Source organism: Delphinus delphis, chromosome 17 (genome assembly GCF_949987515.2).
Source record: "Delphinus delphis chromosome 17, mDelDel1.2, whole genome shotgun sequence".
Classification (NCBI taxonomy): domain Eukaryota; kingdom Metazoa; phylum Chordata; class Mammalia; order Artiodactyla; family Delphinidae; genus Delphinus; species Delphinus delphis.
The window spans coordinates 63269196-63341284 of NC_082699.1; the positions used below are offsets into that span (position 1 = coordinate 63269196).

General features: G+C 39.5%; 1 protein-coding gene across 1 annotated transcript; it reads right to left on the reverse strand.

Moving 5' to 3' along the window:
- Positions 1 to 34596: 34596 nt before the first annotated feature.
- On the reverse strand, positions 34597 to 48975 carry HAS2 (hyaluronan synthase 2). The gene is made up of 3 exons (XM_060035299.1): positions 48349 to 48975; positions 37449 to 37550; positions 34597 to 35526 (listed from the first exon to the last, which is right to left on the reverse strand). Exons 1-3 carry the CDS (start codon positions 48973 to 48975, stop codon positions 34597 to 34599), a joined length of 1659 nt encoding a protein of 552 aa, XP_059891282.1.
- Between the last annotated feature and the right edge of the window lie 23114 nt (positions 48976 to 72089).

The window sequence follows — 72089 nt, forward strand, 5'->3', positions numbered from 1 at the left end:
AATCTTTACCTTCTGTTGGCTCATGTCAGAAGTCCCACTATCTCAACTGTAGCAGCCCCAGAGTGAGCAATGGACAAGTTGAGGAACAAATTACAAGAAAGTAAAACTTCTTCTTTCTTCCCTTACAGGTTCTTTTGTTGGTTAAACAATTAAAATTATATAAGATAAATTAACAATAAATTAGTCACTTCCTTACAGCAGCCCCATAAAGATATGATGACTCAAAGGGCAGCCAGGTATTGGAGGCCTTATAACATTCTGAGCTAAGGAAACGAAACACATAGGAGTCTGGGGTTACAGGAAAGGAGGAGATGTTTGGAAAACAAAAGTTGCCCTGTTAAGGGAGATAAGTTTCTTATGCACAAAGGTATCTCTGGTAATAGCTCTCTTCCTGGTATAAGATCACTTTCCAGTGCAAATTTAGGCAATGGAAGGGGAAGTAATGAGCTTTTCCTGAATCTGCTGGGTTTTAATTGCCTTTAGCTCAATATAATCCTTATGCCAAAGAGACATATTTTGGGATGGCAAATTCTACTCCTCATCATACATTGAGGTGATGCTGAGTGGATACCCATTACACTTTGGGGAATCTTAGTGTGACTACTCACAAATTGTGTTTTCTCTTTTTCTTATCACAGACCGCTTGATGTGGCTATAACATTCCAGCCTTATGGAAATATGAGAAAGGTCACTTCCAATAGGGACTTTTGAAAGACAGAAGGTGGGCCTCGTGCAATCCCTCTTTTCCTTCCACAGAACAGAGCTTCTAGGGCATTCAACAAGCTTCTAGGGCATTTCAGAGTCCAAAGAAAGAGGGAGCTTGGTCCTTAAATTTCCACACAGAAAGGGACAGCACGAATCAGGAATACTCACGGAACCCAGAAACCTGTTTACTCACTAGATTACTGGTTTATTATAAAAGGATATAACTCAGGAACAGCCAGATAGAAGAGATGCATAGGGCAAGGTATGGGAAAGGGGTGCAGAGCTTCTATGTTCCCTCTGACGGTACCCAAATCTCCACATGTTCACCAAACCAGAAGCTCTCTGAACCTTCTCCTTTTGGGTTTTTATGGAGGCCTCATTACAGAGGCATGATTGATCACATTGACCATTGGCAATCCAACTCAGTCTTGAGCCCCTCTCCTCCCCGGAGGTCTGAGTGTAGGACAGGAAGTTCTAACCATCTAACCACATGGTTGGCTCCACTGGCAACCAGCCCCAACATTAAATGCACTCCAAAAGTCACCTCATGAACAAAACAAAAGACACGTCTAACATAATAGGAAATTCCAAGGATTTTAGGAACCTGAGCCAGAAATAGGACAAAGAGCAAATACATATTTTTTATTATAATTAATCACAATATCATAGTTTTCCCCCCATGAAGTGTTTGTTTTCCTCTTCCAAGAATGAACTCTAATGTGGGACATAATTCGTAGAATGGCAGTGTCCCCATCTTCGTTCACACCAACTTCAGGGTTTTTGTCATATTTACATGTAATTAATATTTAATCTTTTCCTTTAATTCAACTAGTTTTTGAAAGTTAGATAAATTTATTTTCAATGGTACTTTGGGCTAAGCAATTACCTCTGCAAAATCTCTTACTGGAAATGCTATTTATATTTTCCTATTCCACATTAAGACTTAAAATTGAATGTGGACATAAAACCTATTAACATCTTGGTTTACTAGCTGTGTGGCCATCACATCCCTCAGCTCCAAGTGCCACCATTCACATTCTAGCCCCTGTGGTCATCACTGAGGTGGTCCTGAGTGGGTATGCATTACACTTTAGGGCAGCTTACTGTGACTGCTCACCAACTGTGTTTCCACTCCTTCTGAGCAGACTGCTTGATGTGGCCATGGCATTCCAGCCTTTGTTAATCTGAGACGTGCCACTTCCAATAGGGCTTTTAAGGGGGAGAATCGGCCTCCTGCAATATCTCTTTTCCCTCCACAGTCTTGGTGTACATATCAACAGGTCCTAAGGGATTGCAGAGCCCAAAGATAGAGGGAGCTTGGTCCTTATCCCCCATATGGAAGGGAGCCAGTCATCGATCTGGAATACATGCCTTGGACTCTTAATGTTAACAAGAAATGATTTCTGAGTTTGTTTCTGTGCTCCTTATGCATTTTGGGTTTAGTTCACCTTAACTAATTACAATGTAAGTAATACAAAGCAGGCTGGAGACCAGGATTCGAGCTCGTGGACACCATTTCTCTTTATTAAATGGAGATGATAATACTTGTCAATGAGCTTTCACAGGGCTACAGTGAGAAGGAAAATCAAAGTGTCTGTGAAAGTGTTTTTTAAAAAATCAGGAACACAATTCAGTTTAAAGTATCAGCTGACACGGAAGCCGAAAGATCAACAACAAAAATCAAATGTGCGTTCCACTTCTAGCACGTATATAGGATTTTCAAAGAATGCAACAAGTACCCTGAAAAAGGTAATCATGACACAAATGAAAAGTTCAAGCTGCTGGGCAATGGTGAAATGCTGAGTTTTCAGTGAAAGGCAAGAGAGCACAGCATCCCTTGTTAATTAAAACTTCTGATCGGATGCTGAAAACTCCCAAAGTGTACATTAACTAATGCCTAAAGGTGCTGGGAGCACCAGACTAGGAACTTGTCTTTTCCAAGACATGAGTCATTCTCCCAAGAGTGAAAAACTTCAAGGCGACTAAAACTCTGCCTGGGAGAAGCAGAAAAGTGCGTTCTGCTTGTGTTTCAAATCAGCATAGCCAGCAAAAGAACCGCCTGCTATTCTTTTCCATTATTCACATTTTCCTTGCTTTTATCAGCACGTGTGGACGCAGAGAGTGTTCGCATAGCATCTGCTGGCCACTGCTGAAGTGGGAACACCCTCTTCTATCATAGGAGTCTACAGAATGTCCTTTTTCAGCCTGGGAAATTTGCTAGTAAACTGCAGCAAATTGACGAGAATCGAATCTTTCTATTTCTGCGAGGTGTTGTGTTGTTGCCTAGCATGACACGTGCAGCATCTCAGTACAGGGTCAGGTACATTTAGAGTCACTTTACTGAGGGAATAGCTTGATCTCAGGGACTGACACACAGGATGTATTTCTTTATAATTTCCCCTGAGTGATTTCAGAGATATGGGTACCATATATGCGAGAATTTCTGAGACAATCCCCAATTCAAATACTCTGTTTCATAAGCAAACTATCCTTGTCAGACATATGGCTTTATGGTTAAATTGAAAAATATGGTTAGTCCCATCCTAGATCATAAGAGCTTACTACTAGGTAGAATGATCACTTAGAAATCTACCTTCCATAAATACTTAAAATATAAAACTTGGATTTTTTTACACCCAGTATTAGACTTTAGACTTTTAATTGACATGATTTAACTTGCTATTGGACATGATACCAATGATTCACTAAGGACTAGTCTTCACAGAAATCTAGGCCAAACCAAGTGTTAAAGAGTAGCTTGGTGCACCATAATGTAAAAAGTCTCTCTCTCTCTCTCCCTCTCTCTCTCACTCTTTCTCTCTCTCTCTATATATATATGTGTGTGTGTGTGTGTGTGTGTGTGTGTGTGTATGTATGTGTTTATTTTCACTGATGTGTCCCAAAGGCATAAAACATTGCCGGGCTCTGGTTGGTATACAGGAAGTGAATGATGAATGTGTCTTCATTCCTAAATATCATCATTGGCATCATTGTTATGTTAGCTAACTTTTACTCATCATTTACTAGGCTCCAGGCATTGAAGCAAGTTTTGTTTACTTGAACAGCAAAATCCTATTTAATTTTAATAACTTTAGGGGATAAATATACTGTTAATCTCATGTTACAAATCACATATACATATGACAAGGCAACCAAGACTGAGTATTTAGGTAACTTACCCCAAATCACACAACCAGGAGTAGGTTCATGTGGTGGCATAATGCCAGGTGACTAGACTGTCCTCAGTAAATAAATGTTGGCTGAACAGATTTGAACCTTCATGACAAAACAGGCAACATCCTTTTGCTTCTGATTAATAAACATGTGTGTAAGGAAAGATTAGAAAAGAACGTTGAAAACTGTTTTCCTGCTGTAATGGAAAAATGGATATCATGTACTCAGGTACAGATACAACACCAGCCTGTACTCAGAGAAGATTGCTGGGGTCCTATACCTTCCTATGTGCGTACAGTCAAAAGGGACCTGGAGTGATGTTGTCCGAAAGGGAGCTGGCTGCTGGTTCCACCTACGTGGCAGCAGTGATGCTCTTAATGCCAACAGTCAAAATTCTGTTTAACCATAAGAGGGGCGCTTCGGTTTCCATTGGTTCCACCTGTAGAGCAGATATAAGCCTTGCGGTTTGCTCGTATACCCCAAGTGGGACTCTATAGGTCATTGGGCATCAGAGCCTTTTCCTCCCCCTTCACCTTCCTTGTATTAACCAGACAGCAAATGGCGGATGAGAGAGAATACCAGCCGCTCTCACTGCCCTAGTGCAGTGGTGAGAACTGAGTTCTCTCAGCTTTTATTAAGGGGACTTTCTGTTTTGGATCAGGGAGAAGCTAAAGTGAATTCAAATGAGTCAAATCGGGGCCTCCCTGGTGGCGCAGTAGTTGAGAATCTGCCTGCTAATGCAGGGGACACAGCTTCGAGCCCTGGTCTGGGAGGATCCCACATGTCGCGGAGCAACTAGGCCCGTGAGCCACAACTACTGAGCCTGCGTGTCTGGAGCCTGTGCTCTGCAACAGGAGAGGCCGCGATAGTGAGAGGCCCGTGCACGGCGATGAAGAGTGGCCCCCCACTTGCCACAACTAGAGAAAGCCCTCGCACAGAAATGAAGACCCAACACAGCCAAAATAAATAAATAAATAAACTCCTACCCCCAACATCTAAAAAAAAAAAAAATGAGTCAAGTCAGTATCTAGGAAAGGCTGCAGACATTAGGCCAAGTGATACATCTTCTGAGAGGCCTTCCCTAGCTTACCACTCCTTCCAAAGTGTCTCCTCCAGCCTCCTTCACTTCCTGTCACTCTCTCCCCTGACCCTGCTTGATTTTCTAAGTAGCACTAAATACACTCTATGGCTCTAGGAACTTGTGTGTCTCAATCAACTGTGTATTCCTGTACCAAAAAACAGTGTTTCCCACATAGTAGGTACTCAATAAATACATTTTAATTCAGTGAATAAATTCATGTGGACTCAAACAGTCAGTGCAGACTGACAGAGCACAGGGCCCTCCTCTATCTTTGCCGCAGGGGCAGGGAATGCACTGAGCCCTTAAGGGTCTCCTTCATCCAGCAGTTGTTTTCTTTCTTTTCAAACCAGTTCTGCAATTTCTTCCCTAGCTATTTAAAGGTCATGGTTGTGATGGTGATCAGACCAGCTCTAGAAGATTTTTGTAACAAAGTTAGAAAAGGAAAACTGAAGAAAACAAAAACACTAACTTGAAAACATACATTCACCCCCATGTTCATTGCAACATTACATACAATAGCCAATATAGGAAACAGCTTAAGTGTCCAGTGACAAACGAATGAATAAGTACACTGTAATGTACGTGTGTGATGGAATTTTACTCAGACAGAGGACAGATGCCATTGATCTCTCTTACATGTGGATTATAAATAACTAAATAAATAACTAAATAAAACAGCTCAGAGATACAGAGAATGGATTGGTGGTTGCTGGAGGAAGGGGGTGGGGACTGGCAGAAATGGGTAAACTGCTTTGTTTTTTAGAATTTTTAAAAAGCATACCATCATAGTATAGGAATCTGAAATTATGTTTCTTTTCCATCTCTATTCTGAAGTAATAATAATCAATATTTATTGAACACTGTCTACCAGAGGCCTTGCTAAGCACTTCAATGCGTTTCCTTTAATCTTCACAGCAATCCTAGGAGGTCCTGTTGACCCCATTTCATAGATTAGGATTCTAAGGCTCAGAGAAAAATATACAACTGCTTAATGGTGGGGCTGGAATTCATACCAAGGCTTATTTGACTCTGGAGACTATGACCTTGACCATCCCACCTTATTACATCTTTTAATTAAGATATTCTTATAAATGTGGGAGATGATGCCAATTTACTGTTTTGAACAAAGATAATTGCCTCCAAGTTTCTGGAAAATGGGAAAACTGCTTGTTTCAGCCACCAGTAACACAGGTACCTAAATTATCTTTTAGAATTCTGTTTCCTATTGTAAGTTCCAAGTAATAAAAACACAATGAGAATTAAATCTTAACTTGTTGGATTATTTATTAGGCAATAAAAATGAGGTTAAATTTAATGACTCTTCCTTGAGACAGAGCAAATATCTACCTGACCTCAGCGTTTTGTTTTACAATTCAAAGGCCACTTGATGCTGCTAGAAAACTACTACAACAATGTCTTCTCCCCACAGGGTGGCAAACGTGTATCCTTGGGGCAGTTATCAAGCTTCTGCAGTGCTAAGGTGAACAATTATAATTAAAGACCCAGATAGGTGGGATGGAGGGGTGGGGGAGGGAGGTCCATGAGGGAGGAGATACAGGCATACATTAGCTGATTCACTTCACTGTACAGCAGAAACTAACACAACATTTACTCCAATTAAAAAAAGAAAAGACTATACCCTCAGATGTAAATTTCCCAAAATATTTTCCAAAACAGACATTTCTCAACCCTCCTTCACTATCTTATCAGAACATTGAGATTTTTTATCTTTTGCATGTTATTATTTTTGGTAAATTTTTATCTGAGATAATTCAGCATGATCCTTCAGGACAGCCTTTTATTAAGCATCTGTTTTACATATATGCAGTATAAATAACGGCACTAAATCAATTTAAATAACCAGTCAGAATTTTTTTCCTAAAGGAAAAACAAAGTATTAAGTAAAACCATGTCTTTTTGATTTATTCATGTCCAATTTTAAGTTCTAGGTATAAATAACTTAGAAAAAAAATGTTTACACTGTTTAGAAATCTCTACCTTTTAGTTGAATGCTAAGTAGTTCAGAAGAATAAAGGTTGAATTCAGGTTGGAGAAGGAGGAATGCTTAGTGCAGTATGAGTCAGAAAGTAAAGGCTAAGATGCATTGGATTACTTACCTAAGAAAAATCAAAGCAAAAAATGATGTTATGCAGAACTCCTTCTTTCAAAGTAAACCCCACCTAAATCAGAGTCAGCACAGATTTGAAAAGTCTAGGAATCAGAATGCCCCGGTGACATGATAGAATAGAGCAGCTCAGCAATGACTTATGGAAGTAGTACCCTCCGGTTTTCATGCTATACGTGCCAGCCCTCACTATGGGCATAATTCAGGCAACTTCCTGGGATGCAACAGCTCTATGACATCCTTGTCCAGAGCAAATGTATCTCGTTTACTGCAGAGCGGTAAAGAAATTTGTGCTGCTGGTTGCAGTGGGTGTTGACAATTCTACAACAAAGAACCATAACCCTACACGAAGTCATAGTTTATCCACAACCAGAATTCTCACTGCAGTTCTGGTTGCTAGAACACCCAAGCTTAACAAACTTCAGCGTCAGAGAAAAGCATTCTTAGTAAAGATCCCTGAAATCCGTGGGGGAGAGCTGAAGCTACGCCTCTCCTGTATGTTATCATATCACTTATTGGTATTATAATCACTCTTTCTCTCCGTCACACACATGGACACATGTGGTATATACTAGGGACTGTGCTTTAATCACCCCTGAAAAAAAATAAAAGAAAGAAAGAAAAGAAAAGGTAAATGTCCCCCAAGAGCATTTCCAGAAATTGTAAGCTGCAATCCGAGCAATTTTATGAGTTTAGGAGTCACATTTGGGCCATGAGTGATAATGAGATCATTTTTATCAGTTGGATATCTAGTGGTCTTACAATACTTATTGTCCATTAACCCATTACAATATTTATTGTCCATTAATCTGCACACTGCTGTGTTTTGGTCCTAATGACTTGTGTGTGTACGCACATGAACATATATTGAACTTTGGAACCAGACTGAATTGGGATAGAATCCTGGCTCCTCCTTTAAAGGTTGAGTGACCTTGAACAAGCTACATAATACTTGCCATTTTAAGTTTCTTCATCTATAAAATGCAGCTAATTATACTGACTTCACCTAATTATGAGAATAAAATATGGAACTCATTTAAATACCTAAAAGGAAATTATCAACAGTTAGAGCTCAGTGATGTCAGCTCTCTGCGGTTTACTATCCTGCCAGTACCTACCTAATCAGCCTGACTCTCCTCCCCTTTAAGCTGTTGTTTGTTAGTTAACAAGGGGTAACTCTGGCATAATGGAAAGAATAACAGGACAGGGAAGAAATGGATTCAAGCCCAAGTTCTGCCTCATATTAACCATCCAACTTTAAACAAAGCACTTGAGGGGTCTATGAATGAGAGCCATGTGTCCTTGGACAATTAATATCCCTGACATCAAATATTTTGGGGTATAAATCAATTTGTTCATTTTAATGATTTTAACCAGGGCTGAGTGTCTAGAAGAAGGATGGATGCAGGCTGCACTGTGGGCAGTCTCATCATAGTCACCTGAACAAGGGTGAATGCAAAGAGCAAACTGATATTGGGATCTACTCTCTGAGCCTCATTTCCTCATCTGCAAAATGGGAATGATACCTTTTGCAGGCTTACTGTAACCAGGTACTTGTGTGTGTGTGTGTATGTATATATATATATATATATATATATATATATATATATATATATATATATATATATATATACATACATATATATATATATACTATATATATATACATTATATATATATACTATATGTATATTATAAAATACACACACACACACACAAGTGATAGCCCATTGAAAGTGATACATGTAAGTTTCAATGGGATATTAATGAATTCAATGTCTTAACATAAAGGAAAAGTAACTTAAGTTATAAAGTGTACTTGTCTCTCTTCCTCATTATGTTCTAAAATCCAATGAAGACTGGACCAGTGTCTGTTTTACTTGTAGACAATATTTAAACACACAAAAGAACAAAGAACAACAAAGGATGTTGAAAGAATGTTTGTTTAGTGAATGCATGGCTCAAGATCATGTCTAATACATAGCAGAACTGGCTCCGGAACACAGGTTTTCTTTATAATAACCTAAACTCACGTTGGATGGGAGGAGGGGGGACGAGGCCTCAGATCATATGTAGAATGGAATGATTAGAATTAAGAATATTAACTTAGGCAGGTGACACTAGCAAGGCATATGGAAATGTACTTTTTTGTAACAAGACATATACTGCTTGTGACCATTTGCCTGCTAATGGTGGATTAAAAAGTATGGTAAACAAAAGGTTAAAAAGCGGTGGTTCCCAAATGTTGATGTACATCCAAATCACCAGGGAATCTGTAAATATTACTGACGTGTGGCTCCTGAAACATTCCCAGTTAATTGGCATGGGGTGCTACAAAGGCATCAGGAGTTTTTAAATCTCCTTAAGTAATTCTAATTGTGACAAAGTTTGGCAATCACTGGCTTAAAGTCTATGAAAACTTTCATGATCTCATTTGCATTGTTATACATTCCTCAGGTGTATTGCCTCTACTACCGTCCTCAACTAGAAATCCTAAGAGAAGTACCCAGATGAAATCTCCCAGCACTCTACACGTTAGAGCACATGACCCTCCCCTTCTCCCTTTCTGACCTCCTCTCCCTCTCTGGCTTTGAAGCTGGCCTTTGTCTTTCCAGTCCCACTGCACTTACTCTAGCAGAGACCTGGACCAGAGCTTGCAGGGTTAGGCAATACACCTTTCGAAGACCTTGTCACCTGGGCTGTCTCTGGATCCAGAACTTTAGGTTCAGATTTCTCTTCATTTGCACCAGCTGTATTGATCAAAGACTTTCTAAGATGTCCATTCTCCCAACTGCCCTATTGGTTCCTGAATTTTCCCATCCTAAACTTCATCCTAAAGTTCACTGTGGCAAAGGGGGCATTACAGGAAGACGTGGCATAGAATCCTAGCTCTACATGGATCCTCCATCAGCTCTTGGACACTATCGCTACACACCATTTCCTATGTAGCCATATGTACCACAGTGCCAAATCTCTACATGGAACCTTCCCTGATCTCTCTCAATCAGATGTGTTTTCTCCTCAATTTGAGGCTTCATAAAACTTGACTGACCCAGCTGCAGCATAGTCAAGCTCAAGGGTGTTATATTCAAGAATTCCTGTATTAAATTTCATCCACTCTCCTTATTAACACTGTGAATTTGAGTGGGTTACTTAAGCTTTCTGAGGCAAGATTCTTTTTTTTTTATTTAATAAAGTTTTCTTTGTGTGTGGGGTGCAGTTAGGTATAATGTACGTCAAGTAGCTAACTCAATGCCTGATACATATTAGATGTGTAATAAATAATAGCTATTAGTTTACATTTTTTGGGCCAGATCATATTTTTCCTTATACTATGGTTATTTAAGAACTTCTTTGAGAATGCTTTTTGTATTATGGATTCCACCAATATGTGAGTTGCATCTTACTCCTTTTTAAATAATCTGTGGTATAGACATATGCATTTAAGAAACATTCTTTTCTAAATATTTTCTTATTTAAATTGAAGAAATATTTAAGAATGTGACTTTGTTCTACTTATTTTGACTCATATATCAGTGACATTTTTCTAGATTGTGGGTAAGGCAGTATATATACGAGCTCCACATAGATGACACTCAAAATATTATTGAATACTTTAAGGTATATGCAGTGGGATGTTACTTAATCTATGCAGATTGCTGCTACAGAGGAAAGGATTAAAACCAAGCTGGGGTGATGGAAATGATTTTTCTGCAGAGAGCTGTCGCTCCCATTCAGCTGTCATACCACCTGCCACTGGTTCTGTCCTTATAGCCTCTCAGTGAAACAGCCTGGATGTGCATGGATCAAAAAAAGAACCCAGAAAGGGACAGTGGGGGTTATATTCTACTCTCCAATTATATTAACTGATAGCTCCCACATTATATAAAAGTCAAGAAGTTCATAATGTAACATGTTGCTTGTTCTTAAGATTAAAAATGTAACTGTGATATAGCTTTGCCAAAGGGGATCTCCACATTGATCCAGAGGTAAGGCTTTCCCAAAGTGCTAATAATAGAAAATAAATAAATCAGTGGAAAGTATGTGTTTAAAAATTCAAGATATATTGCTTTAAAAGAAAATTTACCTGGTAAGGAAACCAAGTATGAAAAGTATTTATGAAACTTAATTTTGTGGGGCTATTCTATAGACTTTAAAAAATGATGTTTCAAAATGACTTACTTTCTAGTAAGTCTCTTATTCATTTGTTGCACAATTCCTGTTTTCCAAAGATAAATACCGTCTTTGCTTTAGGGAGAGTGACATTCAAATTTGATGCTAGTCACCGAGTTAAGACCTTGAAATTTTATAAGCACCATAATTTTCTGTTAGTATAATGATTCAGATCTAGGTATAATACAAGCAACTCTGGTAATAAACACTTGTCAATACATCTACAATACACTTTTCTAATCACCCAACTCAGATATTATATAAATAAGAAAAAGAGAATAGGAGAAGTGATACCAGAATTACAATGCTATGGTCCAGAAATATCTACCTAGAATTCTGAATTTGTCCCAAATTCTCATGCATACACTACATAATATACGTACTAAAATAGGTAATTTAAAGAGTTAAACTTTTATTAAAAGTATAAAAGAATAGGCAAATACTAGGAAAACTCTTGATTTAGTGTGATAGTTATTTTAAAAAGAAAATAAAACACTATCTCAACTGAGTAATCTTATTTAGCCTCTGGAAAAATGTAGTAAAAACTAATGTAAAGAATGAGTGAATTTGCACACTGGAATGAAAGGGAAAATTTTATAAATTAAGAGTTCTTTTCAACGCTATTCTGTAAAATTTTAAATTGTATCTACAAATAGTTTGATGAGTATAACTATGTGTTCTAGCTAGTTCTATATAAATACACATTTTAATTTTAATTCTTTCATCATTGGCATGTTTGAATGTGTGCTGACCCTTAAAAATTTTGTTAAAATGACCTTTAAAAAATATCATCATCCTGTTTAAAATCTCCAAAGGTACATTATCATATGCCTTCGCTGCAATGAGAAATCTACAGGGAAAACGAACAAAAAAAGCCGAACAAATAACAACAAACAAAAACAACCTTGAAATCTACAAAGGGCAGTGAAGTTGTTCTGCCTCTTTTCAGTCACCTCCCTTCTTCGACTACCAGCCCCTTTGCTTTACTCTAAAGCTGAGCTGAAAGGCAACATATAGTCAGGCGTCCAGTTGGGGGGCAGCCCTCGGTGGCCCATCAGAATTTCCAGATCTATTGCATCACACTTCCTCCCTGGGTGTGACATCAAAGGCAATCCTGGTCCAGCCAAGTGGACTGGAGGAGTGTAGCCTTTCTGAGCAGCTGTGCGGGAGACACCCGGCAGCAAAGGTCTTCAAGGGTGCGCAATTAATTGGGCAAAGAGAGGCCCAAAGGGCTCCTACATGCACCTTCTGGGAGCAGGGCTGTAGCAGCTCTCGATCGGTGAGTCCAAGTACACTTAAGTCTGTGCAATACGACCCGGGTCTTGTAAACCCTCCTCCCGGGACACCACGTCTCCGCTCCCAGCCCCTCTTTCCAGCCCTAATTATCCTTTCAAAGCCATTTTCCCTTCGTTGTCCTTCTACAGCCAGAGGAAAAGCTTCTCTCGCCTCTCCATCCTCGCCCTCACACAGACCCTCCTTTTGGACACGCCCCCACCCACCCACCCCCGCCCCGTGCACACAGACCCACTCTGGAGCCCTTGCTCGCGCTGAGCAGGAAGCAGCAGACAAATTCCACCCAAGGTGTTGATTCAGTTCGTTCCAACCCAGACTCTGGCTCACCTACAATGGTGGGGGAAGGGAGGCCGTGACTCTGAGATGAGGTGGAGAGGAACCGTTACCTACACCCTAACTTTACATGGTCAGTGTGGTCTTCTCTTAATTTATATTATTTAAATATAAGAACACATTTTAGGGTGTGATGATGGGCCCAACTTATATAGTACCATACCTGAGTTGACACTTTAAAGAACCGTCCTTTAGAGCTTCATTTAACAACAAATTTGTGCATCTGTTTCATGAGAACTTAGCACCACTCCCAGGTTTCTTGGCAACTGAGCTATTTTTACCTGCAGAGAACTAAAGAGGAGCTGAAGGGTATTTAAAACAACAAATTCCCAACTGTTTGGAAATTTGAGTCTGTGTCCTTGTGTAATATCTTCCTGGACAGCTGCCTCTGTTCTAACAGCTCTGGAACCCTGCTTTTGACTGACCAGACCCTTTCTGAAGCCTGCTGTGCAGGGTCTGTGGAAGTCATCAGGCAACTCAGGCCTCGTATCTACAAGATGCTCATTATATGTTTATCAGTGAGTGATGCTGCGAAGAGACAGGGATGCTTCTTACCTTGGGGACTCTCTGCAGTTTATTTCAATTATTTTTCACACACAATTACTGATTACTGATTACCACAGTTGCATTGCACTACGGGCCTGGATTAAACTCTAGCTCAGGGATTCTCTGCTTGCAGTACTCAAAAGGTTTCTTAGTGTCTTTAATACTCAAATGTCTTCATTGGTAAAATCGTAAAATGATGCCCAGCCAGCAAATGTGCTGGGGGAATCAGCTAGTACGGGGACTAGCTATACTAAGTCAAATCTGGGGAAGCAGTTCTTGCTTTGACTCTTTACTTTTTCTCTATCCCTTCTCTTTCACCGTCACCCGATGACTGTGGAGCCCTAAGTAGGGTGATATTTTTAAAGAGTTGAGAGCTGCATTCCATTTCCATCAATTCAAGGTAATGAGAAGCTCCACTGCCGTGCACACCTGCGCTCGAGAAGCTGACCTAGGCTCGGGAAGGATAGATGTCTATTTTCTCAAACTGCATCATTATCGCCATCATCACATTCTCATAACCCCCATATTGTCATCACCCTCATCAATAATAATTATAGCTAGAACGTAATCAAGTGTTTACTATGGTCCAGGCCCTACCCTAACCTGTTTATGTAGAACTCATTTAAGCATCACCATACCCCTTTCAGTTAGGCACTACTCATTTCTATCAAAGTTGGAGAAGCAGGGGCTTCCCTGGTGGCGCAGTGGTTGAGAGTCCGCCTGCCGGTGCGGGGGACGCGGGTTCGTGCCCCTGTCCGGGAGGATCCCACATGCCGCGGAGCGGCTGGGCCCGTGAGCCATGGCCGCTGAGCCTGAGCGTCCGGAGCCTGTGCTCTGCAAGGGGTGAGGCCAAAGCAGTGAGAGGCCCGCGTACCGCAAAAAAAAAAAGTTGGAGAAGCAGTACAGCATAGTAACTGGGCCGTTAGTCACTAGAGTTAAACTTGCTGGGCTTAATCCTTGTACACTGAGTGCTAGGCTGTGACCTGGGACATGTTATTAATCACTCTGTGCTCTATTATTCTTAATAAAATGGGATGATGAATATGATGTGTACCCACTTCATAAGAATATTATAAAGATTACAAGAGTTGAAATCATATATAATGTTTTGAACATATTTCAGAGAATAAGAATTACACAAATGTTTACTATTTTTTACCTCTGTAGTTTAGATGCAGAAACAGACTCGGGGTTTAACTGACTAGACTAGGTTTATGCAATTTTTAAACACTGGTGCCAAGATTTGGCCATAGGCAATCTGATTCTGCAGCTTCCATTCAAAACTTCTATACTCCACATCTAAATAGAGTTTAATCACTAAACCTGTCAACCACTGGAGAACTGGCAAAATGTCATCTAAACCTAAGGGCCTGGGACTGGCACGTCCCCACAGGCTGGAGTGGAAATGAAATACAGCTTGGTTTGGAGATTTCCATGATACTCTCTAAACAGGATAGAGACACATTGATTTAAAACTCTTCAAATCCTGGAAATTGAATTGCAGAAAAGGTCAAGAGCAGGGATATGGGAATCTGTCATTGGCCTTTTGAAGCCTCAGCTCAGATGGAGATTGAAAGGACAGACAAAAATCCCTCCTTGCCTTCCCTCTCCCCTTGGGTTCAGTAGACAAAGACTCAGAACAGCCTGTTCTGAGTGTGTGTAGGGAGCAGAGGTTGGACACCCAGGGAGGCTTAAGTTACTAAACTGAACGTGGAATCTAGTCTCTATGTTGGAGATAGCCAATGGTCTGGCTGCCCTGCCTGGGTAATTAGCCTCGGTGATGAAATCAACAGCTTTGTCAAGCAGAGTTTCTCATAATCCCAAACTAAGCACTCACCTGGCAGCTCTTTTAGGATGCATTTAGCAACAGCTGTGATAGAGAAGTTTGGCTCCAAAGTTCTAACCCCATATTTTATAAGAACAAACACACACTTTTTTCCTCTTTGTTGTTTTTTTATTATGTCCTTTGAGCCAAGCTTTTCTGGACTTCAAGCATATTTCTTGTGGTTGGTTTTTTTCCCTTTTTTTTTTTTCTCAAATCTGGAACCCCAAGTATTGCATGGCAGAGTTGATTCAGAAGCAATCTCCAAGCCTTCTACTTGGGGGTCCAACCAGCCCTAAATGAAAACCGTCAGGGCCAGCACTGGGGGAGCCTAAAGTTGGAACACAAGATTTGTAACGGGGGCAGGTTGCCAGAGACCCTCTTCTTTGTTATAAAGAGCTCAGGATACTCAATTAGGTATTCTAGAATGCCATGTTCTCTTCTGAGCCTCCAGAAAGCATAGTACAAGGCATATAGCTCCTTGATTTATTTTTTAATTTGGGACTTTGATTTTTTTCCAAAAATGAAGACAGAGTTAGGCATCATTAAGAAACCTTTTCACCTAAGCAGTAATCTGGGAACACATAAAAGTCCTGTCTGTAGGAGTTAAGTCAGGTAGTGTCAGTCCCTCCCTCAGAGCACGTCTCACTGTTTCACTGGCTCCCTTTCCACAGCTTGGAGGCTGAGACCAGACTGGCTGTGGCTCTTTATTTAGAGCATGGGCTTGTGCTGAGTTTTGTTCATTGCTTCTTGAGTTCTGACCTTTGATATACAACCCATCTTCAGGGTGCGCAAGCTGTGACCTGGGTTCAAAAAACATCGTGGCACACTTTCACTTTCCGAATTTCATGTACGAATAAAGGATTTCATACTTTACTCCATTCATTTGATTTTTTGTTCCCAAGATCTTCATAAAATTGATAAAGACCTATGATAGTAAAATATTCTTTGCAATACCTTTTCTCATCTAAGAACTAAATACACATAAAACACATACACATGAGTATAAAAAGAAACCTGTGGAAATCTGAATAAGATAAATGGGTTGTAACAATGTCAATTTCCTTTTTTTTCCCCCAAGTCTTTTATTGAATTTGTTACAATATTGCTTCCGTTTTACGTTTTGGCTTTTTGGCATGTGGGATCTTAGCTCCCCAACCAAGAGATCGAACGCACACCCCCTGTATTGTAAGGGGGAGTCTTAACTAATGGACCATCAGGGAAGTCCCATGTACTATAGTTTTGCAAGTTGTTACCACTGAGGCATGAGGAATACTGGGTAAAAAGAATAAGATCTCTCTCTACTCTTTTTTCTTTTTCCTTTTTTAATTGGGTAAAAAAACCCTAGCCAATCGAGTTTTGTTCTTTTACAGTCTTATTGAGATTATTTGACATACAGCACTATATAAGGTTAAGGTGTACAGCATAACAATTAAAATTACTTACATAACGAAATAATTAACACCTTAAGTTTAGTGAACATCCATCATTTCCTGCAGATGCAAAATAGAAGAAATTGAAAAAAATTTTTTTCCTTGTGAAGGGAACTCTTAAGATTCACTCTCTTAACAATTTTCATATATAACATACAGCAGTGTTCATTAGATTAACCACGTTCTACATAACATTCTCTTATACTTATTTATCTCATAACTGGAAGTCTGTACCTTTTGACCACCTTCATCCAATTCTTCCTCTGCCCACTCCCTGACTCCAGAACCACAAATACAATCTCTTTTTCTATGAGTTCTTGTTTGTTGGTTGGTTGAAGTATAATTGACCTACAACACTGTTAATTCTTGGTTCACAACATAGTGATCTGGTATTTCTATATGTTAAAAAATGATCACCATGATTAGTCTAGTTAGACTTTGTCACCATACAAAGATATTACTTTATTATCTACTCTACTCCACGTGCTGTACAATTCATCCCCATGACTCATTCATTTTGTAACTAGATGTCTGTACCTCTTAATCTCCTTCATCTATTTGACTCATCCCCGAACCCCTCCCCTCTGGCAACCACCTGTTCGTTGTTTGTAACTATGACTCTGTTTCTGTTTTGTTATGTTTGTTTATTTGTTTTGTTTTTTAGATTCCACGTATAAGTGAAATCATGGTATGTGTCTTGCTCTGTCTGACTTATTTCATTTAGCGTAATACCCTCCAGTTTACTCCACATTGTCACAAATAGAATGATTTCACTCTTTATTATGGTTGAGTAATATTCCATTGTATATAAATACCACATATTCTTTATCCATTCGTCTACCAATGAGCACTTAGGTAGCTTCCATGTTTTGACTGCTGTAAATAATGCTATGGTGAACATAGGAGTGAATCTATCTTTATGAATTATTGTTTTTGTTTTCCTTGGGAAAATGCCCAGGAGTGGAATTGCTGGATCATATGGTAGTTCTTTTGTTAATTTCTTGAGGAACCCCCCATATGGTTTTCCATAGTGGCTCCACCAATTTATACTCCCATCAAGAGTGGACAAGGCTTCCCTTTTCTTCACATCCTCATAAACACTAGTTATTTGTTGTCTTTTTGATAATAGCCATTCTGACAGTTGTGAGGTGATATCTCATTGTGATTTTGATTTCCATTTCCCTGAGGATTAGTGATGCTGAGCATCTTTTCATGTGTCTATTGACCATCTGTGTGTCTTCTTTGGAAAAATGTCTATTCAGGTCTTCTACCCATTTTTAATTGTTTTTTTTTTTGACATTGAGCTCTATGTGTTCTTTATATATTTTGGATATTAACCTCTTATCAGATATATCATTTGCAAATATCTTCTTCCATTGAGTAGGCAGCTTTTTAATTCTGTTAATAGTTTACTTCACTGTGCAAGGCTTTTTAGTTTGATGTAGTTCCATTTATTTATTTTTGTTTTTGATTCCCTAGCCTGAGTAGCCAAAAAAAAAACAAAAAAAAAAAAAACACTAAGACTGATGTCAAAGATAACACTGCATGTGTTTTTTTCTTGTAGTTTTATTGTTTCAGGTCTTACATATAACTCTTTAATTCTTTTTGAGTTTTTGTATGTAGTGTGAGAAAGTAGCCTCCTTTGAGTCTTTTGCATGTAGATATGTAGTTTTTCCACAACCATTTATTGAAGAGACCATATTTCCCCCATTGTATATTCTTGTCTCTTTTGTCATAGATTAATTGACCATATAAGTGTGGGTTCATTTCTGGGCTCTCTATTCTGTTCTATTGATATGTGTCTTTTTTGTGCCAGTGCCATACTGTTTTGATTACCTAGCTTTGTAGTATAGTTTGAAATCAGGGAGTGTGATACCTACAGCTTTGTTCTTTCTCAAGATTGTTTCAGCTGTTTGAGGTCTTTTGTGTTTCCCTACAAATTTTAGAATTATTTATTCTAGTTCTGTGAAAAGCACCATTGGTATTTTGATAGAGATTGCATTGAATCTGTAGATTTCCTTGGGTAGTATGGTCATTTTAACAATATTAATTCCTCCAATCCATTGGCATGGTATATCTTTCCATTTGTTTGTCATCTTCAGTCTTTCATCAGTGTCTTACAGTTTTCTGAGTAAAGTCTTTTACCTCTCTAGTTGGATTTATTCATAGATATTTTATTCTTTTTGATGCAGTTGTAAATGGGATTGTGTTCTTAATTTCTATTTTTGATAGTTCATTGTTAGTGTATAGAAATGCAATTGATTTCTGTATATTAATTTTGTATCCTACAACATCCCTGAATTCATTTATTATTGATAGTTCTAATAGTTTTCTGGTGGCATCTTTAGGATTTTCTCTGTTTAGAATCATGTCATCTGCAAACAGTGACAGCTTTACTTCTTCCTTTCCAATGTGGATTCCTTTTATTTCTTTTAATTTTGTGATTGCTGTGGCTAGGACTTCCAATGCTATGTTAAATAAAAGTGGTGAGAGTGGACATCTTTGTCTTCTTTCTGATCTTAGAGGAAATGCTTTCAGCTTTTCATCGTGAGGATATTGATGGTAGGTTTGTCATACATGGCCTTTATTATGTGAGATATGTTCCCTCTATACCCACTTTGTTGAGAGTTTTTTATTTTATCATAAGTGGATGTTGAATTTAGTCAAAATCTTTTTCTGCATCCAATGAGATTACCATATGATTTCTGTTCTCTAATTATTTAAGGTAATATATCACACTGACTGATTTGGGGATATCCCTTGTATCCCTGGGATAAATCCCATTTGATCATGGTATATGATCCTTTTACTGTATTGTTGAACTTAGTTTGCTGATATTTTGTTGAGGATTTTTGCATCTATGTTCATCAGTGATGATCATCCTACAATTTTCTTTTTTGTGGTGTCCTTGTCTGGTTTTGGTATCAGGGTGATGCTGGCCTCATGAAATGAATTCTGAAGCTTCCCTTCCTCCTCAAGTTTTAAAAATATTTTTAGAAAGATTGTCTTTAATTCCTCTTGAAGCATTCTGTAGGATTAATATGTGAAGCTGTCTGGCCATGGACTTTTGTTTGTTGGGTTTCTTTTTTTAATTGCTGATTCAATTTCATTACTGGTGACTGGTCTGTTAATATTTTTTTTTTTTTTTTTTTTTTTTTTTTACGGTACACGGGCCTCTCACTGTTGTGGCCTCTCCCGTTACAGAGCACAGGCTCCGGATGCACAGTCCCAGCGGCCATGGCTCACGGGCCCAGCCGCTCTGCAGCATGTGGGATCCTCCCGGACCAGGGCACGAACCCGCGTCCCCTGCATCGGCAGGCGGACTCTCAACCACTGCGCCACCAGGGAAGCCCTGGTCTGTTAATATTTTGTTTTTCTTCCTGATTCAGTCTTGGAAGATTGTACATTTCAAGAATTTATCCATTTCTCCTAAGTTTTCCCTTTTATTGGCATATAATTGTTTGTAGTAATCTTTTATGATCCTTTGTATTTCTGTGGTGTTGATTATAACTTCTCCTATTTTATCTCTGATTTTTTAATTTGGGCCCTCTCTATTTTTGTCTTGATGTGTCTGGCTAAAATTTTATCAATTTCATTTAGCTTTTCAAAGAAGTAGCTCTTAGTTTCATTGATCATTTCTACTTTTTTAGCCTCTATTTCATTTATTTCCACTTGATGTTTATTATTTCTTTCCTTCTACTAGCTTTGGGTTTTGCTTGTTCTTCTTTTTCTAGTTTTGTTAAGTGTAAAGTTAGGTTGTTTATTTGAGATTTTTCTTGTTTCCTGAGGTAAACTTATAGGCTTCCATCTTAGAACTGCTTTTGCCATGTCCTAAAGACTTTGGATCATTGTGTTTTGTTTTCTTTTGTCTCCAGGAATTTTTTTGATTTCCTCTTGTTTTTCTTCAGTGACCCATTGGTTGTTTAGTCACATATGTTTAGCTTCTGTGTGTTTTACTGTTTTTTCTTATAGTTGATTTATAGGTCATAGCCTTGTGCTCAGAAAAGATGGTTGATATGATTTCAATCTTCTTAAATCTAGTGAGACTTGTTTTGTGGCCTAGCATGTTATCTATCCTGGATAATATTCTGTGTACAATTGAGAAGAATGAGCATTTTTTTTGTTTTGGAATGGCAGGTTTCACATATATCTATTAAGTTCATCTGATCTAATATGTCATTTAAAGCCAGTGTTTCCTTGTTGATTTTCTGTCTGAATGATTTGTCTATTGATGTAAGTGGGACATTACATTCTCCTACTATATTGTTGTGATACTGTCAATATCTCCCTTTATGTTTGTTAATATTTGCTTTATGTATTTGGCGCTCTTATGTTGGGTCCATATATTTATAATTGTTATATCTTCCTGTTGGATCAATCTCTTTATCTTTATATAATGTCCTTCATCTCTTGTTACAGTCTTTGTTTTATAGTTTATTTTGTCTGATACAAATATAGCCACTCCAGCTTTCTTTTAGTTTTCATTTGCGTGGAGTGCCTTTTTCCCACCCCTCACTTTCAGTCTGTACATGTCTTTACATCTGAAGTAGATCTCTAGTAGGCAGCATATATATGGCTCTTGTTTTTGTATTCATTCAGCCACTCTTTTGATTGCAGCATTTAGTCCATTTACATGTAAAGTAATTGGTAGGAATGTACTTATTGCCATTGTGTTAATCATTTGGGGGTTGTTTTTGTTGTTCTTTTTTGTTCCTTTCTTCTTGCTTTGCACTCCTCCCTTATGATTTGATGATTATCTTTAGTGTTATATTTGGATTCTTTTTTCTTTTGTGTGTGTGTATTATTCTAGACTTTTGTTTTGTGTTTACCATGGGATTTATATGCATGGCCTGCTGGTACAGTATTTGGAGCTCACCAGCCATTTGTGGGTTACCTACCCAGGGGTGTGGGTATATTAACTATCTTCTTACCTGTATCTTCATGGTTCCTTCTGTATATCTTTAGTTGTGGAATATCTTTTCTTCTAGTCTTCAAACTAGAAGACTAGAACTATCATTGTTCTCAATGATAGTTGCTCTGTAAATAGTTGTAACTTTGGTGTGTTTTGGGAGGAGGTGAGCTCAGGGTCTTCCCACTCTGCCATCTTGGCCACTCCTCTCTGTATTATTTCTAACAATGGTATTAAAATTACAATTATCTTAAAATGAACATTTTAATTTTTTAAAAAAATATGAGCTCCGAAAAGAAATGTTTTGTGGTTAACAGGTACAGGTCATTCTAGTCAAGCTCTTACTGACTGTAGTATCAACAACTCTAAGAAAAAAGATTTCTCTTATATGAGCAAGGATTATCTTGACTTATTTCTTAAGTAAGAAGGATTGGAATTGATTAAGCTGTCTTTCTCCACAAAGGATTCTCCTGCTGTATAATAAAAGAACATGCACAGATTTTCTTTGTTGCACTTGTGAATTATCCTTGCCTATGCCTGCCTAGCTTGGTAGAAAGGATTCTTGAATTTGTATTTTCAGAAAACCTGAATTTAGGTCTAGCCCATGGCACCAAAATTTGCTTTGCTTCTCTTTTCAGATTCAGGGTTCTCAGCATTCTTAGTTTACTCTTCTGAAATACAAGAGGATGTCAAGATGAAGAATGACAATGACTAGCCAATCTCTCTAGTTTCAGCTACATCTAAAAGGTTGTGACTCTGGACTTCCAGTCCTAGCACAAATGTGCTTTATAGGCACAAATAACCCTCCACATCTGGACTTTGAAGAAAACAGCTGGAGGCACCATTCTTACTTTTGTGTAATAAAGCACATTTTTACAGAGCAGATTTGGGGACAACCTCTCACTCGATTTTCATTAAAGAATAGCCAAGAGTGTTAATGACATCCCTCCAGAAGGCCCTGAAATTTTGTCCCAAGGTTTGGTAATAAAATGTAATATTTCATCACAAGTTTGTTAGAGCTGGGCTTGCTGCCTTTGGGAGAGATTGGCATCAATCTACAACCTCTTCAGGAAAAAAAAAGTGAGAAGCAATTGAGGGAAAAATGAAATGGACCTTGTACTTATAAAGATCTATGCTGGGTAATCTGGCAAGGAGAAGGTCTTCTGATAAACAGGAAAATTCTGACTGAGAATGGGGAGAGAGGAAGAATATTAAGAGAATATTAAGAGAAGAATATTAAGAGAATATTAAGAATATTAAGAGAAGTGCTCTTTCAGTTGAGACATGGACTTCAACATTTATTGAAGTAATTTTTACTAATACATAGTCAGAAGTACAAATTATATGAGAATTTTCTGGGCAGTTGTTGAGATGTACAGACTCCTAAGGTCCACCAAGGGTCTATTAACCAAAAAAGCTCTAATCATCTCGAATCTGCATTTTTAATGAGCACACTATAGTAGAGGCAATTCCTATTTCCATGCTTTAGGACAGAGATACTTATGCCCCCAGTTACTAATAGTACTATCTGTTGTTAAATGATAGTTGAGTTACTCCCTGGGAGTTTCCCAACTCTGAATTCTTTTCCCCTGTCTCTGCCCCAGAATATCCTTCACCCAATTACTGATTGATATGGAGGGAGAGGGGTATTAACAAAAACATGGGCCCCTTGCCTAAATTTAGGAAAACTCAGGAGGGCCATTCCATTTCTAGAAGCTCTGAGGGATAGACTAGGATCTTAGTTTCAAATGCACCTTAAACAACTTTTCCTCTGTCCATTCCTATTTCCCACACTATTTTTCAGTTTTTTTTTTTTTTCAAAAAGCAGACCTAATAAACTACCTGGAAAATAAAAACTTTAATTTCAAAGTATTATTACTGAGGAATTGGATGGAAGACACACTGTAAATAAGTATTTTTCTAGGTGCTTATCTCTAGACTTCAGAAAAATCAACAACAAAAGACCTCAGTCCTGGACTATGGTGTAAAAGTCCAGGAATCTGTTTTAAACTTCATGGGTTGCCACCTACACTCTTAAGTCATTCAAAAGTTGCTGCAGAAGACCAACTGGAAAGGGCGGCTGTAACGAGCATGTTCATTGTGCAAGTAACAGTAGAAATGGTGACCACAAGAAACATCAGCAAGAGAAAAGCAATGGAAGCAATGTTAAATGGAAGCTGCAACAGAGCAAGAAGACAGCTTCAGAGGTAGCTCAGTGGGGTGCCAAGCATATAGAGCAGCATCACAACCCCTCGTGGAAGGAAAGGACTTGGACAGTCACTTCGGAGACTAGGTGTCCTGTAAGAAGTAAAGTCAGTGGAAGACAGGGGCAGTTGGCATTCCAGCAGTCATGTTCATGAGGGTTCACCAAGAGACTCATTATCGATTTGTGGGTTTACTGTTAGAGTCTGGGACAACAAGTGTAGTTGATACATACAAAATAGTCTGCTCATCCTTCCTCATCTTCTGAATTCTGCTCTCCATGGTCACCATGCAGGAGGGTGACTCTGCTTCACAACACACCTACACAGGTGAGGGGGGATACTGAGCTGAGTTTAGCGAATCACAATTTCTTCCTCAAGCCCCCTTGGAGGAGATGACCTAAATGACAGGAAGAAGCCAACCGTGCCAAGTTCATAGAGAAGAGTGCTGTAGGAGCTACAGGTAATGATTCCAAAGTGGGAAAAAGCTTGTCTTGGCTGAGAAACAAAAACTGCCAATATGTAGTGTAGTAAGGAAGAAAGATAGAAGCTCAACAGGAAATCATGGAAACAGACAGAAGGCAGATCGTGTAGGACCTTATGGAACAGGGCGTCCTGAGACAGAAGACATCTGAAAGCTTCTGAGCACACGAGTGACATGATCTCACACTGGCTGTTCCCTGGAGAAATACAGACGAGCAAGTGCAGAAGAAAGATAGATAGGTGTCTCTGACAATAGACACAGGATGATGGCAGCATGGCTAGGGTGGAAGCAATGAGGATGAAGACAAGTGTCCACAATGACTCAGGCCCTAATCTGACCTGTGCCATGGCAAAATCTGAATGTCTCCTTCCAATGCTCAGAACTAATAACAAGAACTCAAATTGGAAGAGTTTTCTGAATTTCTGACATCCTATGAGGTTTGTAAAGGGGAGTCCTTGTAGTTTTCCAGGTAGAGAAATTGGGGTGTCCACCCACAGTCAACCAGAACACGGACAGTGGCTCCAGGACTCAAATCCATCGGATGATAATGCCAGGCTCTTCCTACTGGCCCACCGACCACACTTTAGATGTTCCGAAGCCTTTGTTTTTTCAGATGCAGAATTGTCTGTACTGAGTTCTCCTGGAGGTCAGAACAGACAGTTATAGCAGTTGTCCCGTCTGTGTCTAAAGGAGAAGAAGGCCACCTATTTCTAGAGAAAATCTTAAGGCTGTAGCGAAGCCCCAAATTGGGTGAATTAAAATGCATTTTTGAGGGCTTCCCTGGTGGCGCAGTGGTTGAGAGTCCTCCTGCCGATGCAGGGGACATGGGTTCGTGCCCTGGTCCAGGAAGATCCCACATGCCACGGAACGGCTGGGCCCGTGAGCCATGGCCGCTGAGCCTGCGCGTCCGGAGCCTGTGCTCCGCAAAGGGAGAGGCCACAACAGTGAGAGGCCCGCGTACCGCAAAAAAAAAAAAAAAAAAAAGCATGCATGCATGTTGGAGAAGTAGAAGTTCTTTATATTTGAGTTAAATGTCCCAGTCCTTGGTCTAGTGGTTTGCTGAATAAAGAAAGTTTAGAAAACAGTAAGGAATGAATGAAACAAAAAACGAGGAAAGAAACATTAATGCAGTTAGTTGTTTAGGAAAGAGGGGAGAGAAAAGAAAACTGTGTTAAACCTCTATTATGTGGAAAGTATTCCTTCTAGGTACTTTTCATATGCTATCTTAATTACACAATAACTCTAAGAGGTGAGTGTCACTCCCATTATCATTTAGATGAGGAAATGATGCTCCAAAAAAGTGAAGTAAGTTTCTCAAGTTTCTACAGCTGATGGGTAGCAGTGTCATCATTTGAATACAAGTAAATCTGTAACCAAAGCCAGAAGACACCTTGAATCAAAGCTCTAAACTTGTTCTGGCCTTGTGGACTTCCAAAGTGAGTAATAAGGTAAAACTTCATTTTGGGGTGAGAACTTCAGAATCTCCATTTTTGACATGTTATGATATTTCTTAATGGTGCTGAAAATTTCAGGTACTATGGTAGACTACCCAGGGTGGCTTTTTATTTAAAATCTAAATATCAGAGACTCATAAGCCTTAGAGCTTATAATTTACAATTCCTTTTGGCGGAAATGGATTCAAGCATAGTCTCAATGTCAAATTTAAGAGTAGAGTAACTGCCCAGAAATCGCAGATTTGAGGTTTTCTGCATTACAAATCAGGTCCAAAATATCTGGGTAAAAGAGACCCAGATGCTAGCCTCAGGGTTTATAGCCAGCTGTGAAGCCTTGAGAACAAGGTGGTAAAGTTAACTGAATTGCAGTTTATCTTTTGAGATAAAGATCTTGGACTTTCTACCCTCTCCCTTTCTTTCTTTGTACCTTTCCCCGTTCCAACAAAGATCTGAGGCAGCTGAGTTGCACTGAATAACTTGAAGTTTTCTTTCTACACTGATTCTGCTAATAGCTTCATAAAACTGGCCAATCAACTTTGATTCCAAAAGGTCCTTCATCCAGGACTTTTATTTCCTGAAAGCTTTCATCTGGTTTTTTTTTTTTTGCTGTTTTTTTTTTTTTTTTTAGTTAAAGAGACACTTCACATGTCTGGAGAGATGGGATGGGATGTGTACTTACATGACATACCCATGCCTCTGTTCTTTCTAAGACTGAACACATGTAGTGTAATTTTATCCTGATCTGGTCAAAAAATGATTGCATTTGATGTTGTGACTCAACTCAATCCGAGGCAGAGAAGAAAATGCAACCTTTCCCTTCGTTTATACAGCAGTTGTGCCTCTTTTGAGTCATTGCTGTCATACATTGCCAAAGTTGTTTCAAAGATCAGGCTCACCCACTCACTGTACTTTTCCCCAACATATCAGGATTAAACTCTTTGTTGCCCTGAATAGCAGAGCTAAAATAAGTCACTTAGGCTTGTCTTAGCTACAGTGTGGAGAGCTTTCTGACAGCAAATGGGTAAACCAAACTCTCTTGAGAAGACCCTGTTTCTATAGCTCAGGGGCAGAGACAAAAGATCCTGCGAGCTCCTCCCTCTTTCCCCGTGGTCTTCACATCTGGAGCTGATTACTCAAGGCATAAGCAGGTTAAGCTCTGAGTATTGTTTCTCAATCTTGAGTGAAAACAAATCCAACTTGTGGTGTCAGGCATTGTCTAAACTATGTACTGCAGGATGATAGTGTTAATCCAGATATTAACCAACATCCCTGTGGAAAGGATACCGTAGTTATCAAAGTGTAGAGATTTCTGTACGTAATGGGCCTGTCTTGCTGATTCATAAAGCTCATTAGCACGCTGAAGGTTTGTGAGAATTTCTTCAGTGAAGAAACTTGATATCCTCAGTGTTTCCTAATCACGCCTAAGGATAACACCCTTTTATCTCACGCAAGATCTTTCATCATCTCAGGGCACTGGAATAGCAAGCACTTACTCCATTAAAAGTTTTCTTTCCAAGCACAGAGCCTGGCATATAGTAAACTCCTAATAAATATTTGTAGAAAGTCAAATAAGTACATGAATGAGTGAAATTCTATAAAGTAAGGATATATATTTATCTACACAGACTTGTACTGTGAATAATTTTTTTCTGACACAAGTACATTTAACATCACCCAACCCATGTTTATTGAGTTCCTGCTAGTTAAGAGGCTCTGGGCTAGGAGTTGAGGACTGCAGAATCTAGAACAAGATGATGGTAACACAGTATCATATATGGAAGAGAGATAGTAAGTATATGGTGCTATGGAATATATGTGGCAGTGGTACAGGGTAGATTTCTGGAGAAGGTGATATCTGAGTTGAGTCTTAAATGACAAATGAGAGTTAGCCATGCAAAGAGGTGACTCCACGAATATAGCCAATGTGCATGTATAGGAAAGTCCTCACATGTGCTGTATTTAAGCAATTGTTAATCATTTATGATTACCCATATATTTTATGTTTTGAAGACAAAACTCACTATCAGAAATGCTTTTGTTGGGTAAGAGGACTGAATTTATATTCCAGGAAACCAGATAACAGAGGAACACATGTCAAAAATACCCAAAATATATCAAGGAAAACATGAACCACAAACCAAAACAGGAAATGCAGCGTTTAACATTAAGTTATTAAGTTAAAAATGTGATTTTTTTCAGAATTGTGCATCCTTATTACAGGAATTCTAGTGAATCACTGCTTCACCTTTCTCATAACTGAAAAAGAGCCTCCTACCCATAGATGTTCCTTTCTCTTAATTATAAAAGCCTCACAATCTCTATCTTCTCTTTCTGCCTTAAGTTATAAGTCTGTCCAGGGATAAAGGAGTTCTTTATAACTCCTGGACAGTTCTTTATAAATGGAAAGCTGGGAGCTTGATTTTTTTCTATAGAATTTCAACACTCTGGCTGTTTCTCAAGCTGTACTGGGAGTTTCACTCCCTCACCCACTTTTTTAGTTCACAAGCTTTTACGGAGTTCCTACCATGTGACAAACTATATACTAAGGTCGGAAGATGGGATGCAGATACACTCTCACACAGTTCCTTCTTGCATTGAGTTTATCCACTAGTAAGAGAGACAGATATTAAGCAATCATAGAGATGAAAAAAAAAAGTACTAAAAATGTTCTATTAGATAGAATAGGGGAATGAACCTCATTATGGTAGTTGTGGAAGGCATCCTTGAGGAAGTAATGATTGAACTGGGGCTGAAGCGTAGTATAGAAGATAATTAAACAAAGATGGTGGTGGGAAGGAAATTAGGTTGCGAAAAGCTTTTGGAAATGCCCACAGGAGAGTAAGAGCGTGGTTTGCTGGAGAAACTCAAAGAATTCCTTTAAGGCAAGCAAAATTTATTATTTTTGAAATCCCAGCAAAGTCTGGCACATAATCACACTCAAAATCTGTTTGTTGAATGAATGCCTTAACTTAGTAGACAATGCCAAGGTAACTCTCTTTCTGGCGATAGAGGTATCAGCCCACTGCCCAAATCAAAAAGAAAGTGGAATCCTCACATCACAAAGCTATTCCTGTAAGCAAACTGCAAAGAATGCCACAGATTTTCTTTAAAGAAAATTAATTACTTGAGTCCATCCTTTATTCCTTGTTCTTTTATGTATTCATTTGCTTATTCACCAAATTGCTAGTCACTAAGGAGGATTCAAAAATGATGAAAATATGTGTCACCTTCAGAAACCTTTTGGTCTACCAGGATATTAGGATGTGCACTGATATTCATAACACAAGGCAGAAGAAAAAGCCTGGACTGCATGACAGAGATAAAATGAAATATGAGAGTGAGGGGGAGCAAGAAATCCCTTTAAGTTGAGGCATTTGGGGAAGAAGATGGTAGTAAACTTATGCCTTGAATGAATAATATAGAAGAATTTTGACAAATAGATATGGGGAGGGAAAAAGCCATTTCAGGTTGAGAGTAAAATGCAAACAAAGATAAAGGACAAAGTGTGTGCAAGAGGGAGCAAAAAATCTAGTTTAGTTAGACAGCAAAAATAGGAAGATGAAGGCTTGCAAGAGAGGATATAAGTAGATAATCATCAACCCTGAATCTTTTTTTTTTTTTTTTTTTGGCTGTGTTGGGTCTTCATTGCTGCACGTGGGCTTTCTCTAGTTGTGGAGAGCGGGGGCTACTCATCATTGAGATGCTCAGGCTTCTCACTGCGGTGGCTTCTCTTGTTGTGGAGCACGGGCTCTAGACACGCATGCTCCAGTAGTTGTGGCACGTGGGCTCAGTAGTTGTGGCTCATGGGCTCTAGAGCACAGGCTCAGTAGTTGTGGCACACGGGCTCAGTACTTGTGGTTAGTGGGCTCTAGAGCACAGGCCCAGTAGTTGTGGTGCAGGGGCTTAGTTGCTCTGTGGCATGTGGGATCTTCCCAGACCAGGGCTCGACCCTGTGTCCCCTGCATTGCTAGGCGGACTCCTAGCCACTGCGCCACCAGGAAAGTCCCTGAGTCTTTCTTAAACATTTAATGCTTTTATCTTGTTGACACTGAGATTAAGTTAAACCTTTGTATTCAGAGTTAGACCTTAGAAGGATAATTTTGACAGAAATGTAGAGAATCCATTGGATGAAACTGAAGTGGGGGAAAATGAAGGATTTAGGAAGTGTTTTTAACAGTTCAGGTAGGAAATACAGAACATCTTAACCAATGTGAGAGATGAATTTGAGGGACAAGGCAGAGGTGGAATCAAATGGTCGTAGTGACCTGCTGGTTACAGGGGGTGTAAAAGAAGGCAAAGATAGTATTTGGGCAACTGGAAGGTTGTGATGCTATTCATTAACTGAGGATGTGAAACGAGAGGCAGATTTGGAGGAAATATGATGAGAGTAGCCAAGGAAGTGACTGGAAGAACAATACCAGTTTATTATAAGCACACTTGAACCAAATCATGTTATAACCATAATGTTTGTGTGGGATATTCAAATCCAAAACACCATAAAGTAGTTCAGTTTACAACAATGGTAGCACCCTATTCAAAAATACCTGCATGCACTACGATCTTTCAAATTTAAACATCACATTCTAGTGTTCCTCCCAGTTGGATTATTGTCTTCCATGACCCATCCTGAAATTTACTTTCTGTAGTTAAATTTCAACTCTTACTTAATACACAGCCTATACCTTAATTAAACTTGTCAATTCTGTTTTAAAATCACATATCAGAATCACACCTCTATTGTCCATATTAATTCCCATATGATTCTTTTCATCTAAAAGTCCCTAGTTCCCACCCAACTTTGCACATCTTTAAGAATCACCTCAATACCATGCTATCTCGAAGCCTACCTTTACAGAACTAATTGTACATTTCATTCCTTCTTTTTTTATACCCACTATTTACACTCCTATTATTTCATTTTGTGTCAAAAGCTCATATAATTATATCACTCTTGCACAATTATAAGCTTTTGGGGTATAGAGAAAATGTACACCTCTTGATTATGACAGGTGTTCAGTAAACTTAATTAAAACCAGATATCTACCAACATACATATATGATAATAAAAGTAGAAAAGTTCAATAGGAAAATACAAATTTTTGAATTGAGTTATCATAGAAATTATACTTAGTCTAAGGGAAACAATATAAAATACTAGATTAAAGCAGCACTTCTCAAACTTGAATATGAGTAAGTTTTGGGGATCTTCCTAAAGACAGATTCCAGGGCCTAGCTTGAAATTTTGATTCAATGGGTCTGGGGTGGGGTCACGAAGTTACACTTCTAACAAATTCCCAGGTTATGCTGATGATTTCGAAAGAGGAAGACGTTTGAATAGCGCTAGTTTAAAGGGTCAGTCTGACATCAGAATGCCTGGACTTAAATTCCACCACCACAATTCACTAGCTTTATGATTTTACGCCTCTCATTTAATTTTATCAGTGAGAACTATTCATAAAATAGTTGACCCATAAAATGTGTTTCTGGCAGTGCCTGACACATGGCACGTGCTCAAAAATTAGGTGTCGGTGTGAGAATTCAGTGGTACAAAGAAGTCAACAGATTCCTAAAGACCAGAGTGGTTAAACTGTGGCCTGCAGTCCAGATCCGGCTCACCACCTATTTTGGTAATGCTAGTAAACTAAGAATAGTTTTAAATTTTTTAAATGATTGAAAAGTACCAAAAGAAAAATATTTTCTAACACGTGGAAATTATACAAGATTCAATTTTAGTGTCCATTAAATAATGTTATTGGAATACAGCCACACAAATTTGTATACATATTGCCTATGGATGCAGAGTTAAGTAGTCACATGACAGACCATATGGCCAGGAAAGCCTGCATTGTATACTGTCTGGCTCTTTACCTTAAAAGGTTTACAACCTCTAATATAGCACCAAGTGACTTTTATCAGTAAATTACTGGGACTAGAACCATCACTATTTTGGTGTCTAGAGTGGCAATAATGGTCAATGGCTATAGTGTTCTGTTCTTAACGTAACTGTACCGAGGTAATAAAGGATTCTTAGGAACCGAACAATAAAAAGGATTGGGAAATAAGATGAATTTGAGGGATAAGTAGTAAAATGAATTAATTACCACTAAAGCTCCTCAAACCAGGAAATGCTATTAGATGCCCCAACCCACTTTTTAAAGAAAGCAATATTTATTGTCCTTTTCTGATTATAAAAGCAATACATGATTACGGTACTTGGAAAATACAAAAATGTATACAGAATATAAATCGGTCATATTCCCAAGAGTAGAGATAACCACGTTTAAACATTTTTGTTTTTACAAAATTGGGATGTTAACTGTACAAAATGGTTATATATTTTTAATGTAACATTTCTCCAACAACTTCATATTCTGAGAACATTATGTTTAATGGGTAATAATATTGCATTGTTTGGAAATGCCATAATTCATTTATTTATTTCCCTCATCATTAAATCTTATTTTAAGTTTTTGTTATTATTTGTAAATAATGCTATAACAAACTTGCCTACGACGTCTCTGAAAAATTGGTGATTTTTTTCCCACTATGACAGATTACTATAGTAAAGCAATTTTAGCCTAAATTTGGGCTGTTTTCAGGGAAGGAGAAGAAAGAGAAGATTAAAGAAAGACAAGGGTTGTGTTAATTGGGACTCTCTCTCTCTCTCTCTCTCTCTCTCTCTCATTTTTCCAGATTTCCAACTATACCAACTTTGGAGATTTCTACCTCCTGATTAGTAACATTAAACGACTTCCATTATCTTTGACCAACAATGTTTATTTTTCTGTATACCCCATTCTTAAATCCATACCCTGACAATCAAAATAAAACATTTTGTTTCGTTTTGTTTGAATTCCCGCTTCCCTTAGAAAAAAAGGCAATAATCTTATCAAAAATATTTTATTTACAAAAAAATTCAATTATACTATACATCCTATACTGGAAATACATTGAATAATTGCTAAAATAAATACAGGCAATTAATTCAATCTTTTATAAGAATGAGAGAATTTGACATTTGAATGTTATCAAAGCTTAACTTAGAACATAAATAGTTAAAAAGGCAAACTCAAGTTTTAGTTTCATTTAATGGCATGGTCTGTTTGTTTTCCACAAGCTCCCCAATCAGTGAGAGTCTAAGTTGTAGAACGTTATATACTTTTTTGTGCTCTGAAGGTAGAATGTGCAGGTTTTTTCTTAGACAGGATGGATGAAATATAGAAGTCTACATAAAAAGGAAGCAGAAAGGCAGGAAGCACATGGTTGAACACTTCACATTTCTGCTTCATCACAATACTTTTTTTCTGCAACTCTTCATGTGTTCAATTGTTTTTAACACAGGTCTACACAGCACCAGCTACAAGGCAAGATGGGTCATGTCAAAAGTCAAACTGGATAACTGAGGCCCCGGAGTAGCTAAATTAACCAGGCCGAGGGTCCATCAATTTTTTTTATGTGCCAATTCTTTATACAACTATTAAACCTTGATATCATGTCTACTATGTAAACACATTTATTTAGGTCAAGAACAGAAGAGATGAAGCAATTATCTGTATAATTCAGAAAAAATCTTCCCTAGAAAGTTAAAGAGTACACATGGAGCTTGATTTGGCCAATTTTGAACCTATATGCTTTATCTTTATTATAATTTATCCCACTCACCCGTATAAACCTCATACTAACATGTAAAGTGAACTGACAATCTGGGAAAAAAAAGGTAGGTAAAGTATGTTCAACATATAGACAGGATCCAGTGAATACAGGTCACAGAACAAAATGATGAACTGCAGTGTATTTGTCCAAATTATACCGTCAATTTTTCCCACTTTCCTTTTTACTTAGCCTGGGAAAACACTGTGAGAATCTCCAAAAACAATCTTTGATACCCAGATTTTGTCCACTGCTGGATGCCTAGTATTTTCTTTTGAGAACTGGCATTCCCTTTTTTTTCAATCTTATGAAAAAATTGCACTTTTCTACCCCTTTGGCCTTGATTTTCAATGACTTCTTTTTTGTACACACAAGTATGAATTTCTACTCCCGAAGTGTGACAGGTATATTGGCCTTTTCTAAAAGAAATGAAAAAAAGTTAAAATATTGAGAGTTTAAATACTTTTTCACAGAAATAAACTATTCAATTTTAAAGGTAGAGAGAGAGAGAGAAACATTTTATTCTTTCTATCATGAACATCATCAGTCAACCAAGCTTCACATTTTGGGTAAAAATTTTTTAAGTATGAATTGTTTCAGAACCTATTTTATTAAAAAAAAAAAAAAAGGAAGAACAGGTGTATTTTGGCAGAGAAGTAAAATATAAAATATGCAAAATTTGTTTTAAAATTGGCATACAAAATTTTAAAACACAGTACAATTATATAAAAATACAGCACAGCCAACGGCCTGTAAATTTCCTTTGGCATTTCATTTGGTAGAGTTAAACAGAAAAACCTTTCTAAAAAAAAATTAGCTATCAACACAGTACATAAGTTAGGTTGTATATGTTGAAAGAACTTTTCCTTGAGTTTCCAAAATCCTTTTCTTACATGATAACCCACATAAAGCATGACTAGTGAGGTATATAGGGCAAAACACTTAGGCAGATGTACAATAAGGAAAAAGTGCATAATCAAAGAATTCTTCCCATTTTCATAGAAATATCAGGTTAAATCTGAGTTCTTCTTGATGTATCATTTTACTTTGGCAGAATTAAAATAAACCCATACAAATGTCTTTGTTCAAGTCCCAGCAGCAGTGATATGTCTCCTTTGGTGGCATTATCTGATGCCACAATACCGCACAGTCTCTAGAGGAACTAAGGTTTTGTGTGTGTCTGCATCTGTAACTGCAAACATCAAACGTAAGATCATACGTCAAGCACCATGTCATACTGTTGTCCCTTCTTCCGCCTGCCACATTTATTGATGAGAACCACATACAGTGTCAAAAGCATGACCCAATAGCATGCATACAGCAACGTTCCAACAATTAAAACTGTCTGTTTGGATTCTGAGAATGGCTTTTTAGATTCCTTATAAATGGTGAAAATCACACCACCCAGGAGGATTGTAAACCAAACTGATACTGGAATGAGTCCTATGAAATTAACAACAATGGTTTTCCTTCCAGATGTGCCCCACCCAGCTTTGTTTATCGTTGCAATTGCAAACATCTTGGCAGGAAGTAAACTTGACATGTATAACACTGAGTAGAGGGACATGAAGACCATGACGATATTTCCTCTAAGGCAGCTGGCAAAAGATGATTTTATGAGACCCACTAACTGGACAGTTAACAAGAAGAGGAGGATGTTCCAAATTTTACCCCTGTAGAAAAGCTGGATTACTGTGGCAATGAGAAAGAAAGGGAAGAACCCAGTGATGACTGCTTCATAGGTCATCCACAAGTGATGTTTATGAAACCACATGGCATTGTACAGCCACTCTCGGAAGTAGGACTTGCTCCAACGGGTCTGCTGGTTTAACCATCTGAGATATTCTATAGGTGTTTCAGTAAGGCACTTGGATCGAGCTGTGTATTTTGTTGCATAGCCCAGACTCAGCACTCGGTTCGTTAGATGCCTGTCATCTCCAAAACTACATTGGCTGCCCATAAATTCTTGATTGTACCAGTCTTCCACAAATTCATGCAATAAGGAGTTTCTGTACATTCCCAGAGGTCCACTAATGCACTGGACACATCCAAAATAAGACTGACAGGCCCTTTCTATGTTAAAAGCCATCCAGTATCTCACACTGCTTAGGAAAGATATCCAGGAATCATACTTGTTTAAAATCTGCAAGAAAAATAAAAGTAAAAATAATTAAATAAAGGTAAGCCCCAGCTAAAAATTCCAGCAAAATCTGCACCATTGTGAGGTTACTACCTAGAGTAATGTTTGTTGTTTTTGATGTTGTTTTTTAATAAATTTATTTATTTATTTATGGCTGCATTGGGTCTTCGTTGCTGTGCGTGGGTTCTCATTGCGGTGGCTTCTGTTGTTGCGGAGCACGGGCTCTAGGCACACAGGCTTCAGTAGCTGTGGTTCGAAGGGTCTAGGGCACAGGCTCAGTAGTTGTGGTGCACAGGCTTAGTTGCTCCATGGAATGTGGGATTTTCCCGGACCAGGGATCGAACCCGTGTCTCCTGCATTGGCAGGTGGATTCTTAACCACTGCGCCACCAGGGAAGCCCATGTTTGTTTTTTTTATCCTTCTATTTAGCCTCTTTCCTTTTTTTAACACAATTTTACATTATTTTCTTTGATTCTATATACTATATTAATTTGATAAGTTGGGTGTATGTGTTGGGACTTCTTGACAATAATTTTTTTCTACTCCATCACTCTCTGTTCTCTTTTGTTATGTGTTTTGTTTCTTTTTCTTGTTATGTTATAAAATTGAGATTTTTTTCGGCTTTGGTTCTCAGCCCTTAAATTATTCTCCCACTGGCAGTCCAGTGGTTAAAGGTTTCGCCTTCCAATGCAGGTTGCGGGGGCGTCCATCCCTGGTCGGGGAGCTGGGATCCCACCCACACGCCTCACGGCCAAAAAACCAAAGACATAAAACAGAAGCAATATTGCAGCAAATTCAAAAGAGACTTTAAAAAAATGGTCCACATCAAAAAATCTTTAAAAAAAAATTATTCTCCCACTTCCTTACTATCTAATATTTGAAAGTTTTTAAGTCCTATGCTCTTCTCTTTTCAACTCATCCAACTCTATTATTCTCCTTCCTCCCCAGTTTTAGCAATGCCAGTGATAAAAGGGTTTGCTCTGGCTTCACCCCAGATCTGGAATCCTGAAATAATGCTCTACACAAAGGCTATTAAAATTATTAGTTTTGGGGGGCAATATTTCTTAATTCTCTCCTCTGTCTCAATTTTATTCAGTTTTCATCTGGGTTTTACATGCTTCCTTTTTATCACCAGGGTATTTCTTTGTCCATCTAGTGCACTTTCTTTGCCTTCACTATTACCATGCATGTAAATATGGGTTATACAGCAACACAATACCTACATTTAAAGTCAAAATTCCACGTGCTTCTCACATCTTTGGCTAAAATCTAGTGCACTTTTGCAAAGAGCTCACTTTAATCTTCATATATTTTCACATATTTGTTTTCCCATTCCATAAATTTCAAATCACCTTCATTAATATTTGTTTCACTTATTGTTTCTCCATTGATAGCAAATAATAATAATTGGAAAACTCACTTAATTGTTCCTTTGACTTTCTCTCTAGTGTAAATTTGAGACACTGTTTCTCTTTTTTTTCCTTTGTATTCCAATTTGGATTTTTGACCAACCATATATTGTTCAGCTTTTAAATACATAGTTATATGACATAGATTCCATCTCCTGCCATACCTCCATTTCTTAACCCTTGTACTAAATGAATTCCAACATCATTTTACCAGAACATTAAGTTGTGGCTCAAGAAGATATGGCAGAAATTATTACACATTTACATTATAGTTTATATAACTTATCAGCCACTACATACTTGTGTTATAACCCAGGATTAAGCAAAGCAATCATAAGTTACTTCAATTTAGACAGCAGAAGAGGTATAAAGTGGGTCCAAGGAACATTCTAGTATGTCTCTGGCACCAGAAACAATATCTGGCACAGATTTGGGTGTATAATAAACGTATGTTCAAAGAATCAGTGAGTGAGGGTACTACTAAAAGTGACTCATGCAAAAAGTGAGCTCATGTACCTGGACATCTCCCCCGACACCTCCAACCATGGGATCTTCTTCTAAAACTTTTACCATCTCCACAGATGAGGCAGGGTCAAGCATGGTGTCTGAATCACAAACCTGCAAAGAAGAAAGTAAGAAGTAAGTTCAAGAAAAGAAGATGATGAGTGTACTCCGTGTAGTCAAAAGTGGGCATATATATTATGCCTTCAGCCTATCATCACAAGGCCTCAATAAGCGAGTAACACAGGGATGAGAGTTTGCTACATGATGGCCAACACAAAGAACCTGCAAACTCAATATTTAAGCTAATGACATGGCTGGATAGAACAGCTAAAGTGATGACCTAGGCATGTCATGTAGGGTGACCAGTTTTGCCTGGTTTGCCATGGATGTACGCAATTTTGGCAATGAAAGTCTCATGTCCCAGGTAACATCCTAGATTTCCAGGACTTGGAAAACATCTTGGGTTGGTCACCATAGATATCTCTTTTTTTAAAAAAATTGCCTTCCATAAGGCTTTTAGATATCTTATCCCTCAGGTCTGAATGATGATAGGAAACTCCTATGACAGTATTGAAAAAAAGGCATGTTTAACAGTGATTATTTTTCTCTATTTTAATATGGTGATTAAGACAGGAAAGCAGTTCTGCTAAGGCTGGTTGTATAATTAGTTCTGAAGCAAGATGTCCATTTGACCTGGGCTTAGCTGATGACATTCCATTAGAAAGGAAACTAGCCTGATGGTCAGTCCACCTTTTTATTTTAGAGTATCAAGTATTCGTCTAGCTCTTTACATACAGAAGTAGATGTTAAATTATCTTAAGCTTTTCTAGAAGTGCTAATTATTATTCTTAAAAACAAACTTTATACAGGACAAAAAAACAATTTTGAAACCAAACCAACTACAACTTCAAGAAAATTATTAGGATTTGTCTATACCCATTAGCCGCTCCCAGAAATTTCTACTGGAGGCCAAAGGTACAGGGTTATAAATAGTACTTTTCTTCCCAAGCTGATTTATGAACTTATTGAATGAAACAGAAAAATAAAGGAGAGGAGAAACCAAAATATGACATGTATACTCATAAAGCTGATATGGAGAATAGGGCTTATATCAATGGAGTAGCAGACTTTGCAACTATGTTCCCCAGAATTAGACTGATGTACCAATTCCAAATAGCATCTAAGTGGGACTAGTCTCCTCCTCAAGACAGTTAATGCCCCTTCGAAAGGGATGGCAGATGCCTGCTCCTTCATGGCGGCTCACTTCTAGAAGAAAGGGGGAAGAAGGAGCTAGGCTACCCCTTACTCCTCCCGTACTCACCAATCAGATTAAGTCACTTCTCTTAGGGAGATATTAGGTACGTTACACCTGTGGATGGAGCTTCCTTCACATGATCAAAGAAAATCAAAAGTAGGAAAAGAGCTGTCACCTCTCTATTCCTGGTTGATATTAATAAAATAGTATCCTTTTCTGGAAAATGCAGCCAGGCCCAAGTAGACATAAAGTGATGAAAATTGACATGTAATGAACCAGTTTCACATCCCCATCTAAGCAATAAATGATATGATTGGCAGAGACGGGAGTGTTATCTGCAATTCCACTGTTTTTCTATGTAGTCTGGCTACATTTATGAATTTAATCAAGATTTAGTCTCCTTATTTATATAAAAAGCAAGTATTTGTGCAGTTCTCAGAGCTGCTTCATAAAAATAGTACGGATTTGATATACCAGTTTTGAATGAAAATAATATTTAGAAGCATGAACTCTGAGTTAAAGGGGATTTTATATGTCGGAGGAGTCCCTCACATACATAGCCAGGAAGTCTCAACATTTAAAAAAGAGTGCCTATCTTAATTTTATTAATAGTTTTTTTTCTGAAAAACATTAATATATATTAATAAAGAATGTTGGTGAAAAGAGCAATTCAAATGCATTATTGTAACATGACTTAAGGAGTATATAGGGTATCCAATTATTAAAAGTGAAATCATCACCTCTCTGGACTCAACTAATTATAACAATTTTAAAGTTAATTTCTGAATTTTGTATATTACTTTACCTATTTAGAAACAGGCATTTTCTAAATAACCTACTGCCCCATTTTTTTGGAGGGGGCATTCTATTTTGGTCTGCATGGTCTTACTTATTTTAGAGGAAAAAAATAGACAGCAGCTAGGCATTAGTATTCCATTAAAAAAATAGGATTTTTCTAATACTTCAGTTTATACTCAAGGGTCCCAAGCCTCAGAAACCGAAGCAAATTCCTCCAATAGCGATATTTTGCCTCTCTCATGCCTTGTCTGTCACTGTTTGGTATACGGCTATAAGCCTGGCAGGCCAGTAACTAGGGTAGTAGAAAGTGAAGGCATAATTTCAAAGCCACCTTTCCACCTCTCAGCATCCAGAGTTTATGGCCACACCCACCTCTATTGACTCAAGCTGGGAAAGGTAAAACCAGAAAGCTAAAATAAGACTAAAAACAACAGGAAGGGGGCAACCTAGAATTAATGTTCAAGTAACTCCGCCTGCTTGTAAGATAAGCAAGCCAAGGGAACTGCCTCTGTGAAATGACTAAACTTGAACCAAACTTCTGAGGTTCTGCATATCTAAATTGGCCCTGCCCCTCCCAGTTTCCAACAGCAAAGTGCCAGAAGTTCTCAGAGAGATTGTTCACATGGTGAGTTTAACTGTCAGAAGGGAAAGCTCTCAGAAATCTCCTGGGAGGGGTTTGTTATAGTGGGATCAAAGAGTTTTCTAAAGAAGTTCAATTTCTGGATGTTCTTTGGTGATAGAATGCCAACTAGAAAACCACCGTCGATGACAGTCTGTGAAAGCATGTATGTTCATGGATATAACAGTATTAATTTGTTTGTGTGTAAAGGGTATAACTCTAGCCCTTCTTAAAATCAGTCTAGTAAAAACAGGATTTCTAGCTGTCTCCTCACCAATTAATGAGAAGTGTGCGATTTCATGAATGTTGGCTGTTTAGCTCTGGGCTAGAAACTGTGGGAGAAATACACCAGTTCACAAGGAGCTTAACCTCACACTGGGAAAAACCACAGGACTGATTTGCACACAGGAAACAATTGGAGAACAAATCAAAATGTCTTTCTGTCCACGCTGAATGTATCACTGTAATTTGTTTAAACTACATGATCGCCAGTCACAAGATTTCTCACTAGGAGATATGGAAATGAGGCAAAGTCACTAAATTTTGACTAAAATGAGTGGAAAATGTCAAGACAAGAAGACGTTATTGGGAGGAACCAGCCACCTCAATCATAACCACAGAATCATCGGCTAAATTGCTTAAGACCATGGCTCCCCGTCCTTCACTGTTCTAGCCAAGAGACAGTGCCGCCGCTTTCTCTGTATCTAAAACAGGAGTTGGCGAACTAAGGTCTACGGACGAGTCTGCCTTCCCACCAATTTCTATATGGCCTGGGGGTTAAAAATAGCTTTTACCTTATTAAATAGCTGAAAAAAAATTGAAAAAGAGTTTTTTGTGACACATGGAAATTATATGAAATTCAAATTCCAGTGGCCATAAATAAAGTTTTATTGGAACCCAGTCATGCACATTCAGTTTCATATTATCTATGGCTGCTTTCACACTAAAACAGCAAAGTTGAATAGCTGCAACACAGACCATATAGCCCGCAAAGCTTAATGGTTTCTCTCAGGCCTTTTACAAGCAAGTATGCCAACCCTGAGCCTAAAAGAATTGGTTGGGGAGCCGGGGGTGGGTCTCTTTCATAAAAAAACAAAGAACAAACTAAAAGAGCAAGTTGAGATAAAGTATGTTCTAAGTCCCCATTTAACTCTACTAGAGGTTTTTACGATTGCCTCTATCTCCTATTCTTATAATAGGCCAAGATTTGACTATTATAACAAATCAAGAGGCTTACTACTTTTATGACCTTGAACAAACTGTTACCATCATCATGGTACCAGAGTGACACACTGTATGTAAAAGTACTTGGTAAATTACAAAAGCTCACAGAAAAGTCATATATGCCATTAGTATAGGGTAATAATCTTTAATTGTTTATACTTGCTAAGTAAACCCACTTATTACCATGAACAGGTGACTCAGTAAAGAGAATCACCAAAAGGAACATGAGAATGGATTACATATCAAGAATATCTTGGGCTTCCCTGGTGGCGCAGTGGTTGAGAGTCCGCCTGCCGATGCAGGGGACACAGGTTCGTGCCCTGGTCCAGGAAGATCCCACATGCCGCGGAGCGGCCGGGCCCGTGAGCCATGGCCGCTGAGACTGCGCGTCCGGAGCCTGTGCTCCGCAATGGGAGAGGCCACAACAGTGGGAGGCCCGCGTACAGTCAAAAAAAAAAAAAAAGAATATCTTATCACAATGAACAAGTTCAAATGTATCCAAAACACCTAGAGCAGTTAGATATATAAATTGCTATAAATGTGTTAAATAAGCTGTTAGACTGAAGTCCATTCCAATTTATCTCACTGATCTTAAAGTTAATCTACCTCACAACAATTTAAATCAAAATATCCTGTAGAAATATTGTTAGTTATTCTACCATATGTTTTTCAACTTCTAAGACCCAAGTCTAAAATGCTGAGTATCCATGTTTCACCTTGTTTTAAACATATTTCCTTTCAGACTGACTGGTGGATTCTCCACCTCTGCCTGCCCCGCACCACTTCAAGGGGCTCTGAGAGCTACACAGCAACAGGAAGCCTTAACTATTCTGGCTGCCTTCGATGAGGAAACAGGCTGAGGATTAATCAAGACTCATTCTGTTGCTACTGCTTTCACCCTCTGCCTGCTTGTAAACCTCAATCCTTTCTTAATCTTGACCCTTCATCTTAACCTGAACCCAGGGAGATGATTTATTTCAACCATGTTTGAAGTTTACTATTGGTCATGATCCCACTGCCCAGTTTCCCTTCCAAAACTTAACCACATAGTAAATGGAAAGTATGGAAAGTAAATGGAAAGTACCCCCTACCCCCTCTTTCCCCCTAGTGAAAAGAAGTCAGCCAGAATTTTAAAATTCACCGATAGTTATGTACTGGCAAACACAAGATGGTGCTAGCCCCCAGAACTCCTAACAGTACAATGCCAGAGTAAACACACTACTGAAAGGAAAAGAAAGCACTATGCAAAACCTTGGAATCAGACAGATCTGAGTCCCAATCCACAATTGACCAGTTATATTCCCTTGGACTAGCTTTGTAACCTTAAACTCCTTACCTCACCTTTCTAAGTCTCCATCTCTCAGGTGAAAAATATGGATAAGCACATCCACCTCATAAGTTTGCTGTAATGGAGAATTAACTAGATAATGTATGTATGGCAGTTATAAGGGCTAGCTCATAGTAAATGCTCGTTAAAAGGAAGACATATCTACTAAGAAGTGATCATCAAAACCAGAGGCACAAACTAAGAACACTAGTCCAATGAGGGAAGGGGTCCTTCTTATCTGTACTGTAAATAAACCATGACTCGCTCAGAGAGCAAAAACTAATGCCTTGTCCAATGCCCAACAAATTTAAATTAAACAAGCTGGATTATTGAGCAGGCAATATAAAAATCCTTAGATTGGGCTGACTACTAGGGAAAAAGATTAGAGAGCAGTTTATGGCAGACTGTGAGTGGCAAAAACAAAATCATAGGATGTAAGAATTTTAGGACTAAAAAGACCTTTTGAAATTAATCAGTGAGACCATTCCAGGAAAAAATAAATGCTCTCAAAGAAAATACAGAAACTCTTTTGGGGGCGAGGGATGGGGGATAGGGAAGATGATTCTCTCGTAGTAATTTTGTTTATGGTATAAGACCTCAAATCTAGCCAATAAAAAGCCTCTAAATCATAAAAACCTCAACAATTTGGCCCTTATTTGTTGCTCTTTTTAAAAGGAATTGGGAAGATACATACCTTTCTTGTTAGAATGTGTTACCCAAATTGTTATAAAGTGACATTTGCCTTCACGCAACCTAGAATCTTTTTAAGACATTAAGGAGTCATTTGGTTTTTCTCTTTTCTTTTTCGGGAAGGCTTATACACAAGTAATAGTTGTTGGTGTAAAGCAAAGGTGACAAGCCAGCTGGAAAAATGAGAAACCAAATGTTGTCACCTCTAGGCTTAAGCCAGGAAACACCCTTATTCCAAATGGTTGGAAAGCACATAATGGTTGCCTTAAATCAGGGTTTACATTCAAGAACCCAACTTTGAGGGAAAGTGTAGATTAAAATGAAAAGAAAATTCTAATGCTATACTCCCTTTTGTGTGGTTGCTGTTGTTTGTTGTTTTTGTTTGTTTGATCCCAATCTTGAAAAGCATACATATGTTGCTAGAAAGAAATTAAGACAGTCCTAAGTTAGAGTCTTTAGCTAAAAGTGATCTCAGAAATCATCTCTTCTACCAGTTGAGGCCCGTAGCAAGTAAACAGTTAAATCAAGAATTCAGATTTCCCCATTCTTATTTCAATGTGCTCAATTTCATTCTCTAAGATGAAGTATACAAAGTCACGTTAACATTCTCAACATGACCCTTCAGAAATTTTCAGAAAATAGGAACCAATCAAATGTTATACGCAGTCAATCCTCATTATGCACGGTAGTTATGTTCTACAAAGCTTCCATGAACAGTGAGTTAGCAAATACTAAAAAATTGCTTCTAGTGGACATACAGAGTTAGGTTCCTCGAAGTCTCTGGTCACGGCATCTTTGTCTAGTGATCAATACCTAACCTTGTTGTATCTGTGCTTACTTGTTTATTTGTGTCACCTTATTTAATATGTATTATTGATTCATTAACATTGAGCTCATGTCCAGCAGCATTGTAACTCATGCCTGAACAAAGTTCACCTAACAAACCTATTTTCTCCATAAGGCAATTATAGCCTTCTTGTGTTACTATCACTAGACAACATTTCAACACTACACTTGGGGACCATTTTAAACAGCTACATCAGCAACCAAAAGCACAAAAATGTGAAAAACATAATATTAAATAGACTAAAGAAGCTACTTGTTTACAGTATAAAAGGTAAAACAAAAAGGCAAAGCATAATCTTGTGTGACCTCAGCTGGGAACATGCACATCAGATGACTCACTTTTTTTTTGCCATTCTGCACATGTCTGCAAATGATCACAAAAGCACTGCAACTACTGATTTTCGGGTAATAAATACATTTTAGTCAGTAGGTTAACTTGGAAATACAGAATCCATGAATAATAAGGGTCAACTCTACTATTATGAATGATTTAGTCTTACTTTCCTTCTGCTCAAAGAATCTTGGATAGCTATGGTACTGCCAGATTAAATTAATAATAAAATTGCTTCCTATAATCTTCCCTTTTAGAAAATGTTCATACTTATTGTATAACTTTTACCTGGGAAATTCTTAATACACACATCAGACGATACTGCTTTTTTCCTTTGTTATATAGACTGGTGGCCACTTACGTGGAAATATCAATGTTCAGTGAAAAGAGATATAAATAAAGTAATTATCTAATCTATATATCAAAAGACACTTTAAAAGTCTTCTGATATTGTTAAGTAAAAAATACAGAAAAGTAAACATGATATAATCTCAAAATTGTTTTTAAAATAAGGAAAAATAGAAGAGTATATGCTGGAAAGTATTAAATTTGATAATCTATGTATGGGTCATGTATTCGCTTCAGATGATTTTTTTAAATTGAAGTATAGTTGATTTACTATGTTTCATGTATACAGCAAAGTGATTCAGTTATACATACATACATATCTATTCTTTTTCAGGTTCTTTGCCATTATAGATTATTACAAGATATTGAATATAGTTCCCTATGCTATACAGTAGCTCTTTATTATCTACTTTATAGATAGTAGTGTGTATCCGTTAATCCCAAATTCCTAATTTATCTTTCCCCTCTCTGCTGCAGATTATTTTAATTTTGCTCATTGCACTTTTCTACATCATTGAAAAAGTTTCTCCAGAAAATACTTTGATTCAAAATTAAGAAAATCTTCCTCATTCACCTCCTTATTTCTCATTCCCTGTATTTGATTTTCTCACTTTATTTTTCTTCTGCTGCTTTTCTATCTTATCTATCCCTGGAAGCAGCCACTAGCATCATAGATGAATTTCCTACCATGTTGGCTTCGTCTTAAACTAAAGCTTCCCTCCATGTTCTATGTCAGCATTTATTATTTGAGAGGCTACAAGGCTGAAAGAGTAATTACTATAGAAGACTAGAGATGAGAGAGGAGAGATATAAGAGGTGGTGATGGAGAAAGGCTTGCTCTGAAAGAAAACAGAGGGAGCCAACCCAGAAGGCTCAGGAGTGCAGGTAGAAAGGTTAACCTTGAGATAGGAGGTGAGGTGTGGTACCCTTGAGACTGTAAGCAGAAGAGAGTCAGATCTTGACGGCCTTCACAGCCTGTACTTTTGCTGTTCTCTTTTGTAGAAGGCAAGATCATCTGTTTGTAGTTAAGCAGGGAGGAGTTTGGGTAAGGCCCTAGGAGAGTGATGAAGATGTGCAATAACAGACGCGAGAGGAATAAGCAAGACATCTATTCAAGATCAAGTGAAAAGAGTGCTGACTAGTGCTGAGGATCCAGCTGCAACTGGAAACCAATCATTTTGGCCATCTCTCTGCACAGTTAAACAGTGTTCTCTAGCCAGGTTAGCAAGTATGAGCAGATGGTCCATTTCTTCCCCTAGCCCCCATTCTCTCTTGTGTATTAGCACCTGAATTTTGCTTCCTTCCATCCCTAACCAACTTGAACTCCACATTCAATCACTTGTAATATTCAGGAGCCAACATCCTCAAACCCCTCCCTCTTCGTCTTTCTGTGGCTTCTGCTCTGTAACACTTGGGCCCTGGGTCAGTCAGAAGGAAGGATGAGAGTACTATATTAGATTGAACTTTATGCAATTTCTGTTTTTACAGGGCATCGATGAGGCATGGCAGGATAGTATTTACTAGTTTCAGAATGCCAAAAGGTTTTTTACCCCTGTTTGAGTGCTCTGAATGGACTGGAAGTCTCAAGTGGATTTGGTGCCCAGATAACAGCTGCTGCTAGGGTCAGTCTATCTGGAGGCTTCAGCCTGAAGGAAGGAAAGTTCTCAAGCCTGATGAGGGCACTAGCAAAAAGCCTACTCTAAAATTTTATATTTTGTATTAGTTTTTCCTGGACGGGCACAAGTCAAGTTGTCAAGGATAAAAACAAAATTCCAAACAAAATGTTGGGAGAAGGGGCTTTGGGAGAAGCAGGTTAAAAAACAAAGAGAAAACTCTCACAATAATGTCATGATTAGAAAGGACAAATGTAAATTGTTTTAACTAGAATTAAAGGCAAAACATCAAAACAGATGTTTTCTCATTTTAGGCCCAGAGCTTCATTCTTCAAATCCTCTGTAAGTTCCCTAGCCATTCCTTATTTAAAAGTTTCATTTTATCCTCTCATCTGGGCCTGAAGGTGCAATAGGTAAATATGTAAAAATGTCTTGGTTTAACTAAAACAGCCTTATTTGTGAAAGTTCTAGAAATTAGGAGACACTTGGGGTTGAAACTCTAATCAACTCCCTTTTATGCAGATGGTATGAACTGAAGAAATACCTCAAAATTCTTCAGATATTAGCTAAATTAACAACATGTTAATTAGCAATTGACATGTAGTATAGTTTTCAAGCAAGGACTAGATAATCATATAAGAAATAATACTTTAACAGCAAACGCTTTAATAATATTAACAATGCCATTATCAACAACTTTTGCTAAGCCCCTTTGGATACATAATTTGAAATAATTTTCTCAAATCCCTTGTGAGATTTGTTCCTTCTAATCAGGTAACTGAGGTTTGGGAGGTGGTCTTGCTCAAGGTCAACCAGCTACAAATTGTTAATTAGAACCTCAGTCAATTGACATTGAAGCCAGTGGCCACTGCCATCCCATTACACAGGGAGACACACTGGGCATCACTTTGCGTTGATAAATCCCATAAAACATATGATGGGTCTTCCAAAAACAAGGATTTCACATTTAAGAAAAGAGGAAAAGTGTCCGGATGGATATTGAAGCCAGAGATAGTTCTCCTTTCTCAATATCATCATGAATAAAATCTAACTAAAATATCTGCACAAAAGTACAACTAGAAAACTCACATGTACCCTATTAATGTTCTAAAGAAGAAACTTTCAGTGAGAACTAGAAGAGGAGAAACCGTAGAATTAGCAGTCAGGGAACTAATGAGAGACACAGCCTGTCTAATTTTCATGCAAGCAAACACCATCACAAATGCTTTCAAAGGTCAAGTTGCACGGAGTGAGGTAATGCTGTTTGGGGAGTGAAATAAACATGACTTAGATTTTGTTCTGGGAAGGTTGTTTCTTTGTGTTTGTTTTCCTTTTCCCTTTTTCTTTTTCTATGTGTTTCAGTTTTGAATTCCTACACTTTTAAATCAAAATTGTTTTCATCGCCCCCATTTTGCCTAGTCTCTGTGAAAACTATTTTATAGCTTCCCCTTGGCCCTGCAGATTTTCTCAAGCTCATTCTGCCGGAGGAGACACTATTTTCTTACAATGCTGGAGATTTTAAGAGTGTGGAAAATGAGGTTGGAATTGATTTGGCAGAACCAAGGGGGCAGAGAAGGTAAGGGAGGGGAAGAGAAGGAAGGAAGGGTCTCACGTTCAAAATAATCTTGATTTCCAACCAATAACACTGCACAAGCTAAGCATTTTCATAGATAGATTTAACCGTTTTACAAGATTTTTTTTCTCTCTTTCAGAATGTGCTTTCAACAGTCATGCTGTTTTCAGATGAACTGAAAGAAGCACTGTGTCCAGAAGGGACAAGGATGGACTATAGCATATGACTGGAGAGATACAAAAGATGCTTTATTTAAATGTGTTTGTCCTGGCAGATGTGGAAACCTACCTGAACATAATCCACACTTCGTCCCAGTGCTCTGAAAGCCGTGTACATGACTTCTCTTTTTCCACCCCATTTTTGCATGATGCAAATACTCTTGTTGGACAAGACCAACTGGGTGACATGTTGTGAGCTTTCTTTATGTGACTCATCCGTCTCACCAGGACCTTTCACGTGAAAGTTGTTTTTCCAGATATAAGTGGCTGATTTATCCCTGCCCATGACTTCGCTGAAGATGTCCATCATGTAAAGGTCATCTTCCGAATTTCCATCTATGACCATGACAACTTTAATTCCAGGGTAGGTTAGCCTTTTCACAGATTGCAAACATTTCCGTAAGTAGTCTGGATCTTCTTGATATGCAGCAATGCAAAGAGCAACAGTTTTGTTCAACTTAATGGGGGTTTCTAGAGATTTTTTCATTTTTCGGTGCTCCAAAAAGGCAAACAGGCTTTGGATGATGAGGTGTGATGCTAAAAAGGCACCATATAGTCCAAAAGAGAAATAGTAATTATCTGTTTGGATAAATTGGTAGCCAACAATATAAGCAGCTGTGATTCCAAGGAGTAGAGAAACTCCAAAAAGTGTGGTTCCAATTATTCTCAGGATACATAGAAACCTCTCACAATGCATCTGCAAAATAATCACATGATATACTTGGTTAGCCACTCTTGTCCCATACTTGTTGTATACCTGGTATCACAGGGAGAGCATTGGACTAGAAGCATTCCAGGTGTTCTAACCTTGAGTTTCTCACTTAACTAGTTGTATGACTTTCTGCATCTCAGTTTGCTCATCTGCAAAACAGGGATAAGGATGCCCTTTCTGCATACCTCAGAGAACTGTTTCAAACATCAAATGAGAGGATGATGCAGTGTACCATTGAAAACCGTAATGCACATATGCATTAGTTTTAGTACATTAGATCATTTGTCTAAGGATGCACTCTATGTATGTGGTCATAGCTAAGCATAAGATCTAAATATTTTGTGAGCCAGGCACTCTTTCTTCTTGTGCCATCGTGTTCCCTCACCACAATACTGACCAGTGAAAAATCTACAGGTTTTGCTAAATTTCTTATGTGTAGTTTTTTTTCAATACATTTATTTATTTTATTTATTTATTTTTGGCTGTGTTGGGTCTTCGTTGCTGCGCACGGGCTTTCTCTAATTGTGGCTCGTGGGCTCTAGAGCGCCGGCTCAGTAGTTGTGGCGTACGGGCTTAGCTGCTCCGCGGCATGTGGGATCTTCCCGGACCAGGGCTCGAACCCGTGTCCCCTGCATTGGCAGGCGGATTCTTAACCACTGCGCCACCAGGGGAGTCCCTCTCATGTGTAGTTTTATCTCATCTCCAGTGGAAATCCCTCAGCTCACACCTTTCCCATGCAGCTAGCCAAGGTTGAACGTAAGGATACGTGGATTCTATCCTTCTAGGTCTTCCATCAACTAGCTCTGTGACTTCGAGCCAGTTGCTTTTCCTCTCTGGGCCTTGGTCTTTAAAAATCTGTTAAATGAGGGCATTTAGACTCAATTATTTCCCAAGTCTCTGTTGCCATTAAAATTTCTTTATGCATAGATATCCTACACAGACATTTATCAAAGCCCCTGAAATTCTGTATTACATTCCTTTGTTCAAATGGCTGTCTCCCTCATCCATCATTCATACCAGCTGGTTCGAACCTGGTGATCAGGAACTTTACTGGAATACAGTAAGAACACAATAAATGTTTGCAGAAATAAATCATACAATTAGAGAAGAAATAGCATCACGCTTAATTTCAACAGGTAAATTTTCTTTTGTCTTAAGAGCTTTAACACATTAGACCTAAAAACACATCCCAGTTCTTAATAATATACAATTTTGTACACCTCCCTAGCCTTTGTGAATCTCCTGAAATATTTTGAACTAGAGTACAGGAGGATCATATATTTCATATTTCTCAAAGCATCTCCAATTATGAGCATAGAAGAGGTGCTTGGTAGACCTTTAAAATTTGTTTCTTTTTGGTTTCCTAGACCCAGTTCCAACATGTGGAGGAGAGGGGGTTTCCTACACATGTCACAAACAATTCTCTAGACACCTGCTGGGTGCCTGACAATTAAATCAATGTTGATATCATATGCCTGACAGAATCAGATTCCACAGGTTAAGAGTTCAGTCCTACAAGACTGCCCCCCACAAACACCCACACTTCAGATGCCAGTTGCAAGCCCAGGTTGTTACCTGTAATTACGATAAACTGGGTAAAAATCAGAGGTTCACAAGACCCCCTCCTGTGTTCAATTAATTTGCTAGAAGGAACTCACAGAACCAGGAAACCTGTTTACTCATTAGATTACTGGTTTATTATAAAAGGATGTAACTCAGGAACAGCCAGATGCACAGGGCAAGGTATGGGGAAAGGGCATGGAGTTCCAGGCCCCACTCTCCCCAAATCTCCACATGTTCATCGATCCATAAGCTCTCTGAACCCTCTCCTTTGGGGTTTTTAGAGACTCCATTACATAGGCATGATTGATTATATCATTGACCATTGGCAACTGAACTCAATCTCCAGTCTGTCTTCCCTCCTCAATGGTCTGGGCAGGGAAATGGAAGTTCCAACCCTCTAATCACATGTTTGGCTCTACTGGCAACCAGACTCAACCAGGTGCATTCCAAAAGTCACCTCATGAGCATAACAAAAGACATCTCTAAATTTGCAAGTAACTCCAATTTAATCTTTTCCCTTAATTCAACTAATTTTTGAAAGCTAAGTAAATTTATTTTCAAAGTTACTTTGGGCTAAGCAATTACCTCTGTAAAATCTCTTATTGGATATGCTATTTATATTTCCCTATTCCACATTAAGACTTAAAATTGAATGTTGAGGGCTTCCCTGGTGGCGCAGTGGTTGAGAGTCCGCCTGCCGATGCGGGGGACGCGTGTTCGTGCCCCAGTCCGGGAAGATCCCACATGCCGCAGAGCGGCTGAGCCCGTGAGCCATGGCTGCTGAGCCTGCGCGTCCGGAGCCTGTGCTCCGCAACCGGAGAGGCTACAACAGTGAGAGGCCCGCGTACCGCAAAAAAAAAAAAAATTGAATGTTGATATAAAACCTATTAACATCTTGATTTACTAGCTGTGTGGCCATCACATCCCTCAGCTCCAAGTGCCACCATTCACATTCTAGCCCCTGTGGTCATCACTGAGGTGGTCCTGAGTGGGTATGCATTACACTTTAGGGTAGCTTACTGTGACTGCTCACCAACTGTGTTTCCACTCCTTCTGAGCAGACTGCTTGATGTGGCCATGGCATTCCAGCCTTTGTTAATCTGAGACGTGCCACTTCCAATAGGGCTTTTAAGGGGGAGAATCGGCCTCCTGCAATATCTCTTTTCCCTCCACAGTCTTGGTGTACATATCAACAGGTCCTAAGGGATTGCAGAGCCCAAAGATAGAGGGAGCTTCCTTGAACTGCCACATGGAAGGAAGCCAGCCACCAATGCCACCAATCAGGAATACCTGCCTTGGACTCTTATGTTAACAAGAAATAATTTTTGAGTTTGTGTTTGTTTGTGTGCCCATTACTCATTTTGGGTTTAGCTTCCCAAACTCATTACAATCTAAGTAATGCAGAGCAGGCTGGAGACCAGGGTTTGAGCTTGTGGACGTTATTTTTCTTTGTGAAATGGAGATGATGGTACTTGTCAACAACCCTTCACAGGGCTACAGTGAGGAGCAAAATCAAAGTGTTTGTGAAACTGTTTTTAAAAAATCAGAAACACAATACAAAGTATCAGCTAACATGGAAGCTAAAAAAACAAAGCAAAACAAAAACCAAATGTGCGTTCCACTTTTAGCACGTATATAGGATTTCATAGAATGCAACAAGTACCCTGATAAAGGTAATCACAACACAAATGGAAAGTTCAAGCTGCTGGGCAATGGTTAAATGCTGAGTTTTCAATGAAAGGCAAGAGAGCACAGCATCCCTTGTTAATTAAAACTTCTGATCGGATGCTGAAAACTCCCAAAGTGTACATTAACTAATGCCTAAAGGTTCTGGGAGCACCAGACTAGGAACTTGTCTTTTCCAAGACATGAGTCATTCTCCCAAGAGTGAAAAATTTCAAGGCGACTAAAACTCTCTGCCTGGGAGAAGCTTAAAAGTGCGTTCTGCTTGTGTTTCAAATCAGCATAGCCAGCAAAAGAACCGCCTGCTATTCTTTTCCATTATTCACATTTTCCTTGCTTTTATCAGCACGTGTGGACGCAGAGAGTGTTCGCATAGCATCTGCTGGCCACTGCTGAAGTGGGAACACCCTCTTACATCATAGGAGTCTACAGAATGTCCTTTTTCAGCCTGGGAAAAATTGCTAGTAAACTGCAGCAATAGAACCTTTCTATTTCTGCAAGGTATCGCGTCGTTGCCTAGTACGACACATGTAGCATCTCAGTACAGGCCAAAGGGTTAAAGAGCCAGCTGCATTGAGGGAATAGATTGATCTCAGGGACTGACGCACAGGATGTTTCTTTATAATTTCAGAGATATGGGCACCATATGTGTGAGACTTTCTGAGACAATCCCCAATTCAAATACTCTGTTTCATAAGCAAACCCTCCTTCTCAGACATATGGTTTATTGCTAAATTGGAAAATATGGTTAGTTTCACCCCAGATCATTTGCTGATAGAAGACTTAGAAATCTACCTCCCATAAAGAGTGAAAATATAAAACTTGGATTTTTTTTGCCCAGGATTAGACTTTAGTCTATTAATTGATTTTTAAGTTGCTCTTGGACTTGATACCAATTATTCACCAAGGACTAGTCTTCACAGAATTCTAGGCCAAACCAAGTGTTAAAGAATAGCTTGGTGCACCTTAATGTAAACTCCACAAAATCAACAGATTTTATATATATTTTTTTCACTAATGTGCCCCAAGGACATAGAACATTGCCTGGGTTATGGTTGGTATTCAGGAAATAATTGCTGAATGATAGATGTGACTTTATTCCTAAATATCATCATTGGCATCATTATTATGTCAGCTAACTTTTTTCATCATTTATTAGGCAACAGGCATTTAATTCAAGTTTTGTTTACTTGAATAGCAAAATTTTATTTAAGTTTAATAACTTTAGGGGATAAATATACTGTTAATCTCATGTTACAAATCACATATACATATGACAAGGCAACCAAGACTGAGTATTTAGGTAACTTACCCCAAATCACACAACCAGGAGTAGGGTTCACACGGTGGCATAATGCCAGGTGACTAGACTGTCCTCAGTAAATAAATGTTGGCTGAACAGATGTGAACCTTCATGACAAAATAGGCAACATCCTTTTGCTTCTGATTAATAAACATGTGTGTAAGGAAAGATTAGAAAAGAACGTTGAAAACTGTTTTCCTGCTGTAATGGAAAAATGGATATCATGTACTCAGGTACAGATACAACACCAGCCTGTACTCAGAGGAGATTGCTGGGGTCCTATACCTTCCTATGTGCGTACAGTCAAAAGGGACCTGGAGTGATGTTGTCCGAAAGGGAGCTGGCTGGTGGTTCCACCTACATGGCAGCAGTGATGCTCTTAATGCCAACAGTCAAAATCCTGTTTAACCATAAGAGAGGCGCTTCGGTTTCCATTGGTTCCACCTGTAGAGCAGATATAAGCCTTGCTGTTTGCTCGTATACCCCAAGTGGGACTCTATAGGTCATTGGGCATCAGAGACCTTTCCTCCCCTTGACCTTCCTTGTATTAACCAGACAGCAAATGGCGGATGAGAGAGAATACCAGCTGCTTTCACTGCCCTAGTGCAGTGGTGAGAACCGAGTTCCCTCAGCTTTCATTAAGGGGGCCTTCTGTTTTGGATCAGGGAGAAACTAAAGTGAATTCAAATGAGTCAAGTCAGCATCTAGGAAAGGCTGCAGGCATTATGCCAAGTGATACCTCTTCTGAGAGGCCCTAGCTTACCACTCCTTCCAAAGTGTTTCCTCCAGTAAATCAACTATACTCCAAAAAAAAGTTTTTTAATAAAAGGAAACATTTTTTAAAAAAAGACTCCTCCACCCTGCCCTCTCTTCACTCCCTGTCACTCTCTCTTCTGACCCTGTTTGATTTTCTAAGTTACACTAAGAACACTCTTTGGCCATAGGGACTTGCGTATCTCAATTAACTGTGTGTTCCTGTATCATAAAACAAGGTGTGGCACACAGTAGGTACTCAATAAACACATTTTAAATAAGTGAAAAAATCATGTGGACCCACGTTGTCAATGCAGACTGACAGAGCACAGGGCCCTCCTCTATCTTTGCTGCAGGGGCAATGAATATGCTGAGCCCTTAAGGGTATCCTTCATCCAGCAGGTTTTTTCCTTCTTTTAAAACCAGTTCTATGATTTCTTGCCCAGCTATTTAAAGGTCATGATTGTAGAGGGTACCAGACAGGCTCTACAAGACCTTTGGGTAACAGACTTTAAAAAGGCAAATGGGGGCTTCCCTGGTGGCACAGTGGTTGGGGGTCCGCCTGCCGATGCAGGGGACACAGGTTCGTGCCCCGGTCCAGGAGGATCCCACGTGCCGCGGAGCGGCTGGGCCCGTGAGCCATGGCTGCTGAGCCTGCGCGTCCGGAGCCTGTGCTCCGCAACCGGAGAGGCTACAACAGTGAGAGAGACCCGCGTACCGCCAAAAAAAAAAAAAAAAAAAAAAAAAGGCAAATGGTCCCTAACAGCATTTCCTGAAATTATAAGTTGTAGTCTGAGTAATCTTATGAGTTCATGGGTCAAGTTTGGAGCATGAGGGATAATGAGATCATCTTTTTTTCCATTTAAACTCTAGTTGTCTTACAATATTTATTGTCCATTAATCTACACTCCGCTTTGTGTTTAGTGCTAATGACTTGTGAGTGTGTGTGTGTATGTGTGTGTTTGGGTGTACACACCCACATATATTGGCCTCTGGAACCAGACTGAGTTGGAATAGACTCCTGACTATCTTAATGGTTTCTTTTAAAGATTGGGTAACCTCAAACAAGCTACATAATACTTGTCATCTTCAGTTTCTTCATCTATAAAATGGAACTAGTCATATGGACTTCACCTAATTATGAGATTAAAAGATGGAGCTCATTTAAATACCTAAAAAGAAATCATCAGCAGAGCTCAGTGATGTCGGCTCTCTGCCGGTTAATACCCTGCCAGTACCTACCTAATCAGCCTGACTCTCCTCCCCTTTAAGCTGTTGTTTGTTAGTTAACAAGGGGTAACTCTGGCATAATGGAAAGAATAACAGGGCAGGGAAGAAATGGATTCAAGCCCAAGTTCTGCCTCATATTAACCATCCAACTTTAAACAAAGCACTTGAGGGGTCTATGAATGAGAGCCATGTGTCCTTGGACAATTAATATCCCTGACATCAAATATTTTGGGGTATAATTCAATTTGTTCATTTTAATGATTTTAACCAGGGCTGAGTGTCTAGAAGAAGGATGGATGCAGGCTGCACTGTGGGCAGTCTCATCATAGTCACCTGAACAAGGGTGAATGCAAAGAGCAAACTGATATTGGGATCTGCTCTCTGAGCCTCATTTCCTCATCTGCAAAATGGGAATGATACCTTTTGCAGGCTTACTGTAACCAGGTAAGGAATACATATATTTATTGCAGCGTTAATGGGATATTAATGGCTTCAATATCTTAACATAAAGGAACAGTTACTCTTGCACAAGTAACACTTGCACTTTCTACTTCTGCGAGGTATCTCGTTGTTGCCTAGTATCACAGTACAAAGGGGTAAAAGGCACATTTAGAGGAAGCTTTACTGAGGGAATAGATTGATCTCAGGGACTGACACGCAAAATCTAATAAAGACAAGATCAATGTCCTTTTACTTGTAGCCAATATTTAAACAGACAAAAGCACAAAGGACAACAGGAGATATTTTTTAAAATGTTTGTTTAGTGAATGCATGGCTCAAGATCACATCTAATATAAATAAATAGCAGAAATGGTTTTAGAACACAGGTTTTCTTTACTCGTAAACTGGTGTCGTGTGGGAGGAGGGGGAAATAGGCCTCAAGTCATGTAGAATGATTAGAATTAGGAATATTTACTTAGGCAGGTGACACTAGCAAGGCATATGGAAATGTACTTCTTTGTAACAAGACATATTCTGCTTGTGACCATTTGTCTGCTAACAGTGGATTAGAAAGCATGGTGAGCAAAAGATCAAAAAGCAGTGGTTCCCAAATGTTGATGTACATCCAAATCACCAGGGAATCTGTAAATATTACTGATGTGTGGCTTCTGAAACATTCCCAGTTAATTGGCATGGGGTGCTACAAGGGCATCAGGAGTTTTTAAATCTCTTTAAGTAATTCTAATTGTGACAAAGTTTGGCAATCCCTGGCTTAAAGTCTATGAAAACTTTCATGATCTCATTTGCATTGTTATACATCCCTCAGATGTATTGCCTCTGCTACCGTCCTCAACTAGAAATCCTAAGAGAAGTACCCAGATGAAATCTCCCAGCACTCTACACGTTAGAGCACATGACCCTCCCCTTCTCCCTTTCTGACCTCCTCTCCCTCTCCGGCTTTGAAGCTGGCCTTTGTCTTTCCAGTCCCACTGCACTTACTCTAGCAGAGACCTGGACCAGAGCTTGCAGGGTTAGGCAATACACCTTCCGACGACCTTGTCACCTGAGCTGTCTCTGGATCCAGAGCTTTACATTTCAGATTTCTCTTCATTTGCACCAGCTGTATTGAGCAAAGACTTTCTAAGATGTCCATTCTCCCAACTGCCCTATTGGTTCCTGAATTTTGCCATCCTAAACTTCATCCTAAAGTTCGCTGTGGCAAAGGGGGAAATTACAGGAAGACTTAGCATGGAATCCTAGCTCTACATGTTCCTGCATCATGGGCCCTGTCTCTATAGGTCATTCCCCATGTAGCCATATATACCACAATGCCAAATTTGTTCATGAAATCTTTCCTGATCTCTCTCAATCAGATGTGTTTTCTCCTCAGTGTGAACCCCCATAAAACTTGACTAACCCAGCTGCAGTATAGTCCAGCTCAAGGGTGTTATATTCAAGAATTCCTGTATTAAATTTCATCCACTCTCCTTATTAACACTGTGACTTTGAGTGGGTTACTTAAGCTTTCTGAGGCAAGGTTCCTTTTTTTCATAAAGTTTTCTTTGGTGGGCAGGAGGGATACTAGATATAATGTATGTCAAGTATCTACTTCAATGCCTGAAACGTATTAGACATGTGATAAATAGTTGCTATTACTTTCTTTATGGGCCAGATTGCATTTTGCCTTATACTGTGGTTATTTAAAAACTTCTTTCAGGGACTTCCCTGGTGGCGTGGTGATTAAGAATCCTCCTGCCATTGCAGGGGACATGGGTTCAAGCCCTGGTCCGGGAAGATCCCACATGCCACAGAGCAACTAAGCCCGTGCACCACAACTCCTGAGCCCGTGCTCTAGAGCCTGCGTGCCACAACTACTGAGCTTGAGCTCTAGAGCCCGCGAGCCACAACTACTGAAGCCCGGCGTGCCTAGAGCCCGTGCTCCGCAACAAGAGAAGCCACCATAATGAGAAGCCTGCGCACCGCAACGAAGAGTAGCCCCCGCTCACCGCAACTAGAGAAAGCCCACGTGCAGCAACAAAGACCCAACACAGCCAAAAATAAATTAAAAAAAAACCACTAAACTTCTCTGAGTATGCTTTTTCTATGATGAATTCGATTTAGATATGCACTACATCTTGTTCATTTTTAAATAAACTGCAGTACAGATTACGCTTTTAAGAGACATTCATTTCTAAATATTTTATTATTTAAATTGAAAAATATTTGAATTTGACCTTGTATTTATTTTGACTCATATATCAGTGACATTTTCTTAGATTGTAAGGCAGTATATATATAAACTCCACATGTTATAGCTAACATTAAGTTATAGGTAACATTCAAAATATTATTGAATTTAAGGTATATGCAGTGGGATGATACTAAGTCTATGCAGATTGCTGCTACAGAGGAAAGGATTAAAACCAAACTGGGGTGATGGAAATGATTTTCCTGCAGGGAGCTGTCCCCCCATTCAGCTGTCCTAGCACTGCCACCGGTTCTGTCCTTACAGCCTCTTCGTGGAACACAGCTTGGGTGTGCATGGATAAAAAGAGAACCCAGAAAGGGACAATGGGGTTCATGCTCTATTCTGCAATTACATTAACTCATAGCTCCCACATTGTATAAAACTCAAGAAGTTAATAATGTAACATGCTACTTGTTCTTAGATTAAAAATATAACTGTGGGGCTTCCCTGGTGGCGCAGTGGTTGAGAGTCCGCCTGCCGATGCAGGGGACATGGGTTCGTGCCCCCGTCCGGGAGGATGCCACATGCCGCGGAGCGGCTGGTCCCGTGAGCCATGGCCGCTGAGCCTGCGCGTCCGGAGCCTGTGCTCCGCAACGGGAGAGGCCACAACAGTGAGAGGCCCGCGTACCGGAAAAAAAAAAAAAAAAAATATATATATATATATATATATATATATATATATATATATATATATATAAAACTGTGTAATATAGCTTTGCTAAAGGGGATCTCCCCATTAATCCATAGATAAGGCCTTTCTTCACAGTGCCAATGATAGAAAATAAATGAATCAGTGACAGGCATGAATTTAACAATTCAAGAAATATTTCTTCAAAATAAACTTAGCTGATAAAGAAACCATGGGCAAAAAAATATTTATGAAATTCAACATCGTGGGACTATTCTACAGACTTAACATTAATGATTAGTTTCAATATGACTTACTTTCTAGTAAGTCTGTTACTCATTTGTTGCACAATTCTTGTTTTCCAGGAAGGTAGCTGACTAAACGTTTTGTGGAGAGTGACATTCAAATTTGATGCTAGTCACTGATTTAAGACCTTGAATTCTTATAAACACCATAGCTTTCTCTGATAAGAAAGGATTCAGTTCTAGGTACAATACAAGTAATTCTGGTAATTTACATGTCAACACTTCTACAATAAGCTTTTCTGTTCACCCAACTCAGATGTTATATAAATAAGAGAAAGAAAACAGGAGAAATGATATCCTCATTATAATGCTCTAATCCAGAAATGTATCAGAATTTTGAATTATTAGCCCCAATATTGCTTAATGCATACACAACTACATATACTAAAATTTGTACTTCAAAGAGTTAAACTTTATTGAAAATTTAAAAGAATAGCCAAAATATTAGGAAAACCTTTGGTGGGATATGATAAGTATTTAAAAAAAAAAGACAGTATTTCAGCTGCCTGAGTAATCTTATTTAGCTTCTAGAATAATGCAGTGAAAACTAATGTAATGAATGAGTCAATTTGCACAAATTGGAATGAAAGGAAAAACAAAGTTTAGAAGTGAAGAGTTCTTTTCAAACCGATTCTGTCACATTTTCAATTGTATCTACAAATAGTTTGATGGGCATAACTATTTGTTCTACCCAATTCTATGTAAATACACATTTTAATTTTTAGCCTTTCATCATTGGCATGTTTGAATGTGTGCTGACCTTTACAATATTTTGTTAAAATGACCTTTTCAAAAAATCTCAATCCTGTTTTAAACCTTCAAAGGCACATTATCCTATGCCTTCACTACAATAAGAAATCTGCCGGAAAAAAGCCTTGAAATCTACAGTGGGCCGTGAAGTTGTTCTTATCTGTCGCTTCCCTTTTCCAGCAATGTTCAGCTACCGACTTCCTTGGCTTTACTCTAAGGCCGAGCTGAAAGTGTATATATACTCAGGCCTCAAGTTGGGGAAGCCCTCGGTCGCCAATCAGGACTTCCCGACCTATTGCGTCACACCTCCCCCCTAGGTGTGACGTCAAAGGCAATCCCAGGCCAGTCACGTGGGTTGGAGTAGTGTAGCCTTTCTGGGCAGCTGTTAGGGAGACACCCGGCAGCAATGGCCCCCAAGGGTGTGGAACCGGGCAGGGAGGAGCCAGCAGAGCTCCTACACCCACCTCCTGGGAGCAGGGCTGTAGCAGCTCAATCCAGCCAGAGGCGCGTGGGGTTGGTGACTCCCAAGTACTTAGCGCGGGCGTCTGGGGGATGGAGGGAGCGGCCGCGGGAAGCTGGCACCTAAGGCTGTGTAATAGGACCCAGGTCTTGAAAACCCTCCTCCCCAGGCACCGCCTCTCAGCTCCCAGCCTCTCTTTCCAGCCTTCATTATCCCTTCAGAGCCACTTCCCCTCGGCTGCGTATCCTCAGCCTGAGGAAAAGCCTCTAGCCTCTCAGTCCTCGCTCTCACACAGACCCTCCTTTCAGACCCGCCCTCCGGTTCACAGGGACCCATTTTGTAGACCTCGCTCGCGCTGGGCGGGAACCACCGTGACGAATTCCGCCCAAGGTGTTGATTATCCATCCCAACCTAGCCTCTGGCTCGCCTCCCACCTTCACCCCGGCTCCCACAGCCCATCCCCGACCCGGGGCTGGGCGCTCGGGAAGGCACCCCCAAATCCCCACCCGACTGTGTCCCGCGCTGCAGCTGCGGAAAGAGGCGCCAGCGTGCTCTTTGCCACGTCGGAATTGGCTCCCGGGACGCTGCAGCTGCTTGCGCGCAGCACGCGGTCCCCGCGCACGCCCTGCCCTCGCGGGCCGGCGGGCAGCCCTGCAGCCAAGAGGAGGGATGCGCGCCCTCCTCTCGCTCGGGTCTCCGAGTGCCACTGCTTGGGTCAGGGACCCCAGACCGTATATGGCTTCTGGAGCCGAGCTGAGCCCGGACAGACCCACAGTGACACTTTAATGGGGTGCAGGGAGTGCAAAGGAGGGAGGCCAGGGGAAGACGGGGAGTGGCCGAACGAGGCCGGTAGCTTGCGAGGAGGTGGCGAAGGACCCTCCTTCTCTGGGGCCAGAGCTGGGACGCAGGATCGCTTTAACCCTTTGCATTCCAAGTAAGAAACAGGCTTCCCACTTGCAAAACGCGCTAGGCTGTACAGGGCTTTCCTTCCCACAGATAATGTGTGGGAAAAAAAGAAGAGAAGTGATGGGAATAAGGGGGAAGGGGGAGGCTGCGCGGAATGCATTTTCCATACACAGTGGAAATTCTTGTTTCCTAACTCGTGAGCCCCTCTGCAGCTCGGGAAGATGCGGAATGGAAAAGTACATCCAAGGACTTGCAGCCTTTCCCAGGCAAAGAGGTTACCTGTGTTCCAGAAAGGCAGCGGATTTCTGGCGAGCGCCGCAGGGATGGGAGAAAACAGAGGAAATGTTGCTAAGCCGGACAGTGATCTGAAATATCCCCTGATTTGCAGTATGTTGGAAATTTTCAGACCTCCAACTTTTCTGTCGAAAACGGACTTAAATTTGTTTTTAACTCTTAACGTGAATAATGTCTTCCCTCTCCCTGGCCTATTCGAGGACCCTCGCCGTTCACCAAATCGCGCCAGTGTAACGTACCTTGTTCAGCTCTTGGTCATAAAGTTGTCCTCAGCCTGTCTGTGTGGTCCCGGAGGGTCGGTGGCGGGCAGTTTCCAAAACTGAGGTAATAGGAGATCAGATGAATTTGAGACGACCGGCCAAAAAAAATAAAAAAATTAAAAACAACATTTAAAAAGGATGGGGGAGTCTTAAATGCTTAGGTCTCCCTCACTTAAAAAAAATCACTAGTATTTTTTAATATTTCCGTTGCACTTCAATCTTCTAACTCTTAAAGAAAATGTTATCTGTGCTTTGAAAATAAATTAACTTTATTTTATTTTATGCTCTAGTTCCCCCTCCCCTAATATCGGAAAGTCTCTTCTTCGTATTAAAAAAAAAAAAAAAAGCCTGGTGAAAACTCAGCAGAACCCAGGAAGCGTAGAATCGGGAGAAAGTCTTTGGCTGGGGCTGGTTCAAGTCCCTGGTTCAATGGGCTGCTGGAAGCCAGGACTGGGTAATTCTTTCCAGACGTCTTGACTTCTCCTTCCTCGCGGTTGTTGCCTTTCTGCCTCCTCCAACTTAAGGGGGTCTTAACAAGTGAGCTGGTGGGTGTTTTAATAGGGCGGAGGAGGGAGTGGGGGTGAGGGGAGTGGAGAAGGGAGGTGCGGACTGGGGAACCCGGAGGGGAGGGAACTGGGAGCGTGGGCGGGCGGGAGACGGGGAGGAGGAGAGGCAGAGAGAAATTGGCCATTCAAAGCTCTCTCTGAGCTAGCGGCCGGTTCTAAACGCCAATGAATTCAATTAACTTGATTGCAAACGTGTGCAGAGAAATGTTGTGCACACATGCTGGCCACCACCTGATTCCCTCCTTTCCTCCAGCAGTGGAGCCGGGAGGCCACGCTGTGTAGACTGACTTCCTCTGAGCTACAAGGATTCCCACTTCGCGATGCCCTGCCAGTTCTGTTTAAGTAATTTGCTTTAAGACCAAATGGTGCCCTTAGGCTACGTAACTGCCCTGGGGAGAGAGAGCTGGGAGGTGTGTGTGCGTGTGTGCGTGTGTGTGTATGTGTGTATGCGTGTGTATACACCTGGAGCCTCCGAAAGCCGGCTCAAACTCTAATAAAAGATCCGTGACTGCTCTACCACTTGTTAACCCTTTCTTCCCACCAACTCAAAAGTTTCTGAGCTGATGTCTAGTGTCAAAAGTCCCTTTTACATGGAAGTTTCGCTTTGGGTGAGCGAAAAAGTACAAAAATAATTGTATTTTTTCTTAACCTGGTCCCCTAACATTAAAATACGCCAACAGCGAGCATTATAAAGAAAATAAAAACCGTCCTCTAGAGGACTCCAAAATAGCGCCCTTAAAAAAGCTATTTTAAGGGAATGTCTTAAGTGACTTTTGCTTCTCGCGAGCCTTTTAAACAGATAACGAGTCAAAATACTTATTTTTGCTTCGTAATGGTCTTTCCTCATCTTTCTTCCAATGACCCAAGGCTGGGAGTTAATTTTCTCTGTTCCTTTTTTCCCCTTTCTTTATTTCTCTTTGGTCCTCGCCAGCAAGCCTCCTGATGACTTCAAATGGACAGTAGGTGGCACTGTTTAGGAAAAAATGAAAGGGAGCTTACAAATTAACTATTTCGGTTTTTGGAGATTTCCTGGAAGTTACTATAGGATAAAAGAGATTTCTTTTCTTTTCTTTCTTTCTTTATTTTTTTTTCTTTTCCTCCAAGGTTCCTTTGAGGAGTGGACTTCCTTCGAACTCGACTAGGCCTTGAAAACTGAGTTCTTGCTCCTTATCATGTATCTTCTACAATAATGAACAAGTCAAAACAGAAAAGTCAGTAAACTGGGAGCGATGCTTTTCAACACGTCTCACAAGATGTGGTGTAGGGGGCTGTGATTAGAGGTCAAGAATTTTACTACAACACCAGGTGTCAGCCCGTCCCCAGGGACCAACCTGCAAAGTACTACGGTTTCCGACGCCCCCACCTTCACCCCACCTCCACCCCCTCACCTCCACCCTACCTCCACCCCCTCATCTCCACCCTACCTCCGCCCCATCACCTCCACCCTACCTCCACACCCTCACCTCCACCCTACCACCGCCCCCTCACCTCCACCCTACTTCCGCCCCCTCACCTCCACCCTACCTCTACCCCCTCACCTCCACCCTACCTCCGCCCCCTCACCTCCACCCTACCTCTGCCCCCTCATCTCCACCCTAGCTCCAACCCCATCACCTCCACCCTACCTCCACCCCATCACCTCCACCCTACCCCACCCCCTCACCTCCACCCTACCTCCACCCCATCACCTCCACCCCCTCACCTCCACCCTACCTCTACCCTCTCACCTCCACCCTACCTCTACCCCATCACCTCCACCCTACCTCCACCCTATCACCTCTACCCTACCTCCACCCTATCACCTCCACCCTACCTCCAACCCCCTCACCTCCACCCTACCTCCACCCCATCAACTCCACCCTACCTCCAACCCCCTCACCTCCACCCTACCTCTACCCTCTCACCTCCACCCCACCTCTACCCCATCACCTCCACCCCTCCTCTACCCCATCACCTCCACCCTACCTCCACCCCATCACCTCCACTCTACCTCCAACCCCATCACCTCCACCCTACCTCCAACCCCTCACCTCCACCCCCTCACCTCCACCCTACCTCTACCCCCTCACCTCCACCCTACCTACAACCCCATCACCTCCACCCTACCTCCACCCCATCACCTCCACCCTACCTCTACCCTCTCACCTCCACCCTACCTCCACCCCATCACCTCCACCCTACCTCCACCCCATCACCTCCACCCTACCTCTACGCTCTCACCTTCACTCTACCTCCTCCCCATCACCTCCACCCTACCTCTACCCCATCACCTCCACCCTACCTCTACCCTCTCACCTCCACCCTACCTCCACCCCATCACCTCCACCCTACCTCCGCCCCATCACCTCCACCCTACCTCCACCCCATCCCTCCACCCTACCCCTACCCTCTCACCTCCACCCTACCTCCACCCTACCTCTACCCCATCACCTCCACCTTACCCCCACACACAGCAGTTACACCTCTGAGAAGTATTACCTTGGCCTGATGAGTTCACACCTCTGCGGGGAAACTCACTTACTAATTTTCTCCTGCAAACCTTGAAGACTTCAGGCTTTGTTTGAACCCTGCCTTAGGTGGTCAACTCTTGAGAAACTGGTTTAAATTTCAGAGCCCATGTTCGTCTCACTGAATCAGACTCCGGCTTTGTGATTTTTAGTTGTATGGTGATTTTTACATGCTAAGTTATAATTTAAAATATATTATCTAACATATGTACTCTTACATGTAATGTGAATTAAACTGGCTTAGAAGTAGGGTGGAAATTGTGGGATGTCAAGTGTCTAGCTGTGGATCCCCACAAAGGAACACAACCTCACCTCTAAATTTCCATGAATATTATATGTAATGCAAGATTGTTCATTATTTCTTGGTAGCATTTAACTGTTACTGTGCTAAGAGTTCAAGAAATGAGAACGTTCAGTAAAATTGGGTTTCTTTTCTTAAAAACACACTTGTTGTTTATCCCCTTCTACTTGTAATTCATGATTCATAAAGCAAAAGTAAAATGTCCCCTAACTATAGATGAATATAAAAGCTAATTACACATTCATATATTTCTATCAGTCTCTTCCCCCTCCCACCACCAATGCCTCCCCCACCCCCAAAAGAAGAGGGAAGAGGATAGCACAATTTAAAGCCAGAGGTGAAAGTTCCCTGAAGGCAGAATATTGTATCTACCAGATTTTCTTAGGGAGGGGATCCAGAATAAGAAAGACCTTAACTTCAAATCCCACTTTGATGCAAGATTGCATGATCCATTTGTGTAATCCTGAAATCATATTTCACCTCTCTAGACCTCTATCTCCTAGCTGATAAATGGAGAATACCTGCTTTACAGAGTTGTTACGATGATAGAATGTGTTAAATTATATGAAGAGATTAATGTGGTGCCTCTCCTTTAGGTAGAGCTTCCTAATGTAACCCAATGGTTCCTAATATAACCACTGTGGGTATTCAAACCAATAGTAGTACCTTTCTCCTGGCTTTCTATTCTTTATATTATTCTTGATAAACATTAACTAAAGTTTTACCCTATGCTCACTTATTGGACCTACTTCAGCTTTCTTCTGCCCCCTCACTACTCTCATAGGTTAAATTCTTCTGTGTGCCCACAGATATACCCCAAACCTTCATATTTAACTGAGATTCCTTTCTGAGTCCCGGCCTGACTTATGGCTATCAGCTATCTAGTACTGACTCGTAAGCAACATATTAGGAGACGTGAGATCCAGTTCACAAACAAGCAATGGCATCAACCAATTGAATAACATTCGATAATTAATTTACAATTTAACTATTTTGAACATGAGCTGCTTGGATCAGAAGATGATAGGTGTTCCAGGTTCTGACGTTCTAAGACCTACCATATCCAACCTGTATCTATTACATTTTCAACTGTACAAGACAATGTAGCAAGGAACTGCAGAAGTAGGAGATTTGCTGGAGTTGATGTGACCTGCTACTGATCTCGTCCCTCCCACAACACAGAGCAAGTGTGTATGTGTCTGAGAGACAAGGTTTCCAGAACAAGGATTTAAGGATTTATTTTCTTCTTCTTTTTATTTTGGCCGCGTGGCGTGGCTTGCAGGATTTTAGTTCTCCAACCAGGGATTGACCTCGCACCCCTGGCACTGAAAGCTCAGAGTCCTAATCACTGGACCACCAGGGAATTTCGCCAGAACAAGGATTTAGTACCTTCATAATTCTCTGCATAAGTGGTTCTCAAACATTTTGGTGTAAAGTACCTCTGTACACTCTTAAAACATTGAGGGCTTCAGAAAACTTGTGTATATGTGTCATACGCATCAATATTTAGCATGTTAGAAATAAAAGCTGACAAAACATTGTAAATCAACTATACTTGAATCAAATAAATTTTTTAAAAAGCTGACTAGAAAAGTTTAAAAATATTTTTTTCCTTCTTTTTTTTTCATTTATTTTTTTATACAGCAGGTTCTTATTAGTCATCCATTTTATACACATCAGTGTATGCATGTCAATCCCAATCGCCCAATTCATCCCACCACCCCCACACCCCTGCCGCTTTCCCCTCTTGGTGTCCATACATTTGTTCTCTACATCTGTGTCTCAATTTAAAAGTATTTATTAATTCATTAAAAATAATACACACAATGACTTGTCAACTTAATAAAATATTTTTTTGAAATGTGGCATTGTTTTCCATGTTTTCAAATCTCTACTATCTGGCTTAATGATAGGAGGAGTCTCATATCTGCCTCATCATTCAATCGTTTTGATTGACGTATATTAAAAAAAAAATCTGGCTTCAAACAGATATGTAATTAGGAAATGGAGAAGTATTTTAATAGCCTTTTTAGTTATTGTTCTTTGATGCTGTGTCAAAACTTGACAAACAGTAATTTTTTAAAGGTAAATTGCAATGTTGAATCTAAAACAATAGGAATGAACTTTATGTACTCTGTCACATTAAAATCTGCTGGTTTATCTTACACTTTAATGCATCTTTGACAACCATTAATGAATTTGTGACATCATGTATCAATCATTTATAAGATATCAGTTCACTAAGTTATGTAGATTTTCCAATTGTTGGTATATTTCATTATTCCATATTTTAAAAAATCACAATCACTGAATCACCACCAGTCTTATCCAAAAAAGTCTTCCAATATCGAGAAACTGTCATAGTCATGGTGGAAATAAAGTTTACTGAAATTCTAATTTTCTCTTGAAAGCTCAGATATCTTCACTAGCATCAAATAATGTCAGTAACTGTAGTTTTCATTGTAATGGCAAGTTCACTTCACTTAGTTTTCAAAAAAATAAAATGTCTTCCAAAATACCTAAGTCTGAATAATAGTCATTTGTCTATGAGTTGCTCTTGTATTTCAGGATAAAAGTGGCTAGCTCAGCTCACAACTTAATCACATGAAAGATTTTCCTCCAGAAAACATGATAGCTTGGTGTTTCTTCACACAGAATGTTAAAAAGCATACACTCAAGAATTCACATTTAATGAAATTAATAATTTTTTACTGCTTTATCAAGAACTTTCTTAAATGAAATTTGCTTTTTATTTCCTGTAAATGTATGGGGGTAAAATATACAAAGACTGATAGTACAGTTTGATGCACTGCCTTGTTTCATGCTACGGTATAAGCAGCTTTATTCACCATTATTTTTGCACCATCAGTGTAAGTGTCAACATATTGAAAGATGAAAATAATTTCTTAGTCTTATTATTATAAAAATAGTGTTAAGCTTGGTGGTCCCCTGAAAGGGTCTTGGGGTTCCCAAGCATCTACAGACTCTGCTTTGGAAAATGCTCGTTTATATTAAGCATACCAGATGCAGTAATGTATAAATCTGAGTGTTTTACTTTAAGAACATAGGCAAACTGTTTCACATTGAGTAGAGATCTAGCAGTGGGAAGATGAATCTTAATAGTAATCCTGTCATATGAAACATGACTATAGGAAATAGAAATGCCCAGATTGACAGAAAAGATTCAGAGAACCTAACAGACACTGGAAAACTTTTACAGTGCTGGCATATGCATGTGAGATTTAAGATATTCTCTATGAGCTTAAGACAATACGCCAATAGGGATTAAAACACAATATATCTCAGCTTCATAAAAGGTAGAATTTTGTAAGAATCCGAGTTGTGCAAAGATGGAAAGAGATTGCTCTGGAATTTAGTTTTCCAAATTGGATGATGTGAAGAAGTTTCCAGTAGTTCATAGAAATTGGACTGCTTACTTTTAATGTTAATTCCAAAGCTGAACTCTTGAGGCTCTAGGATTAATTCAGACCAAATTTTGAAGAAGCTATGGCTGTGTTTTTCACTGTGGGTAGAGGGAGATATTGAAGCATCTATCAGATACCCGGGAAATTAGAATGAACAGGTTGGAAGAGATCAAAATACTTATTGATACACTTATATAGGTAGAAGAGGATGATTTTACTTCTCATCGTAGTTTTTGAAGATCTCACTATATCAGATAGAATAATTTGTCAATTGTTGATTATTTTAAATTAGATTCTGAGTATTATTAGAGCTGTGCTTTAAAGATTACCCAAATGAAAGAAAAGGGACAAAAACTCCCTTTCCTCATCATATACACTCTTCTTTTTATATATATCTTTAAAAAATTTTTATTTTCTTATTCAAGAGCCATACACATTCAATGTAGAAATTTTACAAAGATCAGAAATGTGCAGAGAAAATCCTTCTTAATACAATCACCTGGAGATAAACTCTTTTAAACATTTTGATAATGTTCTTTCAACCTTTTTTTTTTTTTTTTAACTCTTTCTTGTTTGGCTTCTTTTTATTTTTTATTTATTTATTTATTTATTTTACGTCTTTATTGGAGTATAATTGCTTTACAATGGTGTGTTATAATCGTCTTTCAACATCTCTTTCCATGGGTGAGGAAACTAGCTTTAAAATATCATATGACTTAGTCTAAACCCTAAAAGATGAATACTCAAAAGTACCTGAGACTTACGATTGTGATTTGATTGACATCAAAATTCCCAAATACAACCATCTGAATGAATTATTTAAAAAAAGGAAAGAAGAGAAAACCTTATATTTTAAAACTTTACCTTAAAGCATTGAATATGTGGGAGTTTTCCTTTCATGTTATTGGACTATTTAAATTTTAAGAATTATCCCTTGGGTCTATGTGTTTCAGATTAGAGAGGGATAAAGTTATTTCAAACAGCCTAAATGACATTTTTATCACTTGCCTTTTCTGATCCAGATTACAGAAAAGGACAAAACTGTTTTTTCTCGATTTAAATACCAACAATTTCTGTCAGCAAGAGTTTATATTTTACATGACAAATCAATAAAAGTAGAGAGCATTACTTGAGGGGAAGTCTGAAACTAACTGTCCTTTGATATTTTAATAGTCTTCCTTATAATGACTAAGGAGAAGATTTTGAAATGGAAGCGCCCACAAGCAATTGCTAATAGCTGTAATTGTGGAAATAGAAATACATAATTTAAATCATCTTCTTTGGAGATCAAGTGGCATTTCGCCTTTTTCCTGAAAAGCTTGACAAGATTTCCAGCTTTTAAAAATTTTGAAGATATGCTTAATTTCCGGAAACTAATGTATTTCTTATTAGAGGGGATAGTTAAAAGTTTTCTAGGTAGAGGAACCTTTTTTATTGATAATTAAGAAAAAAAAATGACTGCGAATATACGCTCAAAAATGTCCATAATTTCAGGGGCTTCACAGATTGCTTTCCCTCAAATCTGCTCATGGACAAATTAAAGTTTTTCTTGTCCAAGAGAAGTATTGTTCAGTCTTCGGAAATACTATGAAACTCTAAATCTTTTAGTTCTTTAGAGACCACATCATATACTTTTTTAAAACACAAGGTGGAGGGGGAACTAAGTAAACCTTTTATTTTCTCTAATGATTCACACTAATTTTTTTTCATGCCTCAATTTGGGGGAGATAAAATCTCAAATTAAGGGAATCAGGCATTTGGGAGAAAGCCATCCAAGGGTAATAGGAAATCGGGAATATAAGATTTTTAAAGAATCCATTCATTTCCCTTTCCTCGGGCATTGAAACCTGATTTTAGACTTTTAGGAGAACAAGAAAATCTAAATTCTACTTGAAGCTTTTGGGGTAAGAAGCCTGCCTTCAAATACAGTGGCTGAAATCCTTGAGGGGAAAATCCTGAACCAACTCAGTAAAGTGGGACTTCCTACCTTTGTCCAAGCGAGGTGTTGGCTCCAAAACCCAATTAGCAGAATTACCATTCCAAAGGCACCCGAGGGCTGGTACTGCTGCTGTCAGCCCTAAAAATGCCATTAAGAAGTGTGACTGTATGCATTGCCTTAGTCACATCCTGCCTACCTTAGACTTCAGGATAATGTGAAGATGAAAGCAAAGTATTGTCATGCTAGTCAAAGGAATGACATTCTCATGTTCTCTGCCATAGCATTGCTTTCCAGTATTTTAAAGTTTCAAAGTTCAACCCAGATCTGTGTGGGTCTGAGAACTTAGTATGCAGTGGTGCCAACTATATACTATGCTTAAGCGAAGGAATATATTTTGATTTTGTTCCCGATTCTCTTCTTGCAGACGGCACCTGTTGTTTGTTCACACTGAATTTCTCAAGACTTCTAATTAAGCAAATGGGGAAGTTGCCATGTTGTTTATTTTGAAAAGCCAGGTGACTCCAAGAATCAGAGGTGAAAAGAAACTTAAAGACGTCTCAGAGTGTGGACTGAGGGCAGCCTGCAGCGCAATTGATCTCGGGTGGCCTCGGCCTGCAGTGGCTTGAAGCAGGATTTCGGTTCCCAACCAGAGATTAAGGTCGGGAAGTGGCAGTGAGAGCATTGAATCCTAGCCACCAGACCACCAGTGACAAGGCCCTGGCCCATCAGCTATGAAGGAATGAATTTCCACAGAGAGATGGAAAGTAGTGAAGCAAGTAAAGTGTCCATTAGGAGGAAAAAGGGTACAGTATGTGTGGATAGACACATGGGGGGGGGGGCTCAGAGAGAGAGTCGCACCCCATGGCAGTTTGAATCACTTTTATGGGCCGTTTCTTCTGGGTTTCCTTTGACCAATCATCTTGCTTTGCCTTGTTCTGAGTCCGCGTCTGGTATATCTCAGGGTCCTCCCCTGTGTGAGTGCGCATCTCTTAGCCAAGATGGATTCTAGTGAAGAGGTCTATGGGTAGTTGGCATCACTTACTATGGGGTGGTGCCCCCTCCCTTTTTGACCTCCAGGGAGCCTTTCTGAGCATGTGTCGTCAGGGAGGTCTCCCTGACTTTGAGAATGAGGAATATGTGGTCTCTTATCTTCTATCTGGGCAGAGCCCAGCCTCCTCCATTATCCTGCTTTTGTGGAGTTTCTGTCCACAGGGGAGAAACGTTCAGCCTGGGGCCCATCTATCTCCTGCCTCACAATCACCTGGTTGCTTTTAAAAATACAGGTTCTGAAAAAAAAAAAAAAAATACAGGTTCTGTGTCCAAACCACAGACCTAGTTCACCAGCATTTATAGTGGTGAGTCCTGAGAATACACCTACTTGGAAAGCTTCCTCAGGTAATTCTTATGCACCCTGAAGCTTGGGAACTTCTGCTTTAAGAATATTGTAGATGAAGACATTGGTTTCTTGGGCTTTCTACACATAACTCTTTAAAACTAGATTTTTGGTCTTTACTTGGAAAACAAAAGAGCAAAAACT

Excerpts from the sequence above, each read along its gene's own strand:
- HAS2 (XM_060035299.1), bottom strand. The coding sequence starts at position 48,975 with ATGCATTGTGAGAGGTTTCTATGTATCCTGAGAATAATTGGAACCACA. Across the intron at positions 37,551-48,348 it reads GAAGTGTGGATTATGTTCAG|GTTTGTGATTCAGACACCAT; the intron begins GTAGGTTTCCAC and ends TCTTCTTTGCAG. Across the intron at positions 35,527-37,448 it reads GTGTCGGGGGAGATGTCCAG|ATTTTAAACAAGTATGATTC; the intron begins GTACATGAGCTC and ends TTTTTCTTGCAG.